This window comes from Arachis hypogaea, chromosome 1 (assembly GCF_003086295.3).
Source record: "Arachis hypogaea cultivar Tifrunner chromosome 1, arahy.Tifrunner.gnm2.J5K5, whole genome shotgun sequence".
Lineage (NCBI taxonomy): Eukaryota > Viridiplantae > Streptophyta > Magnoliopsida > Fabales > Fabaceae > Arachis > Arachis hypogaea.
This window is the reverse complement of record NC_092036.1, coordinates 61,283,356-61,355,444: the sequence shown is the minus strand read 5'-3', so window position 1 is coordinate 61,355,444 and position 72,089 is coordinate 61,283,356. Positions and strand designations below refer to the sequence as shown.

Sequence of the window (72,089 nt, the reverse complement as noted above, 5' to 3'; positions counted from 1 at the left end):
CTTTACTATGGCTGATTCTGTATTTGCAGAGATGTCAAAAAACAATGACTCCATGAAGGCCTTCAAAAAGGCAAAGAAGGCAACTGCTGCTCAAAACATCTCGGCCAAGGTGGCCGGAGAGGGATCTTCTCAGGTTCCAGTGAAACCTCCTGTGCCGAGTTCTCTCGGGCCAAGGAAAGCAATTCCTATTCCTCGGGTTCGTCTAGTCGATCCTCCACAGACTTCTACCATTGCTTTTGGTTCTCCTCCGAGTAAGAAGCAAAATACAATTTAACCTTTCAACCTTGATGCTCCTGACTTTGATGCGGTCGAGTTTGTAGATCAACAAATTGGTCCTTATGGTGTCCTCCCTATGGTTGACGTGTCACTTCTTCATGATTTTGATTATATAACTCAAAGTAGTATCAAGATGGCACACATGGGAGTGGCCCTATATCGAACTACTCAAAGTCTTCCTCTCCATGCCACCAAAGCTTTTATGGAGGAGGCAAAATGAGAGTTTGATCGGATAAAAGGCTTGAAGGAGGAGCTTGAAGTGAAGGTGGCCAAGTTGGAAAAAGATCTGGAGAATGAGAAGGCGAGTTCCCTCTCTTTGGCTGCCTCTGTGAGGCTGGCTGAAGACACAGCACTGAGGCATAAGGATAGCTATGTCACATCTTATCGAGAGGGAATGCGTCTGAAGGAGGAGTTGGAGAACGTCCGAGCTTATTACTCCGAGCTCCAGGGTCATCTTGTTGGCAGTGTAACTGCTGCCTATGAGAACCTGAAGGAGCAGGTTCGGGTTATTGCTCCTGAGGCCAATCTTACTCTCTTCAGCCTGGACAATGTTGTGAGGGATGGTAAGATTGTCTCTGATGACCAGGATGATGATGATGTTGAACCTCCCCCAGTGCCTTCTATCAAGGTGTCGACCTCCTCGGTTCCTCTAGTTATGTCTGATCCGGATTGTCAAATTCTGAACCGGGATTATGGAACTGTAGATGCTGTACCTATTCAGACTCGCCCTCCTTCTCCCCGTACTGATGCTACCGGGAAGGCTCCCAATCTTTGCTGATCTTCTTTTTAAGTATTTGTGTAAATAGCCCGATTTGTGGGCTTTTGAACTGTCTTATTGTTTTGTTTAACTGCTGACGCTTTTTAGTTGCCTGCCTGGCAACTTTTACTTTAAAAAACAAAAGTAGCTTTCTGAGGTAGATTTTGGTGGCCTCTTGAAGCTTTATTATACTATGCTTTTACTGCGCTTTAACATGGTATCTCTTCTGGTTTCTGAGAGTGTTGGAATCTTGCTGCTTGACCTCTTTGGATTGCTTTTGTACTTATTGTTTGTAACTTGGATCCTTTGAGGCCGTGACTGTATGGGTCCGACTTGTTTCTCGGTTTTCTCGCTTTTGCTTGTATTTTTAGCGCCCCATAACCGATTTCTTTGTGTTGGTCCCCTTCTAAGTTATTTTTGTAATCCTCTTTCTTGGACTTTTGTCAGGTCTCTTTTAGGGATTACTTTTATAACTTGTATTGTAGGAGACCAACTTCGTTAGGTCGATCTCTTCTAAGTTATTTTTGTAATCCTCTTTCTTGGACCTTTGTTAGGTCTCTTTCAGGGATTACTTTTATAACTTGTCTTGTAGGAGACCGACTTCGTTAGGTCGATCTCTTCCAAGTTATTTTTGTAATCCTCTTTCTTGGACTTTTGTTAGGTCTCTTTCAGGGATTACTTTTATAACTTGTCTTGTAGGAGACCGACTTCGTTAGCTTGATCTCTTCTAAGTTATTTTTGTAATCCTCTTTCTTGGACCTTTGTTAGGTCTCTTTCAGGGATTACTTTTATAACTTGTCTTGTAGGAGACCGACGTTGTTAGGTCGATCTCTTCTAAGTTATTTTTGTAATCCTCTTTCTTGGACCTTTGTCAAGTCTCTTTCAGGGATTACTTTTATAACTTGTCTTGTAGGAGACCGACTTCGTTAGGTCGATCTCTTCTAAGTTATAGCAATTCCTCTTTAATAGGGTTGGCCAGACCTCTTTCCAGGGATTTGCTGATAACTTGGGTTAACTTGGTCCGATTTTTTAGTGTCGGCCAGTCTTTTTAAGTTATTATATAGCAATCCATAAGACCTCGTCAGGTTCTTTTTGGGATCACTTTCGATAACTTCTTGCATTATTCTGTGTTCATCTTTGCCGATTTGTAGATGGTGGTTTATGTCCTGGTTTGATCGTCCTTTAGGTGAATCGCGTTTTCACCTTTGTCGGACGATCATTCCTATTGAGATCGTACAGTGAATCTGTTCTTCACTTTCTGTCGATCTGTTGCTTTATAATTGGATGATGAATGCTTCAGATTAATGCGTCTTGGGAATTTGTAGAATATCTGAAATGTATTTTATTCAAAGAAAGTGCAAATATATACATGCGGGAGTTTTTCGTACCCTTAAGTCGGATTAAATCTCAGCCTTGATGCCTCATTAAAAAACCTTTTCAGGAAAAAGAGTGCATCTTGTGATGAGATCTTTTACCTTTCCTAGCTATAGTACCTTCTTGGGTTACAGGCGTGCCATGATCTGGGGAGTTCTCGTCCCTCGAGTTCGGACAATCTGTAGTAGCCCTTCCCAAGTACTTCTTTGACTCGGTAGGGTCCTTTCTAGTTGGCTGCCAGCTTTCCTTCTCCGGGTCAAGTTGTTCCAATATCATTTCGGATTAAGATGAGATCGTTCTTAGTGAAACCTCTTGGCACTACCTTTTGATTATACCCAAAAGCCATTCGCCGCTTTAGTGCTTCTTCTCTGATCCGAGCTCTTTCTTGGATTTTCGGAAGTAGGTCGAGCTCTTCTCTTTGAAGTTGAGAGTTGGTTTGTTCATTGTAGTGGACTACTCAGGGAGACCCTTCCTCAACTTCTATTGGAATCATTGCCTCCACTCCGTATGCTAATCGAAATGGTGATTCATTCGTAGTAGAATGGGGGGTTGTTCGATACGCCCATAGGACATGTGGAAGTTCCTCGGCCCAAGCTCCCTTTGCTCCTTGCAGTCTCTGTTTCAGCCCGGCCAATATGACTTTGTTGGCCACTTTGGCTTGTCAATTGGCTTGGGGATGTTCGACGGAGGTGAACTGGTGTTTTATATTCAAGTCGGCCACTAGTTTTCTGAAGCCTGCATCTGTGAATTGGGTGCCATTATCTGTGGTGATGGAGTATGGGACCCCGAACCTTGTAATGATGTTCCTATATAGGAATTTCCGGCTTCTTTGAGCAGTGGCATTGGCTAGGGGTTCTGCCTCGATCCATTTTGTGAAATAGTTAACCCCTACTATGAGGAATTTTGACTTGTCCTGATCCCTGGGGAAAGGGTCCGAGAAGATCGAGTCCCCACTTTGCAAATGGCCAGGGTGAGGTCACGCTGATCAGCTTTTCTGGTGGGGCGATGTGAAAGTTGGCATGCTTCTGACATGGTGGGCAGGTCTTTACAAATTCTATAGCTTTCTTTCGTAGAGTTGGCCAATAGAATCCCGCCCGGAATACCTTTTGGTGAGAGCTTGCGCTCCGAGATGATTGCCACAAATGCCGCTGTGTACTTCCTCCAAGATTCCCTTTGTATTGGAGGTCGGTACGCATTTTAACAATGGTATTGAGATCCCTCTTTTGTATAGGGTGTTGTTTATGATAGTGTAGTACTGTGCCTCCCTTTTTAACCTCTTTACCTCCTTTTCATTTGTAGGGAGCACTTCTGTTTTGAGGTAGTTAATTATGGGAGTCATCCATCCTTGATCCCGACCTGTTATGGCTAGGACTTTTTCTTCTTCCGATATTGACGGGTTCTATAGTATTTCTTGGATGAGGCTTCTATTGTTGCACCCTGGTTTGGTGCTGGCTAGTTTTGAGAGTGCGTCAGCTTGGGCATTTTGCTCGCGGGGTATGTGGTAGATCTTATATTCCCCGAGTTGTCTGAGTTGTTCCCTGGTTTTATCCAAATATTTTTTCATGGTAGGGTCTTTGGCTTGGTAGCTCCCTGTTATTTATGAGTTAACAACTTGTGAATCGCTGTAGATGTTGAGTTTCTGAGCTCCAACCTCCCTAGCCAGCTTTAAACCAGCTAATCACGTTTCGTATTCCGCCTGGTTGTTTGAGGCCGAGAATCCGAATTTGAGGGAAAGCTCAAGTTGGGTTCCTTGGTTTCTTTCGATTATCACACCTGCACCGCTTCCGGTTTTATTCGCGGAACCGTCCACGTTTATATTCCACTCTATGGGGATCTCCGGGGTGTTTGTGAATTCTGCAATGAAGTCGGCTAGGTATTGTGACTTAATGGCTGTCCACGCCTCGTATTGGAGGTCGAACTCGGACAATTCGATTGCCCATTGTAGGATTCTTCCTGCTAGATCTGTTTTCTGCAATATCCCTTTTATAGGCTGGTTTGTCCAAACCTTAATGGTATGAGCTTGGAAGTACGGACGAAGTCGTCGGGATGTTAGTATGAGAGCATAGGCAAACTTCTCTATTTTCTGGTAGTTCAGCTCTGACCCCTGCAGTGCTTTACTAATGAAGTAGACAGGTTGTTGCCCACCCTCGTTTTCTTTAATTAGTGCTGAGGCTATTGCCCGACTTCCTACTACGAGTTATAATATGAGTGGTTCTCGTTCTCGTGGTCGAGATAGGATAGCTGGCCGTCCCAAGAATTCTTTGAAGTCTCGGAAGGCTTGCTCGTATTCCGTTGTCCACTCGAAGTTTTTTCCCTTCCTTAAAGTAGCGTAGAAAGGGAGGGATCTTATCGCTGACCCTGCTAGGAATCTGGACAAGGCTGCCAATCTCCCATTGAGTTGTTGTACCTCTTTGACGCAGGTTGGGCTCTTCATGTTGAGTATGGCTTGGCATTTATCTGGATTTGCCTCGATTCCTTTTTGTGTGAGCATAAAGCCCAAGAACTTACCTGCTTGCACTGCGAAGGTACATTTAGTCGGGTTAAGTCGCATGCCATGCTTCCGTATGGTGTCGAACACTTGAACCAAGTCGGTCAGTAATGTCTCTTCACTTTGTGTCTTTATCAACATGTCATCCATGTAGACCTCCATGATTTTTCCGATGTGGTCTGAGAAGACCTTATTCATTAGCCTTTGATAAGTAGCTCCCGCGTTCTTAAGGCCAAAAGGCATTACGATGTAGCAATAGTTTGCTTTGGGTGTTAGAAATGAGGTTTTTTCTTGATTCGGTGGATACATTGGGATCTGGTTGTACCCCGAGTATGCGTCCATAAACGAGAGATACTTATATCCCGATGAGGCGTCTACTAGAGCGTCGATGCTTGGGAGTGGATAAGGATCTTTTGGGTAGGTTTTGTTGAGGTCGGTGTAGTCGGTGCACATTCCCCACTTCCCATTTGACTTTTTCACCAAGACGACGTTTGCTAGCCATAGTGGGTACTTAACTTCTCTTATGAATCCTGCCTCTAGCAGTGCTTGCACCTGTTCTGCCACAGCCTGAGACCGTTCTGGTCTGAGTTTTCTTCGTCTTTGTTGTACCGGCCGAGATCCCAGATAGACTGCCAACTTGAGGCTCATCAATTCAGGAACTATGCCTGGCATGTCGGCGGCTTTCCATGCGAAGATATCAACATTATCTCGTAGGAACTGTATGAGTGATTCCTTTGCGTCTCCTTTCAGGATTGTGCCAATATTAGTTGTCTTATCCGAGGTGTCTCCGATCTGAACTTTCTCTACTTCACCTTCGGGCTAGGAACGGAGTTCTTCTTGCGTCTGAACTCCACCAAGTTTGATTGTGTGTAACGCTTCTCCTTCGCCTCTGAGGTTTAGACTTTCGTTATAACAGTGACGCACCATCCTTTGATCTGCTTTTATTGTAGCTATCCCTTCTGCAGTTGGGAATTTCATACATAGATGTGGAGTTGAAACTATTGCGCCGAGTTGGTTTAACGTTGTCCGACCTATTAAGGCATTGTAGGCTGAGCTTACGTTGACCACGATGTAGTCTATCTTGAGTGTTCTGGATTGGTTCCCCTTTCCGAAGGTTGTGTGTAGCGATACGTATCCCAGTGGTTGTACTGGGGTATCCCCAAGTCCGAACAGGCTGTTCGGGTATGCTCTTAGCTCTTTTTCTTCTAAGCCGAGCTTGTCGAAGGCAGTTTTGAATAAGATGTCAGCAGAGCTTCCTTGGTCAATTAATGTACGGTGGAGGTTGGCGTTTGCCAGTATGATAATGATTACCATGGGATCGTCGTGTCCTGAGATGATTCCGGATGCGTCTTCTTTGGTAAACGTAATTGCTGGGATGTCTGGCGCCTCCTTCTTTCCTTTGACATGGTATACTTCTTTGAGGTGTCGCTTGAGGGATGATTTGGAGATTCCTCCTCCCGCAAATCCGCCGTGTATCATGTGGACGTGTCTTTCCGGTGTGTGAGGTGATCGCTCAGACCGTCCGACATCTTCATCCCTTTTTTTTCTTGGCTCTTCATCCCGGTTGGCCAAAAACCGATCTAGTTTTCCTTTTCATACTAATTTTTCTATGACATTTTTCAAGTCGAAGCATTCGTTGGTGGAATGTCCTCAGACTCGATGATACTCACAGTATTCGTTTCGATTTTCTCCTCCTCTTTTGCCTTTGAGTGGCCTTGCTGGGGGTATTTTTTCTGTATGGCAGACTTCTTTGAAAACATCTACCAAGGATACCCTAAGAGGGGTGTAGTTATGATATTTTTTATTTTCTCCCCGGAGTGATCTTCTTTTTTCTTGGATTCTTTATCTTTGTCTCAGTAGGCGGAACCGAACCTCGAGGCTTCCCCAAGTCGTGAATTTTCCTCCACGTTGATGTACTTCTGCGCCCATTCTTGTACTTCATCCAGGGATGCAGGATATTTCTTAGATATAGATTGGCTAAAAGGTCCTTCTCGTAGGCCATTTATGAGGCCCGTAATGGCAGCTTCTGTTGGTAGACTTTGTATGTCCATGCATGTTTTGTTGAATCTTTCCATGTAGTTACGAAGACTTTCCCGATCTCCTTGCTTGATCCCTAGTAGGCTGGGGGCGTGTTTAGTCTGATCTTTTTGTATGGAAAATCTGGCCAGAAATTTTTTGACCAGGTCGTCGAAGCTCGAGATGGACTTTGGAGGTAGGCTGTCGAACCATCTAATGGCTGTCTTGGTAAGAGTTGTTGGAAAGGCTTTGCAGCAAACTGCATCCAAGGCGTCAGTGAGGTACATTCTACTTCTGAAATTGCTGAAGTGATGGTTGGGGTCTGAAGTGCCGTCGTACAGAGTCATATCCGGAAGTTTGAAGTCCTTTGGGATTTTGGTCTTCATGATTTACCTGGTGAATGGATCTTGATCCTTGCGAGAGCTATCCTCTGGAGTGGATCGAGTAGCTTTGCTTTTGAGATCGGCTTCGAGATTTAGAAGCTTATCTTCTAATTCCCAGCGTCGCCTTATCTCCCGATGTAGATCCTCTTCTTTTTCGCGTTGATGTTGGGCATCTTTCTCGAGTTGCTTTAATCGATCTTGAAGCTCCTCTATGGCTCCTGCGTTTGGAGAATCCTTTTCGTTGTTAAGTTGAGGAGTATCCTTTGGTGTAGTGTCCGCCTTTTTGTGCGGCGTTCTATCCTCTAGATCTGAGTCGTGGTCGTTGTCATGGTCGCCGCCATGGTGATGGGATGACTTCCAGGTTCCCCGGCAACGGCGCCAATGTTCCAAGGGTTACCTGAAACTGGAGGTCGATCTCGGACGAGATCTTCTGTGCTGGTTGGAGCGGTTGTGTCCGGCTTGTTGGACTTGGTGGTAGTGTTGATCCTTCATCCCCGGAGGGTGAGGGGTACCTGCAAGGGACTCTGATGCTTAAGTTAGCAAGGTATTAAGCAGATATTGAATAGAATCAGAGTATGAGTTATACTTGGGTGCTACAGTGTATTTATAATGGTAAAATGTGACCTTCTTTGGATAAGATAAGTTAGTTATCTTATCTTATCTTATCTTTTGTCGAGGTCAGCTTATTGATGGGGTAAAAATTGGTGAATTAAAAATTATTAAAATATATGCGTTGCAAGTATAGTTCTTAACTCACCAGAATTCCACTTATCAATTTAGAAAGATGTTACAGAAATTTAAAACTAAAATACTGGGAGTATGAATCCCAAGTCGTCTCCCAACGATTTGCAGAAAAGTGTGTTATTTTTATTAATCAGATGTTTTCAAAAAGGTTTGAGTTGAGTAAACAGGAAATAAAGTTGGAGAATTTGAATAATGTAAATAAAAGCCTTAACTGGGAGTTGATTAGTTGGAAGTCCCACTGTTGTTGGATTACTCTCTAGATTAATTGATAATTAAAGGTTATCCTGTTTAGTTATCTCTTACTAGGTAAGGGAAAGTCAAATAGCTTGGAATGCTATGTCTGTTCACAAGTTACAACCCACTTAATTAAAAGGGGTTGGTGTTAGTGACTAGAGGGCAATCCAACAATAAACCCAATTACAATCTTTCTTTTAAGCCTTCCAACTCAATTGGTTCCTTTCAATCAACTCCCCATCAAGTTAGGGAACTACTCGCTCATTGTGAATGTAAAATTCATAACATATGAAAAGGAATTAAAGAAAGACATTGTAAATAAAAATCAAAGTAATCAAATAAAAATAAAAGTAATCCTTGTATTAAATAAATCCTAATAATATTCCAATGGTAAAATTAACAAAGCAAAGGACATGGAAGAGTAAAGCCAAGTAAAAAGAAGGAACTAGAATGACGAAGTTTTGATGAGGTAATAACTCTTCTCAGTATCCCAATGCAAAAGTGGTAGAAAAATAAAATCCTAAGAACAATCAATGTGTAGAGAGAAAAACCTAGAAGAGGAGTAAAAACTAGATCTAAAACTAAAACTGTGTAGAATGAATGTTGTTTTTGGTTTCTGCATGTTCTCTGGCTCTGGTCTGCTGTTCTGGGCTGAGAACTGGGTCAAAACAGGGCCCAAAATCACCCTCAGCGGAATCTGCAGATTATGCAGATCGCGCACGTCACACGATCGCGTCATCCATGCGGACGCGTCATTCGAGTTTTTCCTGCCACCACGCCTCTGCGTCACTTGTGCTTTTCCATTTCGCGCGGTCACGTGAGCCATGCGGCCGCGTCACTGCGATTTTTCCTCTTTCACGCGAACGCGTGAGCCATGCGGCCGCGTCACTTCTCGCTGATTATCTCCTCAATTTGTTGTGTTCCCTCCATTTTTGCTAGCTTCCTTTTCAATCTCCAACTCATCCATGCCCTATAAAGCCTGAAACACTTAACACACAGATCACAGCATCGAATGGGATAAAGGAGAACTGAAATGCATAATTAAAAAGTATCTACGAAGCAGTTTTCAACCATGTAATAATTTCAGGAAGGAAATATAAATGCATGCTAAATTAATGAATAAGTGGGTAAAGATCATGATAAAACCACACAATTAAACACAATATAAACCATAAAATAGTGGTTTATCAACCTCCCCACACTTAAACATTATCATGTCCTCATGCTTAATTGAAGGAGATAAGATAAATAAGTATGAACATGTAGAAACTCATGCAATGCAATGCAACCTATATATATGAATGCAACTATATGATTCTTGCCCACTTGATCAAAAGTAAATAAGCTCTTTAAACAATTACAAATCAAATTCCACTAATTCTATCATTATACAGTAAGACAGATAAAAGTGCAAGAAGATAGCTCATGAAAGCAGGGAACATGGAAATTCAAGCATTGAACCCTCACTAATGATGTATGTATGCTCTAATCTCTCTAGTGTATAGGGTAATCACTCTATCCTTTTCTAATCATGCTTTCTAACTTTTGTTTTTCTCCTAACCAATCAACAACAGTTAATATGCCAATGCAAACATCATGAGGTCTTTTCAAGGTTGTAATGGGGCCAAGGTAAGGGTAGGGATACATATATGGTTAAGTGAGCTTATAAATTGAATCTTTAATTAACCCAAGCTTTAACCCAACCTATATATTTTATATAACTTTAGAATTCATACCTAGCTACCAAGAATTCCCTTTTACATTTCATACTCATGTATCAATTTTATCATATGTGCATTGATCTTTGAAAAAAAAAATTTTATAGACATAAAAATACACATAGCTTATCAATGCACATAGATTTTTAATTCTTATAGTTTCAAATGAGTAGGTATCCAAATTCCCATTGTATTATCATGACACATTCCCTTAATAACTTTTGTTCCCACACATTCCCATACTTAACTAGCATACACAATTCTATCTTAAGCTAACCAAAGATTCAATTTGGGATATACAATTGTTTTTCCGCTTAAGGCTAGTAATGTGGTAAAATATAGAACAAATAGGATTTAAAAGCTCAAGGTGGTTAACAAAAGTAATTAAAAAGGGTAGGCTTAATTTGGACAAGTGAGTTTAAACAAATAATGGCCTCAATCACATGCAAGCATATAAACATAATAAATATTGGACATATAGGATGAAACAAAATATAGATTACAATCATAGAGAAGTAAACACACAAGAATAAAATAATTTTGGTTAAATAATGTAACCATGCATAAAGGCTCAAATTTTCACAGGTTGTGTGTTCTTTAGCTCAAAAATCATGTTCCAAATACAACTTCAAGCAATTTCAACATAAGAGTTTTGATTAAAATTAGTGAAATTTTGTTCCAAAGATAGCTTTTCAGAAGAAACTTATTGTCTTTTCAATCAAGTAGAACATGCATGCAGCTAACCTATTACTGTGCAATTTATCCTATTCTATAAAAGAAAGAAAATCTAACTAAAATATCCTAATTTATTGGTGCTAGGGAAGAGAAATTACCTCCGGAAGTCAGGTACTGACCGACCTCCTCACACTTAAAGCTTTGCACCATCCTCGATGCCATCTGTCAGGAACAATGGTGGGCTGGTGGCAGTGTCTCCACAATCAGGGCCGTCATGGCTCCCTGTGCTGGTGAAGGAAGTGAGTCCGGGGTGTCTGAGTCTCTGCAATCTCCTCTAAGCAGCTCCCTGAGGTGTTTGAATCGGCGTTGGTTGCGGCGCTCTCGGAGCTTTGCTTTCTTTTCATGTTGGTCCAACCGCTTCAGTATTTGATGCAGCAGTTGACTAGTAGATGGTGGAGGAGCTGCAGTATCCTCTGTGGACTAACTGGTAGTGGCAAGTTGTGGCCTGAGATATCTCCCGTTAGGGACATACTGATCATCCCGTGGAAGAATTGCTTTGGTGTATCCAGCTCTGTAGGATACTCCGGCTGCTGAGATGAGATCAGAGACCAATGCGGGGAAAGGTAGGTTGCCCGCGATCTGCACATGTTCCATAGCATTCCGGATATGTCGCGGTAAATTGAGAGGCTGGTCTGTGAGGATGCACCATAGTAGAACGGCCATGTCTGCGGTGAAGGAGGACTCATGAGTACTTGGGAAGACGTAATGGGACATAATCTGTGCCCATACGTGAGCCTCTAAGGTAAGTGCGGAAGCTGAGATTCCCTTAGGACGGGAACGATGGTATCCGAAGATCCATTTGCTGCCAGGTCGAGCGATAACTCTGAGAATAGCGTCCCAGTCAAAGGTGTATGCCTGGCACTTGATTGCGGCTCTCTGAAAAGCGTCCAACCCTTTTGGAGCAGGTGGGAGATCTAAGGCCTGCTGTTTGGCCTCTTCTGTAATGGGGACTTACTTCTGGCGTAAATAGATGGACTACAGAGTCGGCAGGTGAAAGTTGGAGTAGAACTCAACAACCCAAGAAAGATTAACCTGTCGTGGCTGTCTCTGTAAAAATCCCCAATATCTTTGTGCAATTTGTGGCTCAACAAATTCAGCGATACGAGGCGGAAGGATAAGAAGGTGTTCATTGTTGTAATTTCGAGCTGCCAGAATAGGAAACATCTGCTCAAAGTAGCGATTTGGGAATCGTGCAGTGTCCTTGGCTAGGAAGGCTCTCTCTTTTTTATTAACCTTGATAATCCTTTTAATTCTTTTTGTTGAAGGCGTGACTGCAGTTGAAGAAGGTTCTGCCACTAATGCTCTCTTTGTTCTTTTCCTTGCTGTGGGTTTAGGGGTAGCTTTCTCTTTGCCTTTCTTGGTGGCCATTCTGAAAAAGGGAAGAGAAAGTAAGTTAGATCCAAAGAATTAAAGCAAGGAAGGAGATGGAGTGAGTAATAAACAGTGCACAGTAAAGATGAATGAAATAAACACATGGTCATGACAACATATGAAAAGATCAATAAAGAAAATAGGATAGGTGCATAAAAGGGTAAGTAGATGCAAGATGTTTATTGGCATGCAAGATGTTTATTGGCATTCCGGCAAGGGCATGAGTAGTATAGATCAAGCATCACTTCGTAACAAACTAACATGTTTGTATTGGCAATTAAATGTAATTAATAAAATAGTAAAGGAAATTTGTGAAAAACATGCTTTGAATAGTAGGAAGTATAATAGAGAAGTGCATAATGTCATATGGCTTTTTCACAAACACATAGCATGCATGGTAAATAAGGTATAGAAAGTATTAAAGTAAACATGCAAGCAACCCTTCAAAGAAAAGAATATATAATTTCCAAATAATTTGCAACAATCCACAAGCATATAATGAGGAATAATGACTCAAATAAATTTCTAGCACCATGTAAAAAGGAAAGAAGAAGAAGGAAAATATGGATAAAGAATAGAAAAAGAAAAGAAAAGAAAATAACATATAAAATAAGAAGAATAATAGAAAAAGGGAGGGGGGAAGAAGAAAGTAAAACCTTGTTAATGGAGGTGAGAGAGAGAGAGAGTGAAATGTGAGATAGAAGGAAGAAGGGAGAAGGAAGAAATAAGGAAGGAAAAGAGAAAGTAGGATTTGGAGGAGAGAAAGATAAGATATTTTGGCAGTTTTGGTTGAGCTGTGCAGTGCAAGCGACGCGGCCGTGTGGGGCATGCGTTTGCGTGATTGCGTTCTAATTCAGTTGACGCGGTCGCGTCGGTCACGCGGTCGCGTGACTCGTGTGATGCTTCTGGCGCGAGTACAACCTCGCGCCCGCACAACTCTCTGTTCAAATTGATATATTTGCCAACTTTGGGGTGACGCGATCGTGTGGGGCATGCGATCGCGTGAGTGGGCTTCAGAAGGGATGACGCAGACGTGTCAGCGACGCGATCGCGTGATATGGATGGTGCATCCAGCACCAATCCAGCACCACTCTCGCGCAATATTTCATTGTGCACCCCTTTTACGTCGAAAATCAAGGCACGCGGCCGCGTGGGGCACGCGGTCGCATGGGAGGCCATGAATCCCATGTGATGCAGACGCATCAATGACGCGGTCGCATGGGATGATTAGTGCCACTGGCACGCCGCCAGCCATGCTCCAGCGAAACTCTCTGTTCATTTTTTATTTTTCTCACCTCTCTTGTCGACGCGGACGCGTCGCTGATGCGGTCGCGTCGCGTGACCTCCATTTCTTTTATAAAAGTATGCAAGTGCAGATGCATGAAGGTACTGATAAAGAGAAGAGTTATTGACTAGGAAAAACTAAAGATAGAAAGAAAAGAACGATCATACCATGGTGGGTTGTCTCCCACCTAGCACTTTGCTTTAACGTCCGTAAGTTAGACACTCCACTAGCTCAATCTTCTGGCATGTGGGGGTCTTCCAAGAGGAAGATCTCAAGTTCCTTATTTTTCTGTATCTTCTCGCCATGGTACAGCTTCAGACGTTGTCCATTAACTTTGATAAGGTCAGAGCTTGAAGGTTTGCTGAGGTGATAAACTCCGTATGGTTCGGCCTTCTCTACTCTGTATGGACCTTCCCATCTTGATCTCAACTTGCCTGGCATGAGCCTCAGTCAAGATTTGTAAAGGAGGACTAAATCCCCAGGCTGGAACTCCTTTTTCTTGATGTGCTGATCATGTACAGCCTTCATCTTCTCCTTGTATATTCGTGAGTTCTCATAAGCTTCTAGGCGAAGGCTCTCCAGTTCTTGCAGTTGCAACTTTCTTTCAGCTCCGGCTTCCGCAAATCCCATGTTGCACTCCTTGACTGCCCAAAAGGCTCTATGCTCTACTTCAACTGGGAGATGACAAGCTTTTCCATAAACTAAGCGGAAAGGACTCATCCCAATGGGAGTTTTATATGTTGTCCTGTATGCCCATAGTGCATCTTGTAGCCTGGTGCTCCAGTCTTTTCTATGAGGTTTGACTATCTTCTGCAAGATACGCTTTATCTCTCTGTTTGACACCTCGGCTTGCCCATTGGTTTGAGGATGGTTTGCTGTTGCAACCTTATGAATTATCCCATGCTTATTCATTAATCCTATGAGTCTCCTGTTACAAGAATGGGTGCCTTGATCGCTCATGATTGCTCGTGGTGATCCAAAGCGGCAAATAATATGGTTTCTCACAAAGGAAACAACAGTGTTAGCATCATCAGTGCTGGTAGGAATTGGTTCCACCCATTTGGAAACATAATCCACAGCTAACAATATATAAAAATGACCATTAGAATTGGGAACGGACCCATGAAGTCAATGCCCCAAACATCAAAAATTTCACAAAAAATCATAATTTGTTGAGGCATCTCATCCCTCCTGGATATATTACCAAGTTTTTGGCATGGAAGACAAGATTTACAAAACTCAGCAGCGTCTCTAAAAAGAGTAGGCCACCAGAATCCACAGTCTAAGATCTTTCTAGCTGTTCTTTGAGGGCCAAAATGTCCTCCACTCTCAGATGAGTGACAAGCCTCTAAAATGGACTGGAATTCTGATTGAGGCACACAACATCTAATTACCTGATCAACGCCACATCTCCATAAATATGGGTCATCCCATATATAATATTTAGACTCACTTTTCAGCTTGTCTCTTTAATGCTTAGAAAAGTGTGGAGGAAATGTGCGGCTAACTAGATAATTAGCTACAGGTGCGTACCAAGGGGCTACTTCAGATACTGCTTGTAGGTTATCAAATGGAAAATTATCATCTATAGGAGTAGAATCATCTTTAATGTGCTCAAGGCGACTCAAGTGGTCCGCCATTAGATTCTGGTTACCACTCCTATCCTTTATTTCTAAATCAAATTCTTGTAATAGCAGTATCCAACGTATGAGCCTTGGTTTGGACTCCTTTTTAGCTAATAGATACTTTAATGCTGCATAGTCCGAATACACTACTACTCTAGTACCAAGTAAATAAGCTCGGAATTTATCCAGAGCAAAAACAATAGCAAGAAGCTCTTTCTCAGTAGTAGTATAATTGGAGTGGGCAGCGTCTAAAAAGCATCTAAAAAGCAATAATGTGATTTACCTGACAGGCGATCCAGCATTTGATCAATGAATGGAAGTGGGTAGTGATCCTTACGGGTGGCTTGGTTGAGATGCCTGTAATCAATGCAGACTCACCAAGCGTTCTGTACTCTGGTTGCTATGAGCTCTCCATGCTCATTCTTCACTGTGGTGACTCCAGACTTCTTGGGCACCACTTGTACTGGGCTAACCCATTCACTGCCCGAAATGGGATAAATGATACATGCTTCCAATAGTCTGGTCACTTCCTTTTTGACAACTTCCAAAATAGTGGGATTCAGTCTTCTCTAAGGTTGGCGGACAGGTCTTGCTCCTTCCTCTAAAAATATTCTGTGCTCACATACTTGAGGGTTGATGCCTTCTATGTCTGCCAAACTCCACCCAATTGCTTTCTTGTGCTTCCTCAGCACACTAAGTAACTGCTCTTCCTATTCAGGAGTGAGGTCCTGTGCAATAATAACTGGAAACTTCTGCCCATCTTCAAGATAAGCGTATTTGAGATGTGGAGGGAGAGGTTTCAACTCTATCTTCTGGTCATGGGCAGGCTCTGGATTGCCTGGAGCTTGTGAAAATGTCGAAGTATCCTTATTGTCAGTTAATAGAGTCCCCACACTTGGACTTTGTTCTGTGTTCCTTTCTTCCAACTCTTCCTGGTGAATTTCAGCTACAGTTTCATCTATGATATCACACTGGAAGAAAGAATGATCTTCTGGAGGGTTGTTTGTGACTCCATTCAAATTGAAGATTACTATTCGGCCATCTATTTCAAAAGAATATGTTCCTAAAAAAGCATCTAATTTGAATCTTGATGTCTTCAGGAATGGTCTGCCAAGTAGGATTGATGATGGCTTATCTGAGTCATTATTGGGCATCTCCAAGATATAGAAATCAGTGGAAAATGTGAGCCCTTTAATGTTCACCAAAACATCTTCAGCAACTCCAGCTACTGTAATAATGCTTTTATCTGCCAACACAAAACTAGCTGCCGACCTTTTTAAAGGAGGGAGCCTTAAAACATCATACACAGATAAAGGCATTATACTAACACATGCTCCCAAATCACACATGCAATCATAAATTACTACACCACCAATAGTACAACTAACAATACAAGGACCTGGGTCACTACATTTTTCAGGTAAATTTCCCATTAAAGCAGATATAGAACTTCCTAAAGGAATAGTTTCTAATTCATTAATTTTGTCTTTATGTATACATAAATCTTTTAGAAACTTTGCATATTTAGGTACCTGTTGAATGACATCAAAAAGGGAAACAGTTACCTCAACCTTTTTGAAGATTTCTACCATTTTGGGGTCAGGTTCCAACTGCTTCCTGGGCTTCCTTGCAAGTTGTGGAAATGGAATGGGAGTGGTGTTTTCTGCAGTGTCTGCCCCCTTTGGTGCTTCCTCCTGTGGTTGAGCTTCTTCTTTCTCAGCTATGTCCTGTATGTCCTCTTCCTCTTCAACATCTTCTAATTCTACTACCTCTTCAGCTGAGGAGTGTTTTGGTGGGCATGGCTCCTCCTGATTTCTCTCCTGCAGTGTGGTTCCAGACCTTAGGGTGATGGCATTAATACCACCCTTTGGGTTGGGTAATGGTTGAGAGGGGAGTCCACCAGAGCTTGAGGACTGGTTGTTGGAGTTGTTCATTGATCCAATCTGTGAGACAAGAGTTTGTAAAGTAGAAGTCAAAACATTCATAGTTGCATTAATATTATTCTCCATAGCCTGTTGTCTCTGATCAATGGCTTGTAGTAATTCATCATTAGGAGATGAAGAGGGGCAAGTGGTCTGAGAAGTCTGTTGAAAGGCTTGAGGTTGTCTTAAATGAGGTGCTCTGTAGGACTGAGTCTGATTCTGCTGTCTGAAATTGTTATTGTTATTCCACCTCTGATTTCTATTGTTATCTCTGCCTCCTCTGTTAGAATTGTCCCTCCAACCCTGGTTAGAATTGTCTCTCCAACCTTGGTTAGAGTTACCCTGCCATCCTTGGTTATAGTTGCCACCTTGATTGTACCCTTGATTGGGGAGGTCATGAAAGTTGTGAGTGGCTGCTACAGTGTTGTCTTCTGGTTGGAGCTGCAAACACTCATCGATATAGTGACTGTAATCTGCACAGATTCCGTACACTCTTTGTGGAACTAACTGCTGGCTGTGCTGTGGTGGAGAAGGATGAACTTGCTGAGGTTGTTGTTGATTCAGTTGCATCTGCTTCAGCAAGTTAGTCATTTCACATAGACTCTGGGCTATAGCAGTAGCCTCTGTATTAGTGGATACCTCCGCAACAGCTCTTGACCGACTTTGTCTCTGCCTATGATTCCTAGTAGAGTCAGGTAAGTCTCTGATCAATTGCCATGCTTCGTCCATAGTCTTGTACTTTTTCATAGAACCATTGCAAGCACCTTCCAGTGTGGTCCTATCTTGAGATTTCAAACCCTGTGTAAATTAACCGAGCAAAACTATCTTGTCAATCATATGATGGGGGCATGCGTCGTTCCAGGTATTCATAGAGGGTCTCAGATTCATCTTGAACGATCATAGACATGTCCTTCCTCAGCTTATCGGCAACTTCAGCTGGAAAGAATTTATCCAGAAACTCTCTCCTAAGTGCATCCCAGTTGGAAACAATTGCTTTGGGTTGAGTGTAGTACCACTCTCTTGCCTTTCCCTCCAGAGAAAACGGGAAGGCTTTCAATAGAATAGAGATTTCATCAGCGCCATCACGCTTAACAGTAGAACAAGCGGTCTGGAAATTCCTAAGATGCTTGATAGGCTCTTGAGCAGGTAAGCCATGAAATTTGGGCATCAAGTTGAGTAGTGCAGATTTTATTTCAAAATCTACAGCTACTGCTGGGTGGTGCGCCTGGAATGGTTGGAGCGTAAAATCAGGGGCTCCTTCCTCCTGGATAGTGACTCTTCTGGGCGCTGCCATGTCACCTGCACGTAAATAAACTGGATCAGTAGAAAGGGGGGTTGTTTCTTCCTTAGATGACAGTTCAGGTTCGTCCTCAAAGAGGAGTCGCCTACGCCGAGCTTGCCTTATATGTGAAAGAGTTCTTTCAATCTCAGGGTCAAAGGCTGGCAAGCTTGGATCAGGAAGTGAACGCGTCCTTTAACGAAAGAAACGTACAGTTCAAAGTGATAGAATGAAAAGAAAAAAAATACTAATCAAAATTAACACACTGTTGCAACTCCCTGGCAACGGCGCCAAAAATTGATGGGGCGGAAATTGGTGAATTAAAAATTATTAAAATATATGCGTTGCAAGTATAGTTCTTAACTCACCAGAATTCCACTTATCAATTTAGAAAGATGTTACAGAAATTTAAAACTAAAATACTGTGAGTATGAATCCCAGGTCGTCTCCCAACGAGTTGCAGAAAAGTGTGTTATTTTTATTAATCAGATGTTTTCAAAAAGGTTTGAGTTGAGTAAACAGGAAATAAAGTTGGAGAATTTGAATAATGTAAATAAAAGCCTTGACTGGGAGTTGATTAGTTGGAAGTCCCGCTGTTGTTGGATTACTCTCTAGATTAATTGATAATTAAAGGTTATCATGTTTAGTTATCTCTTACTAGGTAAGGGAAAGTCAAACAGGTTAGAATGCTATGTCTGTTCACAAGTTGCAACCCACTTAATTAAAAGGGGTTGGTGTTAGTGACTAGAGGGCAATCCAATAATAAACCCAATTACAATCTTTCTTTTAAGCCTTCTAACTCAATTGGTTCCTTTCAATCAACTCCCCATCAAGTTAGGGAACTACTCACTCATTGTGAATGTAAAATTCATAACATATGAAAAGGAATTAAAGAAAGACATTGTAAATAAAAATCAAAGTAATCAAATAAAAATAAAAGTAATCCTTGTATTAAATAAATCCTAATAATATTCCAATGGTAAAATTAACAAAGCAAAGGACATGGAAGAGTAAAGCCAAGTAAAGAGAAGGAACTAGAATGACAAAGTTTTGATGAGGTAATAACTCTTCTCAGTATTCTAATGCAAAAGTGGTAGAAAAATAAAATCCTAAGAACTATCAATGTGTAGAGAGAAAAACCTAGAAGAAGAGTAAAAACTAGATCTAAAACTAAAACTGTATAAAATGAATGTTGTTTTTGGTTTCTGCATGTTCTCTGGCTCTAGTCTACTGTTCTGGGCCGAGAATTGGGTCAAAACAGGGCCCAAAATCGCCCCCAGCGGAATCTACAGATTATGCAGATCGCGCATGTCACGCGATCGCGTCATCCATGCGGACGCGTCATTCGCGTTTTTCCTGCCACTCGTTCGCGTCGTCCACGCCTCCGCGTCACTTGTGCTTTTCCATTCCGCGCGGTCGCGTGAGCCATGCGGCCGCGTCACTTCTCGCTGATTATCTCCTCAATTTCTTGTGTTCCCTCCATTTTTGCTAGCTTCCTTTCCAATCTCCAACTCATCCATGCCCTATAAAGGCTGAAACACTTAACACACAGATCACGGCATCGAATGGGATAAAGGAGAACTGAAATGTATAATTAAAAAGTCTCTAGGAAGCAGTTTTCAACCATGTAATAATTTCAGGAAGGAAATATAAATGCATGCTAAATTAATGAATAAGTGGGTAAGGATCATGATAAAACCACACAATTAAACACAATATAAACCATAAAATAGTGGTTTATCAACCTCCCCATACTTAAACATTAGTGGTTTATCACTTATCTTCCATGGAACCGCCCTTATCTCTATAGGCTTGGGCTGCCTTTGGATCGGGGTCGTATTCCTTGAGTTGGGCCATCCTTTGGGCTTTCCTGTCGATTTGGCCGAGTTCTTTATGAAGAAGTCGGTCCGCTTGACCTAAAGAGGTCGGTCGCTTTGCTACTGAACATCCCGACTCGGATAGCTCGACCCAGGGTATGAACATAAACCAAACAAGGGTTTTAAAAAAATTTGACAAAATTTTTCTTAATTCAGATACCTCAACTAAAAAATTTTATCAAATTTTTACATAGGAAACAGTTGGAAGCATTAATTCAAACAAGCACGCATTCAAGCAAACATCAATTCCTAACCGTTTTAGTGCGTAATTTCTTATTACTCCACAATTTTTCAGCAAACAAGGATTTCGAGAAGGTGTCATTAGGCAACTTTCTCTCACTTCCATCCTAAAACTCTATGCTAGAAAAAATAAGTTTGACATAAAATTTAAACAATTCATTATATTCAAAGATAGAAAACCAACCTGAGCACTGCACAAATAATCCATGAAATATAACTGCATAAACTACAAAAAAAAAGAACTCCAATGGATCTTAAAGAAAATAACAGTCCTAATAAAAAAAGACAACTTATTAAATTCACTAGATGAAACTAATTCAAAAAGTCATTTAACTTAAGTAATCTAACGAGTCTAATTGATAAAAAAATATATTAATTTAAACTACAAAATTTAATTTACCTAAAATAATCTAATTGCTAAACAAAGTTAACCCTGACAACCTAAATTGATTGACTTAATCTTAATAAATCTAAATAAAAACACAAATTTTAAATACAAAATTTCAAAAAATTACAAATTTTTAAATTTTAATTTTAAAACTAAAATATCCTAACCAGTAAATTTAAAAAAATTAAACACAAAGTTTAAAATAAAAATTTTCAAAAAAAGATTACATTTTAAAACAAAAAATTAAATACAAATTAAGAATTATATATATATATAATTGAAGAAAATTAAAAGAAATCCTAAATTTAAAAATTGACAAATTGAATAATGAGGAGGATTCACACTCACCTGGAGGAGGAACTCGAGACCGCGACGGCAATGGCTAGAACCCAGCAGTGACAGGAAGACTAACGGAGACCCACAAAATCTATACAAAGATGGTAACCCATCTTCACGAATAAATAGGATGAGGCTAGGGGTGGAAATAGGCCAGGCGGCCTGTCAGGGGCCTGCAGCCTGGCCTGTGTTTGGCCTGGCCTGGCCTGGCCTGATATGAAATAGGCCCAGGCTCAGACTATTAAAAAAGCCTATATTCTTTAAAAGGCCAGGCCTAGGCTTTTGAAATAGCCTGTTGGGCCTGTCAGGCCGGCCTGAGCCTGTAAATATATATATAGAGTTTTATTATACTAATAAAAATGCTATTGGAAGGATTTGAACTTGGGTCTTCCATCTTATGAAAATAACTTTATCCACTCAGCCATTTATCTCTTTAATTATATATGTGCATTTTTATTTTCTTAATATCTTTAATCTTTGATATTGGAATATCAAAAGTCAATCAAATAAAATATTTCTAAAAACTTTCCCTCCACACTAATAAAGAAATATACATATACACGGTCTTTTTCTTTTCTCTTCTCCACTTTACACGCTCCTACCACTACCAGCTACCGATCTACCATCCTCTTCATCTTCTCTTCCTTTGACTGCAAGTACTTCTTCTTCTTTCTCATGTCATTATTTTTTATTTTGTTATTTTTTATATTTGTTGTTATAATATTAAATATTTTTCATTAATTAGGGTTTTATTCTGTCAAAGATCTTCTTTTAAATTCGATTTTTTTGTTTGTGTTGTGATATTATTTCTACTTTTTTGAATATAAAATTTTATCAATTTTTTTTATTAAAAGGTTCTTACTTTATGCCATTGATATGATGAAAGCCAAAAAAATCATGAGATAATGTTGTCTGTTAATTTTTGTTTAGGCATTATAATAAGCTTTAGAAATGGCTGAATCTGTAACTCCAAGTAATCCATTGGCCAATTCTATTTCTTTAAATGGAGAAGAAATTAATCAGTCAGTACCAACAATACCAACAACAGACACTGGCATTGTACCAACACACACAACAACTATTACAAATCAACCAGTCACGGATGAAAATGGTAGTAATGAAACTGTTGTTACAAAAAAAAGGAAGAAGACTTCACCAATTTGGGATGATTTTGATCAAGTTGAAAGTTCTGAAGGTACAAAAGCTATTTGCAAGTATTGCAAATCAATGTTTTCTTATGCTGGAAAAGGAGCTAGTACTTCACATTTATGGAGGCATTCTAGTAGTTGCTTACAAAGAAGATTGCATGTTGCTGCACAAAAGAAGCAACCATTGATTCCATTTCAACCTTCCAATTCAAGTGTTAATCCCTTTGTGACACCAGGTGCAAGATATTCTCAAGAGAAGATGAGACAAATAATCGCTACAGCAATTATGGTTCATGAGCATCCTTTCAGCATTGTTGAGGATGAAGTTTGGATGTGGGGCTTCCAATATGCCAATTCTGAATTTCATAAAATTTCTCGTAAAACTGCTCGAAGTGATTGCTTGGCAATATATGAGGCTGAAAAGAAACAATTGAAGGCTTTGTTACAAGGTGTTAGGAAGATAAGTTTGACAACTGACATGTGGAGATCAAGCCATCAAATTGTTGAATATATGGTTATCACAGGTCACTTTATTGATGCAGGATGGAATCTTCAAAAAAGGGTTTTGAGTTTTGTTCAGGTACCTGCTCCTAGACGTGGCATTGATGTTGTTGATGCTATTTTCAAGTGTTTGAAGACTTGGGGAATTGAAAATAAAGTCTTTTCAGTATCTGTTGACAATGCTTCCTATAATGATTCATGTCTAAGGGCTCTTAAGGATACTATTTCAGATAACAACTCATTACCTGTTGGTGGTAGTTTATTTCATGTTAGGTGCTGTGCACACATTCTGAATTTGTTGGTACAAGATGGGCTAGGTAAAATTAAAGATATTATTCATAAAGTTCGTGAGAGTGTCAAGTATGTCAATTTTAATGATTCAAGATTTAAAACATTTGTTGAGATTGCTGAAAACAAGCGTTTGAAGGAGAAAAAACTCATAATTGATTGTCCCACAAGATGGAATTCTACTTACAACATGTTATATGTGGCTTTGAAGTTTAAATCAGTGTTTCCTGTGTATAAGGAAAGAGAACCTCACTACAATTACGAACCATCATCAGAGGATTGGAGAAAAGTTGAGAAGATTTGCAAACTTTTAAAAGTTTTTAATCTTGCTACTCATGTCATTTCTGGTAGTGAGTATCCTACTGCAAACTTGTACCTTCCTGAAGTTTGGAGAGTGAAACAAGTAATTAATTATGCTATTGAAGATAGAGATTCCTTCATGAGAGAAATGGCAACCTCAATGAAAGAAAAGTTTGACAAATATTGGGGAGAATGCAATATGGTAATGTCTCTTGCTTGTGTTTTGGATTCTAGGTGCAAATTACATGTTATTAAATTCTGTTTTCCTTTAATTTACAAACCTGAGCATGTGGCTGCTGAAAATATTGAAAAAGTGAAGAATACATTACAAGAAATGTATGATGAATATGCTGAAAAATATCATGGTGAGACAATAATAAGTGGAGTTAACACTAATAGTCTAGTTGCTTCTTCTAATGTGGTTAGTTCTGAAATTAGTGGAATTGATGAAATGTTGAATATGGTTCGAGAAAAAGAAGCCATTCATCCAACAAAATCAGAATTAGAAGTTTATCTTGATGAGAGTGCTTACATTCCTGAAGGCAATTCTAAGTCTTTTAGTGCTTTGGAGTGGTGGAAAAACAATAGCTTGAAATTCAAGGTTTTATCTAAAATGGCAGCGGACATATTAGCAATTCCTGTCTCAACAGTGGCTTCAGAGTCTTCATTTAGTGCTGGAGGAAGAGTTATTGATGAATATCGTTCTCGACTAAATCAAGAGTCCATTGAAGCTCTCATTTGTGGAGGAGATTGGCTTCGGAACAAGTATGGTTTGAAGAAAAAACCAAAGGTAAAAATTAACTTTCTAATATTTCTCTTTTTGACTAAGTATCTATGTTATAGAAAATATTTTCTCTTTTTAAATGTGAAAACATTGATATTGGTATGATGTGAGTAGTTAGAATAATAAAGTTGAATTTTCATGATATATAAATGAAGTATCATATCACTTATACTAAGATTATGACCACAATTTTATTTTGAACATTCTCTTTTGTACTAATAAAAAAGTATTTGTTGCATTTATATTATTTAAAAATCTAATGATATGTGTATGTTTTCTTTTTTCTTTCAAGGTGTTGGAACAGGAAGATTAAATCACTTGCAAGCTTGGAAGATTAATATATTAATTGTCCAACATTTTCTTTACTGTATTTTGATTTAAGTAGTTATTAGTTTTTATTTGATGTTATGTTTAGTTGGTTTTGTTACAACTCTTGATATTGCTGAATTCTTTTTCTTTTGATATGTTACATATTTTGGAAGTAGTCAAGTGGGAATATATTTATATATATTATCTTTTTTTAATTAATAATAATTATTTATTGATATTTTGTCTTTATTTTGTATCAATATTATTCACAAATTTATTATTTTATATTTTATAATTTTAAAAATTAAATTATATCTTAAATTTAATTACTATTAAAAAAGGCCTATTAACAGGCTTCAGGCCAGGCCAGATTTAACAACAGGCCAGGCTCGATACTCATTAAAAAGCCTATACCAGGCTACAGGCCAGGCTAAGGCCAACATACTCTATTACAGGCCTGGCCTGTTAAGAGTAAAGCCTGGCCTGGCCTGGCCTGTTTCCACCCCTGGATGAGGCGGGGATTAAGGTACCTGTCCTAGGGACCACAATATCTCCACACAAAAGAATTACTTAAATTTATATATAAGTTATGTAAGTAATTCTAATTCATTTTATTTTAATTTATATATTGAAATTTTTATGTGTATGTTATTATGTTAAATTTGTGTTTGAATTGTGTTTGATTTGATATCTTTGGTTGAATTATATAAGATTTTATTATGGTTGTGTTATTTTTTTTTAAAAAAAGTTAAAACTTAATAATATACAATTATCTATGGATACCTACGGGGAGAAATAAATGGAGACCCGTGGTAGGGATGGGGCGAAAACAGGGACATTTTACTAAATTGAGACGGGGTCGAAGGAGGAGTCCTCGCCCCGTGGTGACCCATTGCCATCCCTAGCAGCAACGGTGACCCATGAAATAGCAACGATGATGACCCACGAGGAGACAGCAACGGTGATGGAACTCAAGGCAACGACGAAGACCTAGAACCCGGTAACAACAGAGACCCATGAGGCAGCAGCGATAGCAAAGTCTGGATCTTTGGTGAGAAAGGAAGAGGAAAGAAAAAACCAAGGTGAGAGAGAAGGAGAGAGGAGAGGACGAAGTTGTAAAAGTGAGGGGAAAGGATTTTCAAATTAGAATTTTATTCATTTTTTTCGTGAGATTTACTAGCAGATAAATCCGACGATAATGTGCTAGTAGTTGTTCAAAACTTCATATTTCATTAATTCACATTACCGTAAAGAATTTTCAACGGTATATTCTTCAATAAAATTGGCACTTATAAAATAAATTTTCTCACCCCTTTTAGGGATAAAATAAATTCCAACAATAAATTTTTTTTGGGATAAATTTACACTTGTGATCATCAAAAAATATGCCGTTAAATCCGCCAATAACGACCCTTGCTTAATCTACTAATAAATCTAACAATATTCAGTATTTTTTTTATAATGACATGATAGATAATTTGATGACTTTTTATTTTGTGTACATAATATTTTTTATTTTTTGAATATTATTATATTATTGTTCATTTTCTTTGAGATTAGATGAGTTGGGTGAATTACATGGATTGATGATTTTTAATTTCGAAATCAAATCAATCCATGATTTCAAACCAACCCATAATTTTCTAGTTGGATTGGCTTAAAATCCATGAAATTATCTCAAAATAATGACACTCATAGTTTATATAACCATTAAAAATAAGAGAATAATCTAAAAACAAAATTTGTTAATTATTCAGTGTGTTGAGAATGATACAATATATAAGGGTATATATAGGTGTTAGAAGAATCAAAACAATAAAAGTGTAATATTCTATAATAAATATACAAATATGATAAATAAATATAATTAATGTTAACTGATCTTAATTGATCCTAATTATACTCTAACAATAACAACTCCATAGTTACATTATTTAAAAAAGAGTGAACACCTAACCTGGTATTTAACTATTATCTCGAAATACAAAGCATTCCCTGACAACAAAAAAGAGTCCAATTCGGTCTTGGTCCCTTAACGCAATAGGATAACACAATTTTTCCGTCATTTATGCCGTTAACTCGTAACGGAAATTGTTTAAGTGGCACGTTTGAGTGATGATTTGGCACGTTAAGTGTAATGCTATCACTACCAAATTGGTTAAGGGCCTATTTATCCTTAAACCCAAATTGGTCAGACACCTATTTGTCCCTATTCACTCTAACAAAATGACGTTGTTTTAACGTCAAATTGGTTAAAAACTTATTTGTCAATGATCTATTTATCCTAAAAGGATTTTATATATAATTTTTTTCATATTAATTTTTTATTGTTATGATATTTATTATATTAATTTTTAATAAATTATTCAAATTTAAAAGATTATCTATTATGAAATCAAATAAATAATTCTCAATGTAATTTTTAAAAATATAAATAAAAATTTTACAATTAAGAGCAAAAAAATATTAATGAAAATTAAAGAACAATTTAAAAACTAGTAAAGACATTATTTGACATATATAATAAAAATTATAATATTCATACTAGACTTTGAACATTATATATAATCATTCAGATTAAAATATCTATAAATTTATATATATAAACATCATATTATTATTAAAAATATAACTTTTTTGAAGTATGTGCTAGTTAATTTTGTTGACTTAATGTCACTCTTCATGGTTTTTTATGGTGTAATTTTTTGAGTGTTTTTATATAATAATAATAATAATAATAATAATAATAATAATAATAATAAAGATTACTTTTGTTGTTGTCAATGATTGCATTATCATATTGTGTTAAAAGACAAGGATCAAATTGAGTTCTCTTTTTTTCGTCAATAAACACTTTGTCATTTAAAATAATCGTCAAAGATCGAATTGTGTGGTTAAAAAAAATCCCAACATAATTTTCTTTTTAAATTAAAAAAAAAAGTGAGTCTTTATTTTGTAAATGCTACATTATTGTTCATATAAACTTCGAAGTAATTAAGTTCTATGTTTCTAATAAACTTTGGATTTGACCGTTTTGGGTAGCTAACTAGTTTAATTTCCAATTTCCATCATAGCTAGCTATCCCCACTAATTTGTTGCATATTAGAATGATGAGACACGTCCATATTACATCTCCTATTTCCTATGTTACAGAAAGTAACAATATAGTGACGACAATAGCAAGAGGTCAATGCGGAACTTGATGATCAATGATTATGAAAATATTGGCATCTGATTCTAAATTATTGGTTTGGGTAATTATGTCACTGGCCAAGCACTATTATTTGCTATACTGCATCCTTAGCTTCAACAATAATAGATTAGGTTAAAAACAAATGAACGGTCAAAAGGCAACCGGGAAATTTTTGAGCAATCATAATGATGAGGAAAATTACTGAATATTGATAAATGATAACATGACTTAAATCCAGTCAAACTTTGAGTTCAATTATCATGCTATGTGATAGTATTGGTATGAATTTTTGTTTCAATTCAACATTATTGAATACTAACCTTATAAATCAACATAATAAAAAGTAAAAACTAATTTATTATGGTTAATGATTCACATGCAGTCACATAAACAAGATGTATTATTCCACATACCTAGATGTATCAAACTTTCCAAAACATTGGCCAGTGGTTGAGATGGCCGAGTTGGTCTAAGGCGCCAGATTAAGGTTCTGGTCCGAAAGGGCGTGGGTTCAAATCCCACTCTCAACATATTTTTCTTCATAAACAAAAGCGCAGCTTATTTGGTCAATAATGATGAACTTGCTTGGATGATAGCATGAACACAAGCAAAATATTAGAAGATTGATTATGAAAAATATTATTAGAAGTAAAAAGAAGGCCCCTATCCGGCGAGGGAAGATTGAAGGAGGAGTCATAAATAGGTGAGGGAAGCATAATCATGGGCAGCCCCCTCCCTAAAGGGCATTACATTAGCCACTACTATAATGTGAATCTTTATGAAAAGATTTTGTCTATACTTCAGGCCAAAAGAAATCAATACCAAATCCTGAACTTGTTCCAAGAATGTAACTTAGTAACATACATCAACTAGTTCATTTTAAAATCAGCCAACATTGGTAGTGCAATGTTCTCTTCTTCTTCAACGTTCACATCGCTTCCCTTCTCTTTGTCGGGCCGTGAACACATGTCACTTTCTTCTGCTCTTTTGCATGTTCTCAATTTCTTCTTTTCTTTCGTATGCAATTACACACTTGATGCACACATTGGAGTCTCATTCCTGTTTTCACTCTCATCTCACTTTGTCTCCCTCAAATTCCTAATACGTACTCATATATCTTTTTGAACGAGGAGAGTGAAAAAAACGTCTATTTTCATTTATGCACCTAATCCTCTTTCAATTTCAATGGCATCTTCAATAGATATTAATATTAATGCATGAGATTTCAATCAATGTCTCCAATGATCCATTCTTATTTTATTCTGTAATTTATATTCCCAAAAAAAATTCAAAATACGTCTAATATTAAAACATCTAAAACTTCACTACAAGGAACATTGCATCAAAAAAGTCATTTAAGCATTTCTTTTAATAATTAGAATAGAGCATGCATAATATTCGTCGTGAAGGAGTTATTTGAATAATAATTAATTATTTTAACAATCATGTTATATGTAGACAGAAAATTAACTACCAAATCAATCATTTATATAGGATATATATTAAAATATAAAATACATATCAAAAATAAATTATACAATATATATTTATGCACGAATATATGATAATTGATTTTTTGTACATATATAATAATATTTTTGTTATTTTGATTTAAAAATTACTTAATTTTCAATTGGTTTGAGCAATGAGGCCGTTGAAATAGTGATACTATATGAGGCATGTTTTCTTATTTTTTATTTTGTAATTTATATTCACATAAAAGAAATATTCAAATGTCAGTTTTAAAACATTTGAAATCCCACTAAAGATCATTTAGGGAAGACAATATAACTCATACCAACGAGTACTTGCCACGGCACTACTCGATTGAGGCAGATAATAGTTCGGCCTTTTTAGGGTTCATAAGGATGGGGCGGAGTCGAATTTTAGATGTATTCATTTTTACTCGTTCTGCTATATATAAATACATAACATATATATAATTAATAATATAATATTCATTTTATAAATTATATAATTTTTATTTTATTTTTTTACTTTAATTTATGTTTGTGTGATGTTTAAAAGTTTTATAAATTTTAAAATTTATTTTTTTCTAACAAATTTTAAATATTACAAATAAAATAGGACGAATTAAGAAATTTTATTATATTCGCAGATATTAAGGGAATGGATTCTATATATTTAGATAAAGTAAAGTGGGACAAAGTTAGTACATAATACACTCGCTTCATTATTATTATTTTTAAAAAGAGACCATTTAGATAAAGACATCTAAAATGTCTTTTTTTAAAGATGTTTTAATGTTGTGTTTTAATTGGTTTTTGTATAATTTATTCGGTGTTTCTCAAAAGATTTTCTTTCCAAAAATAATAAAAAACATTTAATCTGGACTAAAACAAAAAAGGTAATAGATTAACTATTAATTTTTTTTAAAAGATTATTTACATAAAAATTATATCACATTCATCAATAAATATATATATATATAAATATATATATATATATATAAAACAAGCTCTTAAAATTTTTATAAATAAAAAAATAATTAATTTTTATTCGTATAATATATAAAATAATTACTATATTATTATTATATTATAGATTAAAATTTATTAATTTAAATTTTGTTTTTATTTTTAATATAAGTATTAGAAATAAATAAATTTTTTATAACAAGATGTAATGTAACAAAATATATATATAATATTAATTAGTTTTTAAAAAATTCTGAAAAGATGGCTTTTTCTAATAAAGTGTTATTAAAAAATTAGCATTATAAAAATTAATTTCAACCAATATGATATAATAGGTTATCAAATATATTTAATACAAAACACATTGAATATAAACTTTTTATTGAGTTTAAATTTTAAATAATTTTTAATTGAATTTTGAATATTTTTATTTTAAAGAGTTAGAATATTTTAACATCATTTTTTTCGTATCTTTTTAATTGAGTCTTTAATTTTTAAATTATAAACCTTATTTATAATTAAGAGTAATGTTTTAACACCACCAATTAGTCACACATATAAAAATACAAGAATAATTCTATTGTCATGATTATAATTTAACTTTATAAGCAATACAATACAATGAAACTATATGTTCGGTTGTCGGTTGCCGGACAGGTCAGGTAGTTATTTGAGGGGGTGATAACGCTTCAATCGCGGTCGTGCTGGGTTTGGATCTACCGGGTAGCTGAGCTCTCGTTGTGGAAGGAAAGAGGGGGTGCCACCTGCAATGACACTCCGACGCTCTAGTCAGCTAGTGTGCAGGTGGGGAATATGATAGGTGGAATAAGTGACGTACCTTGTGGGAAGGGCAGGTCCTTCCCCATTTATACCGTGTCAAAGGTGGGCCCTGCAAGGACAGCCCACCTTCCTCGAAGCTTCCGCACAGCTGCAGCGGAGAGCTGTCAGGGACGCGTGTCCGTGTCGCGTAGTGAGCTGCATGTGCCTGACCGTTCAGGTCGGATCATCAGTGGGTCGGGTTGACCCGCAAGTGGCCTGGGCCAGGCCGTAACACTATATATAAGTAATATAACTAAATTTTATTTACATCTATAGCCACATTTCATAAATAATATAATTAAATTATATTTATGTTTATAATTAAAATAATATGAATAAAAATACAAAAAATTATCAGATGGTTAATTTTTTTGTTTATAATTTTTTTATTATTTTTGTTGTGAAAATTTAATTATTTTAATAATTAATTATTTTTTAAAAAAGATAATTGAATAACACAAAAAAAAGTCTTATTAAGAGTAATTTATTTATATATGATTAAAAAATAATCGAATAATTATATACGGTAAAAAATTAATATTATTAAAAAATAAAATTAACATTTATTTTAAAATTAAAAATAAAGTTTATTTAAAAATAAAATTAAAAATCATGGTTTTTTTTTCAAAATTTATCTACGAGTAATTCTATAAATATTTTATGATGAATAAAAATATCAAACTCGTACTAAAATTTATTCTAATAAAATTTATTTTTATTCTACTAAACGTTAAATAAACTATTGAAAAGAATTTTGTTTCCTCCATTAGAGAATAATGATAAACTTCCATACTTCTATTATGTTATGGCAATAATTTAGCCTGTTATTTTTTAATGTACATAATAATAATAATAATAATAATAATAATAATAATAATAATAATAATAATAAACATACTTATCACAGTAAAAAATGAAGCACGTCCCCAAATAATTTATCATCTGTATTATATATGAATCAAATTGATAATATGAGGGCTAACACTACAAAAATCGATAATAAGGTTAGGGACTTACAAAACCTTTCTTAAGATCATAGAAAAAAAATTTATATTTGTGTGATATATAAAACAATTATCATATTATTATTACATTACATTATATATATATGTGTGTGTGTGTTTTAAAGTAAAATTTTTTTTTTAATATTTGATTAAGTGTTCTTGTATTTAGTACTTTTTTTTTACACTTCCTCTTAGTTAAAAATATAATCATTATAATTTTTTAGTTATTATTGTTAGGAGTGTTTACAGATGGGATATGGCTGAAATTTCGATCCAATCCGCACTAAACTCATTAGATCAAATTTGATATTCGCACTTTTTATGTTTGGATCAGATATCAAATATATCCATAAAATAAAAAATATTAAAAATTTTATTTTTATAAAAAAATTCAATAATTTTTTTGTTTACGTTTTTAAACATATTTACTTCTATCTGATTAGAGTGTGGATCCAATTTGATCCAATCCGATCATCTTTCAGATAAGATAATATCCTCAAATTACAAATCAAATACGGATAAATACTGTAGATTTATATGGATATGATCTAATCTATGAATACCCCTAACTACTACTATAGGTTCATTGTTGCAAAAGAATGCTTCTTTTATTATAAATCATTATTAGATCTTAATTACCATTCAAACAACTTAATTGTCAACAAAGAGATAATACTTATTGGTCTCTGAAATTATGTTCGTATTTCAATCCATAGTTGTAAAAACCGAACTGAATCGGCTAGTTCGACTGAAAAACTAGTTAACCAGACTAGAATCGGACCTATTGTAGTATTAAAATTTTATGGTTTTTTTATATTAGTTATTTTTAGAAGTTGAGACTTGATTCTTCATAAAATGTTAGTGAAGATATGTATTTCAAATTTTAATTTTAAGTTTTTAACTATTTTATATTTTATATTTATGGGAGACCGGTTTTATCGGTTCAACTAGTGATTTATCGGTTGAACTAATAAACCAGTGAACAAGTAGCTTGATCGGCTCGATCACTGGTTCGGTTCTAACAACTATGTTTCAATCTAATTTCAAAAATTTTGATTTACTCAATTTAGTCTCCCAACTTAATAGTTATGACTCACATTGGTTCCTAATCTTAATTTTGTCACTGTCTCACAAAATCGTTAACGACATGCTGAGATGGACTAACGACTGCTACATTATACATTCTAGCAACTATTTGATGTGACAATTGAAATTTTTTTACCTTATTTTTTTTCAACTAAACACTTAAAACCCTAATATGAGTCACGCACACCTAAGTTAAAAAATCAAACTAAATAAATTGAAACTTTAAAAATCAGATTAAAACTCGAATATAACTTCAAATCAGAACTTTAACTTATATAGTGACTAATTTAAATGAGAATCAAATAAATCAAAATTCAACATAATTTTATCAATGTTTTCAAATTCAAAATTTCTATACTAAAATTAACTAGGATTTTTCTTTAAATTAAAAATTTAATGAAATAGTGACTAATTATCTTAACCAATGTCCTAATTAATTATTTTTATGTCTTAAAAATTGTATATAAGAAAAAAATAATTAATTTGTCTACTTTAATAAATAGTTATTTTACTAAAATGAAAAAAATTATTTTTTTAGGTTTTTTAAGAACTAATTAATATTATATATATTTTATTACACGTTATAAAAATTTTATTTATTTCTAATGCTTATATTAAAAATAAAAAAAATTAAATTAATGAATCTTAATCTATAATATAATAATAATATTGTAATTATTTTATATATTATACGAATATAAATTAATTATTTTTTTATTTATAAAAATTTTAAGAGACTTGAGCTTGTTTTATATATATATATATATATATATATATATATATATATATATATATATTTTGATAAATGTGATATATTTTTTTATGTAAATAATTTTTTAAAAAATCTAATAGTTAATCTATTACCTTTTTTGTTTTAATCAAAATTAAATGTTTTTTATTATTTTTGGAAAGAAAATCTTTTGAGAAATTTAATAATATGTGATGAGGAATACCGAATAAATTATACAAAAACCAATTAAAACACAACATAGAAACATCTTTAAAAAAGGACCTTTTAAGCGTCTTTATTTGAGTGACCTCCTTTCTAAAAATATTATAATATGAATATTTAAATACTTATTTGTTATTAGATTATAGATGCCAGATTATATATGGATATTCTTAAAAAAGAAATTCTAAAGAAAAAGGCATAGGTTTCGAAACTCTTGAGCAAACACACAATTAGAGTTAGTTGAAACTCAATGTAAAAATTGAATGACTTTGACGGATGAAATATTGTTTCTCCAGTGAAATTATAAAATTAAATACTAAATAATCAATAATAACGGGTTATTGATTTCAGTTTGGGAACCTTGATTCAGTAGTTGAATGATGATATATGTTTTTTCAAGCACCCTTTCTTTCTGAACATCCAATTAACAAACACTAGGCGAAAAAAAAAACCTAGGCACGCACTAATTCTCTCACAAAACTAACTCATTTTTGATCCCATCACTTTCCTCTTTTTCTTTTTCCCTTCCCGATCAATCTTTTAGAATGTTGAACGTCAACCCTTTTAAGAATTCAAATAACATTTTTCTCAATAAATATATAGCTGTAGATTCTTAATATTCATGGGGCATGGGGGAATGACCCTTATCATGCAACCTACACAAAAAAATGTATCTTATTTACGAGCTAGCACAGTTGTTAAAGTTAAGCTACGTAAGCTAGGTCAATGTAAAATGAATTGATATAAATAAATTTTTTCCTGTTCTAGAAAATAGACAATATTTACTAGTACAATTTTTAGGGCATTATTATGTTAGTATATGGTGTAGCAGTATTTTATTGATGAAATGTGAGGAGTCCAGCAGCGCGCACGTGCGATTGTAATAATTAGATACCCACACCCCCAAATACTCCCATGCTCATCTCATATCCCGGAAAAGAAAAAGTCAAAATTTTGATTTAAATATTCAAATAAACCATAAAGATACCAAAACCTTTTTCACTGCTAAAACCAATCCCATAACGCGATCCGTTATTTTTCCCTCCTTTTTCCCTATCCTTATAACGGAATTTCCCACCCTTTTTTGTCATTCATCCCCACTTTCCATCAAAATTACTGTCTCGTCCCCCCTTCAAACGCTTTTCTTATTCCCTTTATATGCAAATCTGATTCTCCTTATCTTACAACATTATGATAATAATAATATCACTTACAATTCCGACTCACTTGTATCAAACCATCTGCTGAGTTTTCACAAAATTGCAAACCAAAACTCTCAGTTCACCAATTGTTCTTTTTTTTTCTCAATAGAGTCATGTGAAACCAATTATTCAAGTATGTTTATTTGTTTCTCTTTTTCGTGAAGGAACAATAATGAAAATAAAATTATTAATTATATGGTAATTAAAAAAATACTAATAATGAAGTTAGATTTTTCATTTGATATACATCAATATACCTCTCAAACAAGAGAAATACTAAGTCTATAAGAATTTATTATTTTTTATCATCACTTAGCCATCAATTTAATTTTTTTAGGACGTGTGATTTAAGTATTATTTTGTTATTCAAATTTCATTCTCATGGAAATTAAATATACCCAGGAAAAAAGTGGAAATTGAAATGATGGTATTTTAATTCCTTAAAATCAAATTTACCTAAAAATAACTTTTCAAACTTTGAACCAAACATAGAAATATGATATTTCCATCTTAAAATTCCTAAAAATTATTTATAATTTCCCCAACCATACACCCCCTTAGTATAATTTCTTTAGTATAGTAATCCAACAACATATTTTATTATATACTTTTAAATATTAATAATTAATTCATAACAAAAAAATAATAAATTCTAATAATTTTCTAATATTTTTAACTTCTATTTATTAAACAAAAATCAGTCAATTCTCTACTTTTTCTTAATTGAAAGTGTTGACATCCTAGTATATATAAAAAAAGTCTCATATGAATGTGATATTTTGGTTGAGTTCATAGAAATGTAATATTTTTTTCTAAATTTTTTAATCCTTTTCTTGAAAAGAATAAATCTTTATATATAATAGTGTATAATAATTTGTCTCATCCAATAATTATATATATTAAAAAATAATACTATAGGTATATTAAAAATTAATTACTATATATTTATTTATAGAGAAAATTCAACTCTCCTTCCCTGTGAGATGCTAAAATGACACTCCCATCCCCTCTATTTTATAAATGTACATTTACCTCCCTTCTAACTTTTAAAAAACCTCATTTTTAATCCATTTTAAACTTTTTGTGTTAACTAATGTTAACTTAATCCATTTTTTAAGAAAAAAAATTATTTTTTAAAAAAAATATTCATTAGCAAAAATTTTATTTTTTATTATTAAATTTTGCTTAATAAAATATTCTTTAATAAATTATTTTTTTATTGATTAAATTGTATTTTTAAAAAATTTAATAATTATGTTATTTTTTAAATACCCTTTAATAATTTTACCAAAATTTTTGCTAAACAATTTGTTTATATTTTACTATTAATTTTTCGATATCTATATATTATTTTAACATTAAATAAAAAATTTTAGTAAGATTATTTTTCAATATCAATAAATATTAATTTTTATACATATTACCAGTAGTAAGATTTTTTATTTAATATTAAAATAATATATATTAATATAAAAAAATTAATAGTAAATATAAAAATAATTGTTAACAAAAATTTTAGTAAAATCACAATAATAATTAAAAAATTATTGAAAAATAGGTATCTTAGAAAAAAATAATTTAATTATTAATTTTTTTGAAAATATTTCGTTAAAAATACAATTTAATTAATAAAAGAATAATTTATTAAAGGATATTTTGGTAAGCAAAATTTAATGATAAAAAATAAAATTTTTGTTAATGAATATTTTTTCAAAAAATAATTTATTTTTTTTTCATAAAAAATAGATAAAGTTAACATTATTAACACAAAAAATTTAAAATGGATTAAAGAGGAGGTTTTTTAAAAGTTAGAAGGGAGGAAAATGTACATTTATAAAATAGAGGGGATGGGAGTGACATTTTAGCATCTCGCAGGGGAGGGGAGTGGCATTTTCTCTTATTTATATATATATATATATTATTTAATTTATTTTTATTGTGTATTTTATATATAAATAAATATTTTATTTAAATAGTTAATTTTATTATTAAATTTTGATATTAACATACAAATATGATTGATATATGTTTTAAAAGAAATTGATACTTTATGGAAATTGTGTGCAATCAAAGGTATTAATTAATCTTTGTCACTTAGAGTATTATTCTCATTGAATCTTAGTATGTAACCAGTTTAGAATATTATTGTCACCTATAATATTGTTATTAAAGGCGGAGAAACAAAAATACCAAGACAACGATGGTGGAAGAGTGGGGGCAAAACCGTACATTTGCACGTGGCATGTCTATATATACCTATCACTACGGGGGTTGAGAGTCCCAAACTCCCTCTTTCGCCATTACAACACCATTTTCCTCTTCTCTCCACCGTATCCAATTCCCTCTTCTTCTTCTTCCTCACACTTTCTCTCTTTCTCTCTCTCTTCCTTTTCTTTTTCTTTTGCTCTTTCTCTCAAATGGAAGAACAAGACAACAGAGAACTTGAGCTTCTACCGTCTTCGCGCGCCGATTCCTCTCTGCTCCGCTTCCGATCCACGGTTTCTTCGTCTTCGCTGGCGGAGGTAGCGCCTTCTGTGGACCTTCAGCTTTCGATAAGCGTGGGGCGTCCGACGGCTGCGGAGTGCGTGGTGCGGATGTGCGAGGGCGTGGAGGCGCTGAAGTGGGAGGCGGCGGAGCAAATCAGGCTGGCGGCGATGGAGAAGGCGTATGCGGAGCGGGTGAGGGAGCTCACGCGCCGGGAGATGGAGATGGCGCAGTCGGAGTTTGCGCGCGCCAGGCAAATGTGGGAGCGAGCAAGGGAGGAGGTGGAGAGTGCCGAGCGGATGAAGGAACGCGCCACCGCCCGCCTCGGCTCCTCTTCCTCCACCTCCTCCTCTTCTGCTATGGAGATCACGTGCCACTCGTGCCGGCAGAGGTTCAGGCCTGCCTGATCGCCCGGACACATGGATCCTCTTGTGTTAAAATTCTTTACACTTTTCGCACCCCAAAATACATTCTATTAATTCTCATCACTGATCACTTTCATTTCTCATCTATATTATTGCTGCTTTTGTTTTTCTTATCTGTCTTTTGTTGTGTTTCTAACCTACAATAAGGAAAATGATTTGAAATGACTTTGTTTCATAAGCAATAACTGAAAAAAATAATTAACCTCATTTTGTTATCTTTCTAATTTCATTTATTTTTGTTCATATGGTAGATGATGATGATGAGCTGGATCAGTAGTAAGTAACAGTAGTACTCGTATAATATTAAGTTTGATTATGACCAGCAATGATTTAGTTTTGATTATTGAGCTTTTTGTTATGGATGATACTGGAAGGAAAGACTTTACAAGCTTTTGATGAGACTCAAAAAAGCATATTATTATCTAAGAGAGTAAGAGATATGCTTTTGCGCTAGTTAGGACGTTTTTTTCCTTAGACATAAAAATAGCATAAAATTAAAGTTTTTATATAGATGAATTTCATACATAACTTTACTGGTTCTCATGAAATCACGCAAGTTATTATTTGTTGTACCTTATTACCAAAGTGAAAAAAAAAATGTTGGTTTTTTGTGATTTGATTTGACAAGAACATGCCGCAGAATTTAATTAGTACATGCGTACGAGAAAGAGGGAATGATGAAATTCCAAGTTTGGTTCCGAAAATGTTATAATAATTATTATTTGGGTTGAGCGAATGGGGGTAAATGGAATAAATGAATTGATGAACACAAGTGATGTGCTCGTGTTGAAGTAGTAGTACTATATAATACTCATATAGCACTAGTAGTACCCTCCTTGTTCTGTAGTTTTCAAAGATCTAGTTTATGCTCTCTCTCGAGGATTGCAACAAACATAGCGTCACTACTTTTTACGATCTTAAATCAAAATCATTATCGGATCAATGTTTTTCATCATTCTGCATATATCCCTAGCTAGTACCCCATTCTTGGCATCTAGTTCGAATTTGTATATAAAAATAATTATTCATGTATTTCTTTTCATCAATGGTTTAAACTTTTAGAAAAAAAAGTAATTTTATGATATAATATATTGATATAAGAATTTTAATAAAAAATATTTATATAAATATTTATACAAATTAAATTTCCAAAAGAAATTTAAAATTTTTTATAGAAACAAATTTATGATAATTAATAATAGTAATAATAGTAACTTTTAAATCATCAGAACATATATTTATTGCTTATATATATTATGATGGGTCTAATCATATTAACGCCATGATTACTAATAGTATTAGTATTATTGTTAGTTGGTAATATATACAATCCTTAAAAAAAAAAAAGAATAAAGGTAGTAGAAGGCTTTGGATGAGTTAGAAATGGTGAAACAAGGGCCCTAGTTAGAACAAATGAATCAGTACAAAAAGCATATATAGTGTAACGCCAATCGCAAGACATAGGAGATATAGATATATTAAAATAGCTGTATCCACTTGTATTCAACTTCTTAACTTTTGCTCATCACAAACCAAACACCCACTATATCACTGTCCATAATATTATTGGATATGGATTATTATTACCGACTAAAAAGCAAAGCATCAATCAGAGCATTGATGAGGAGTAATAGTACAGTAGTGTGTGCTCCTGTTCACAGATATATGTTGCTAGATTATTCGAATCCATAAATCATTTGTGTATTTTTTGTATTTCGGAAATTAAAACTTACACATACCTTTTCTTAATTGTAAGTAAAAGTATAGGGTATCAATATCCTATCTATTAATTTATTATTAATAATAATTAATTATTATATTTTAAATATATATATAAAGAAATATATTTAAAAATATATAAAGATATTTTTATTAGATATTATTATAAAAAGTTATTTTTATTAGATATATTTATAAAAATATTTTTATTAAACACAATTATAAATAAGAGTTGATAGAAATTTGTAAATATACTGTTAATAATGTAGCAGGATTATAATCGTAAACTAGTGTATTATCATTAATAGCTAGCCTCTAATGTCTGAGCAATGTTATAACATCAGTAGAATTTATTATTTTTTATTAATAATTAATTAATCAGTAAAAATATTAATTAAAAAATGATATTGAGTTATAAGATTAAAGATGTTAGATTATATATTAACTAAAAATATTAGTCAATAAGGGTTAGGTTAATAAAAATGGAAAGTATATCATTTTTTAAAAAGAAAATTTTGAATTTAAATCTTACAAATAAATACTAAATATAACTTTAAAAACTACGTATAAAGAAAAATAGTTTAGAAACAAAAATTTAGTTACCAAATTATATATATATAAAGCACTTTCCAATCTGAATTGTATATATTAGATGAGGTATTACAACTTTTAGCTTTTATGATGCACATTGTAACAATTGCAATATAACAGTGCATATACCTAATAGACTAATACCCCTTTTAACCCTAATACCATTGGAAAGTATTAAAGTATACCGATACATCAATATTTTAGTAATTTTTAATCGTTGATATTAATTATATATATTATATATATTTTTTATAATTAATAATTATATATATTATATATATTTTTTATAATTAAGATCAACTATTAAAAATTACTAAAATATCAGTATATTGTTACTTATGAAATATGAACATTTTATTGAATTATCATATTTGTATGTTAGACACATTTCGAACACGACATTTATCGATATTTATTCGACACGTGTGTTTATTATGTTCAACTGTGTCTTAATTAAATTTTTTTTAAATATGCCTAGACACACCTAAATACTATGTCAGCGTGTCCAATCTTATTCTTAACATATATTTTTAAAATAAATTTAGATATAGTATATATTATTATTTATTAAAACAAAAAATATTTTAAATATTTGTATAATTAAAATAAAATAATAAAAATAATTAAAAATTTTAATTTATATTTTAATAACAATAAAATATCAAAATATTATTAAAATTTATTTAAAATATACTTTATATTTTATATGTGTTCTTGTGTCATGTAAAATTTTAAAATTTATATATCAATAAACATATTTTATATCATATCGTGTCCCGTATCATATCAATATAAATGTACGTGCGCCATAACTCGGTACACTTAAAAATTTTCAAATACGATTATGTTGCAGTAATATTACGAACACGAAATAGCATACTACAATTTCAACTCAATACGGCTGCAGTAGTAATAATGACTGAAATTATCATAGAAGATTAATAAAATTTATTATTTTTATTTAATATTTAGCTAATATTAAATTTTAAATTGTAATGTTAAGAAAATAATTTTTTAACTAATATTAGTAATTTTATAAAATTATTTTATTTATTTTAAATTCTAACTCTAAATTATAAATTCTTAACTCTACTTTAAATTATAAATCTTAAATTTTTAAAATTAAAAAAATAAAAATATTAAGAATAAAAAAAAATTGATTATATATTGGTTAATAATTTATAATTGGCCAAGTGATCAACTAACTTGTTTGTTTAAATAAATGTTCGAAACTCGTATCACGTTTTATATATGCAAGAATTTATTGGTTAACAATCAATTCTTAAATATAGTTTCGATCTATATTAAATTAATCTTTAACCAATTAAATTAAAAGATACTGTAAAAAATAAAAAAAAGTTAATTCTCTGTATTTTTCAGTTTTAAATACTAAATTTAATTTTAAATTTTAAATCTTAATAATATAAAAATAAAATATTAATCTAAATGATTGACTAATAATATTAATAAAAAGTGTTATCCCTGCCATCTATATTTATAATTGCAAATCACAGTTTAAAACACCATTATGATTCTTACATCTATCTCATTGGATAACAATAAGATTGTGTGTTATAATTTGCTATACTATACAACACAAAGATAATATCAATAACAGTACTTACAAAATTAGCTTGATATGTCAGCAACCATTGCAAGTAACATAACACTCGGATACAGTTAAAAGTGTCATGGATGGGTTGGCACAATAATACAGTAGTCAATTTGATTCTATATTATCAGCTGAAACGAAATTATTACCTTTTTTATTTTTTAAAAAACAAAAAAAGCATCCAGTGGGGCTTGATCATAGACTTTGGGGAAAAAAGTATGTTTAAAAGAGAAGGCATGAAGTCACAATCTTGATTATTTAAGAACATTTGAACCCAGCTTCTAATTTAGTTCAATATCTATATTAATGTATCTCAATCTTATATAGCAATTTTAACGAGAATATTATTTCCTGATCGTGAATTGGCTTACTAACCACTAGGGGTCACTTCTACCAACTATTCATTCATCGACTTGCTTCAAAAGAAAGTTTCTGTAATTTTTCAAAAATATTTTAGTAAATGTCAAATTAATGAATCAAAATTAACTATCCAATATATATATATATATATATATATATATATATATATATATATATATATATATATATATATATATATATATATATATATGTGCGAGTTTATTGAAGACAGAAATAAAATAGAACTCTTTCAAAATAAAAATTATTTTTTGAAGAGTCAAACTTGAGTAAACTTGATTGAATAGAAAAGGTTTTGCATGTTGCTGCAGCTTTAATTGAACAACGCCTAGTTACAACTTTTATTTATTTATTTATTTTTGCTTCTCAAAGGACGTAGGATTTTGAAAAAATGATCCCCCTTTCCAGTTGTAGGGTACAAGAAATCGATATTTTCTTCCTTTTTTTTTTCCCTTTCTTTCCAAATTAATTTCCGAACGCCACCTATACGGAACCCCACTGTTCTTATATCGTAGGAGTTGTATCACTCACTAGTTATCTTCATCGAAATAAATTCTTTTGTGGTGAGCTGGCACTAACAACTTAATGATCATATAATTGAGTAATAATAATGATAATACATATGACTATATAATATATATATATATATATATATATATATATATATATATATATATATATATATATATTATTTATGAATTAAAATTATTTATCAATATATTTATGTATAAATATATATTATTTAATTTATTTTTAATATATATTTATATTTCAATATATAATTTATATTAGTTATTAATTTTAATGGCTAATATATATATATATATATATATATATATATATATATATATATATATATATATTAAAAGTATTTTGTAACAAAAAAATTTAACTGAAATCACTACTAGAAAACTAGTTATTACAAATGGATATTTTTGACGAATTTTATTCCACTGAAATACAGACGGAATTTTAGAGGAATTTTTTTGTCGGAAAACAAAAAAAATAGATTAGCATAAATTACAGACGAAAAAGAGAATCCGTCTATAATTTCGTCAGAAAAATTAATTTTTTTTCCGTAGAATGGTTACAAACGGATTTTTCCGTCTGTAATTAAGTAGACAAAACGCGCGTTTTATTAAGTTATTACAGACGGATTTTCCGTCTGTAATTTAAATAAAATCCGTCGGAAATATTGAAAACCCTAGTTGACTTCGCCATTCACTCCATTCACTCGCCATTCACTTCGCCCTGCACCCCGCCGCCCACAGCCACCGCAGTCTCTGTCGCCACTGCAGCCACGCAGCCCCCGCATCAGCCCTCGCAGCTCCCTGCATTAGCCTTCGCAGCTCCCCGCAACCCCCACAGCCTCGCAGCCCCTCAGCGGCGCAGCCACCGCAGCCCCTCACGGACACAGCCTCCACCGCCACCGTAGAAGATCCATCACCGTCGGATTCCGAGCTTCTTTTCGTTCCAGATCAGCGCTTTCTTTGTCAGATTCCCTTCGCGCAGCTGGTAGATCGCAAATCCTAACTTTTCTACTCGTTCGTATTTTGTATTTTTCTTCAGCTGACGCTTCTTTTGCTTGTTACTTTCTCACGAAATCGGTTGTTTCGTTTTTCTCGTTAATCATTTTCTTATTCATAATTGTTCATAAGCAATGATAATATTGAATGCTGTGTACTTTGTGAATTTTGTTCATAAAATGTCTATTAAGCAGTTCATAATTTTGTTCATAATTTTGTTCCTCTGTTTCTCTAAAAATTCTGTGTGATTTGTTTATCTATAGTGGTTGGATTAGGTCTTTTCTTGGGTCTTCTTATTGTGATTTTGCCATAGTTAATGTATGAAGAATTCATTGAAATAAAGTACACACTTTATGCATGGAACTGTCTAGAACTCTTCAATACCTCTCCATGAATCTTGTGTACTCTTTGAAGTGATTTCAGTATTTGCAGTTTCCTTTGCAGGCCTAATTTTGAAGTCAGGGTCCCTACACACACTACAAATAGTTGATTCTGATGTTGCAGGTCTATGTTCTGGGTTTTTTTTAGGAACACTTCTAAGAACAATCTGATATCATGAAACCTACTCTTTGTTTTGTTTTCCAGAATTTTGTTCCAGGTTTGATTTTTCATCTCAATTTCAGCTTCTTCTGCTGGCATTCTCGTTATCTCTGTGCTATTATGGTTGTTTCCTGCAGAAAGTTAGAGTTTTCAGTTAGATTTGTGTGTCAAAGTATTAATTAAGTTGTTTCTTAGTGTGTTTTTCACAAAATACTGGATTTCTATTTGTGGGGTTTTATTTTTAATTTTTTTAAGTCTTGGAATAACTAAGAAAACAGGGTTAATGTATTTGATGGTAGGTTGGTGGATTAACCACTGATGTTTACTCAATTTAATTTAATTTTAATTTAATTTATTGTTTGATTTGATTAAAATGAGCTCTGTTGTTTGATGTGATGGTTAGGTTTTTGATGTATGGCAGGAAGTTGCAGCACTTTCCGTGGAGCCTTGTGAAAGCGAAACAATTATTGTCACTGTTACTGCAGGGCTTGCCAACTGCTGTGTTCCTGCTGGTGAAACTTACACAAAGGCACTTGAGGTTGCCAGGAATATCAATGAGAAGGTAACATCACTGAAAAATATCTTTCATGTTTGTTGAGAATCATGCACTGAACTGAAAAATATTCTTTGGATTTTAGAGACTCTTTTTTCTTCAGTTGATTTATATTTCTTTCCTTTACTGATTCTTTTTGTTTCTCAATTGGATTGAGGAGTTACGTAATAGAAAAATAATCTAAGGTGGTTGTTGATGATGTTGAAATTTAGTAGTCTTATATATATTTTTTAGCTTTTTGATTTTTGTAATTTGCAATGCAGGGGACCAATGTAGTTCTGATTTGATGTAAATGTGAGTCTATGTTTTTGTTCTTTTATTTCTCAAATCACAGTCAATGATTTTGATAAATTAATTCTGTGCAATCTCTGGTATGTAAGTAGAAAACTGATACCTAAATATACTTTTCATTTTTCATTAATACAAGTTTAAATTATATATAGCATTATATAGTTTGTGAAAATATACTTGTTCAAAATAAAAGGACATAGTTCCACACATATATGCCATGCTTAGGAAGATTGCACATATACTTGTTCAAAATATACTTGTTCATTTTTTTTCTCTGCAGAGGCACCCGCACCACAGCTCGACGGCAAGTCTCGCAACGATACTTTCGATCTTGACTTTGAAGAATGATTTCAAGCAGTTAGAAGGTACAACTTTAGTTCTTCTCTTTCTGTTCCTTACTCATTTGGATTATAAACAAAAATAGGCATCAATATGTGGTGCAGATTTCAGATTAATTTACTTATTCATCAAAACCCAATGTGTATGTGGTGCATAGAATAACAACGTAACTAACCCCAGTCCCTTCTTATTATTATTTAATTGCTAAGGAGGACATGTTTATAAATAATGTGATCCAAAAACAATGTGTTATGTTATTAAGCTAAGCAGTGAAAGAGAAGCACCCCAACACTCACTACCAATCCAATGCATTTACGGATGTGGTGTTGTAATGACATAGGCTTATGAGCAGTCCTGGGTCTTGAAACAAAGTTTTAAGAGAGTCAAATATATAATTAGTTAAGTATATAAAAGTATTTATATTCAAATTAAATCTATTAATTTTTTAATTTTTGATAATAATGTATTTGTATAAATTTAAAAACTTAAGTTTCGTGTGTTGGGATTTTTAGGAAGTTTTGTTGCTCTATTTGATTCTTAGGAAGTTTTTTTTATTAGCTTAATTCAATTTTATAATTTCTGTTTTATTTTTAGCTATCAAGTTTGGATTTTTTTTGTTGCTTGCTCTATTTGTTTCCAGGGAGATTTTGGTGACTTGAATTGAGTTCAAGCTTCATTAATTAGTTCGGTTTTCTAATTTTTGAAAAACACACTTTAGTGGACTAGGTAAAAGGATAGTCAAATTGAGTTAACCTGCACTAATTTCAGGATTCCTAGGATGAAAGTGAAAATTCATAAATGAGTGATTCCCTTTTTAATAGTAGTTAAACAATTAGGTTTCTGGAAAATTGTTGCGGATGTTAGCTTAGTTGCTGAAGATTGATCTGGATAGGTGTAGGAATGGAGTTTACAGATTAACTGAATCATATTAACTTGATTGTTGTAGAGTGACATATGTAAGCATGAGTGGTTAAACCTCCATTTTGTAGGATCTTTCTTTCCCTGATTTTCAGAACCTCGATGTATGGTTTTGAGTAACTTTGCAACAATTTGATGAAGCTTTTAGTTCATACCATGCAATGCTCATTTATTAAAATAGTTGCTAGCTATATTTGAAACTCCCATAATCTAAAAGTTCTATATCAGTACTGCATATTGCAAAATGTGAATCGACGAGTAGAAAATGTATAACTTGATGTCTATAACTACATTTTGTAATTAACTGTTCTTTTATGTGTTCTTGTTGTGACACTTTTACTGAATTCAAGGATTATTACAAAGTGTTGGAGGTTGATTATGATGTAACTGATAAAAACATCAAATTAAATTACCGAAGACTTGCATTGGTTAGTGTATTCTAGCTCTTTTGATACTTGATCTTTCGAAATTTTTTTTCCTACAAGTTTGACTTACTTTGTAGGATGGATTCTACTCCATTTTACAGAAATGGCATCCTGACAAGCATAAAGATGACAGTACAGTTACTGCAAAATTTCAAGAGATAATTAATAATTTTAAAATTTTTAAATTTTTAAATCTATTTGTATAAAATTAATAATTAAAAACTCATTTACAGATTGATAATAATGTAGCTGAAATTTAAGGAGGATGAGGAAGAGAATGATGTAGCTTATCAAGCGGATGAGAGCAATTCTTCTAGGATTTCTGACACCGAGCCTCCTATCAGTCTTAAGCCTCCATTTGGAGAGGACCGCATTATCGAATTGTCCATCGGCTCTAATTCTGGGGCTAGTAAAAATGAAGATGATGATGTTGCAGACTTTGATGATGATATTGATTTTTAATAGGGTAATCATTTTTAGCTTGTATTGTTTTAGCTTATATATATTGTTCTTTACATATATTGTTCTTAATTTGTATGTCTTAGTTGTCATGTAACTTAATCTAGTTGTCTTAAAAATTCAATATATTTAAAGCATAACCCTTTTCTGAAATTTAGGAAGCTTCATATTCTTTCTTATTGTTTTTAATCTCTTTCTTACATTTTGGTTTGAAGATTGAATTTCTCTCTTTGTTGCAGTGGCAGTAGTGAAGAAAATTCATTGGGAAGGTAAAAGGGTAGCAGTGCACAAATGAGGTGAGCCCCTTCTCCCACTCTCTCACTCTCTCACTCTCTGTGTGCCCCGCGTGCTCTCTAAAAAAATAATTTCTTCTGCATCCTTTACTCACTACCCCAGTTATTAATCCTCTTCCTAATCTTAATTACTCTAATCCCAATTTTGGATTTTTCGATGGCTAATTTAAAATCCATTAATGGAACAGAATATTCTTATTTCTGACTTATGATATCTTATCAAAATGATTATGTTTACATCTTTAATGGGAAAATAGAATATTTTACACACTATAGGCCTGTAAAAAAAAATATGTCTAACTTGATAAGCAGCAGATTGGTAGATTGCTGATCAATTATGAATTGGGTTTACTTGATTCTCTTTTTTGTTTGCTTGATTTCTGTACCCATCCATCTGCTCTGCACCCTCTCTAAACAAGTGTATCTATGCTCTGCGCCCTCTTTATGCTTAATATTTTTACTTATATTCTGCAGATAGTTTTGTGCATAATAGTAATTTAATGTATATGTAGGTCATGGCTCCTCGGGTCAAGGGTAACGGTGTCAAGGGTCATAGAAGTTCTCGCACTACTGCCGCAGCCGCTATTTCAACCACCTCCACCTCTTCTCGGACTTCGGTTGTGCCAGATTTTCAGTCAGGATCACTTAGCCAGCAACCGTATTTGATGGTACCTAATCCAGGCTACACGGTTCTTCCTCCACCAAGTTGGCCTACTCCAGGATGTATGGGTCCCCCTCCTCCACCCCCTCCTCCAATTTCGATTCCTCCTCCGCTTCGCAATTCCAATCTATTAGTTGATTCAGAGACACCTGGAAGCTCTAGTACATCTCCTCCATCAGAGACTGCATTGGTTCCTAATAGTGTCACAAAAGAAAGATTGGTTCCCGATGGAAAAACAAGGTAAAATTTCTCTTATTACTCTTCTACACAATTTTTACATACTGCATTACCTATTCCTCTTATTACTCTTTCAGCAAGCAATACTAATCACTCTTCTTCTTTTACTACTCCTAATACCAATAGTACTTCTAGTGGATTTCCCAAACCTTCAGATCCTAACCTTCAGATCCCAAACGAAAGGAATCACTCTTATTACTCTTCTTCTTTTACTACTCCTAATACTCATTCAGATCCTAACTTTCTTCAAACTGTACCCTCTTTTGCTAAGCAAGCCATTGAACTTCCTCACTGGAAAGCTGCAATGCAAGCTGAAATTGATGCCTTGGATAAGAATCACACATGGCAATTGGTTCCTACACCATCTAACTCTCTTGTAATTGGCTCAAAATGGGTGTTTGCTATTAAGCAAAGTCTAAATGGTTCTGTCCTCTGATATAAGGCCAGGTTAGTAGCTTTAGGAAACCATCAAATTGAGGGAATAGATTTTACCGAGGTCTTTAGTCCTGTAATTAAACCACCTATAATTCATCTTATTCTAACCATAGTCTTATCATCTAAATGGCCAATAGTACAATATGACTGCATCTAAATGTGTTTATTACTATATTTTAATTTCAAATTAAAGTGCTAATGACTTAAAACTATTTTTTTAGTTTCCTAACTTGTCAATTCTTTATGAAATTATCAGTTGGTTACCTTTCCCTCCTGGTTCTCAGAAGATTACAGAGATCATCAAGAAACGATATGATAAACCGTACAAAAAGTTTGGAGATGTCCCTCTTCCGGCAAAGAAGCTTTGGTTTAAGGAATGGAAGGTAAAAGTGTTGGATTGAATAAAATTATTTTGGATTGAATATTGTTCATGTGATTTGAATCTTATAAGTAGCAACTTGATGAGTATGTGCAGAGCCACTTTCTTATTGATGATGATGATGATGAGTTTTTCTGGAGGGCTTTCAAGTATAGGACAAGTAAGCGATTTAGCCAAATGATGTCAGATATCCGTGAGGGTGTGGATACAACCCACGAATGGCTAATTCCTGCTTACAAAAAGGTGTTAGAAAGGTATTGGAAAACAGATGAGAAATGAAAAAATATAAGGAAAAAAGCAAGAGAGAATCGAGTGTCACTCTTAGGTGGTTCTGTCCATTGCGGTGGTTCTATTCCATTGAGCTCAACTATAGAGAGGATGGTAACATAACTTAAGTGACTTTAGATCTTATTTAATAGACATCTATTTATGTAAAATTTTTCTTATTTTGTATTTTATGTGGAACAGAAGAAGTAGTTGGGTTGTACACCAACCCACGAGGAGGTCTTCAAAGAAACCCACACACTTAAAAGTGACAAGTCTAAATGGGTGGACAAGCGCTCTCAAGACACTCATGTGAGATATAGCATAAATGTTAAATTAATGACTTGCTGCCACTTGAATATTTATATGCCCTTTTGTTTTTCTGGTCATGTTTTCCACGGTTTATACTTCCCTCTCACAATTGCTTAATTTAATTAGGTCACAAAGGAGAAGCTAATTACCTGATTTATACTTACCTGGTCATGTTTTCCTTTCTTTTTATAGTGCCTTTATCTTCTTTCCTTTCTTGTTCCATTTTGCTCTTTCTGTTTATTTAATAATAAGTATGAATTATTAGTCATGTGTATATGGTAAGTACTAACAGTGTACTAGTTAATTAATTTGTAGTATATTGGGTAATAATAATTGCTGCTATGCGGTTTTTGGTTTTTGTTGTCATCATTCAATGTGAGCAAGTAATGTATGCATGATTCATCCATCAGCTTTTGGGGGAATAATCAAGAATATGACAGGGGTAGTGCATGGTTCATTGAAACTGATAGGAAACTCACCAATCTGTTATGTTGGTTAGGCTTGATTTGTTGAATAATCAAAATTGTATTAAAGAAAAGGGTTAGTGCAGTTAAGACCTAATCTGTTATGTTGGTTAGGCTTGATTTGTTGACTAACTCACCAACTCTATTTTGGTATCTCTTATATATATATTTGCTGCACTGTGATATGCATGGCTATTTGTCTTAATAATAATAATATAATTGATATAACCATTGTGCAACAGGAGAAGTTTATAAAAAAGTTAGCAGAAGTTCAGGCCCAACATGCCGAGGCTCAAGCACAAGGAATGGAGCTACAACCAATTGATGAAGATTTGATTTGGGAGGAAGTGTGTGGTGGGCAAAAGAAGAATCGAGTTTACGAAAAAGGGTCATTCTTTTCTAACTCTATCAAGTTTGGAACCACTTCTGCCAATTCTGTATCTGGAAGAGCACCAAGAAATCAAAATTCTGTTCTTGATTTGCAAGAACGGATTCATAATCTCAATGAAGAGCTTTTTCAGCGTGTTACTCAACAAACAGATGAGCGTATTAGTAAGTTGTTAGATACATGCTTGGCTCCTTTGGAAAAGACTCAAAAGAAGTTAGAAAAGTTGGAACGGGCAATTGGAAAGGCCAAGAAGGAAAAGCTGAAACAAAAGAAATGGAATGAGGCTTATGTTAGCTATTATGAGAAGGTTAGAGCGTCAAATAGTTCTAGTGCAGTTCCACTACCACTGCCACCACCGCCACCCTCAATGTCTTCAGATGAGGACTATGATGATGATGAGGATGAAGATGACACTGAAGACTATAGTTGATAGTTTTAGCATGGTTGAACAATATACTAGGAATTATAGTTGATGATCAATACATTTTGTTTATATTTTGAATTATATTGACTTGCTTGTTTATAAGACTTTTCTTTTAGTTTGATAATACGATGAATTTGTTTATTTTTTGAAATATTATAAATATTCGAATATAAATTAGATAAAAAATTGTATTAAATTTATATTTATTTTGTATGAAAACAAGTTTATTTTGTAATTAGAAAAAGTAAAAAAATTCTATTTTACCTTACAGACGGATTTTCTGTCTGTAATCATGATTTTCCAAAGTTTAAATTACAGATGAAAAATCTGTCGGAAAATCCGTCTGTAAATATTCGTCTGAAAATCCGTCTGTAATTATAGACGGAAAATCTGTCAAAAAATTCGTCTGTAATTACAGACGGATTTTCCGTCTGTAAGTTCGTCGCCTTCAGGAAATGGAGGGAGAATTTACAGAGAGAAAATCCGTCGGTAAATAATTTCCGACGGGGCTTTTACAGAGGGACAAAATCCGTCGATAATTTCATCGGTAACTAAAAATCCGTCTGTAATAAAGACTTAATCTATCTGTAAATCTGTCTGTATTAATCTATTTTCTAGTTGTGAATTAATCTAAATTTATTTTATTTAGTATTTACTATTTACGATAAAAATTAATGAATGTTAAATAATATATATATATATATATATATATATATATATATATATATATATATATATATATATATATATATATATATATCGGGAGAGAGAGATATGTGTGCAAAATGTGTATTAGAATCCACTTATACAAAAACAATGTTTTGTCATATTTACATTATTAGAAAAAATTTTATGATTTATGAACCTTTTTTATAATCTAACCATCAAATGGAGACAATTCATCATTGTATAAAATTTTACAAAATTTAAAAGCAAATTTATATATAATAATTCATAATATATACCTCTTTTATCCTGATATATAAAATATAATCATTAAAAAAATGCCAATTATTTTAGACCATATATTAGAGCCATTATGATTGATCTAGCAGTCTAGCTATAATGATAAGGAGTTTTGGTAGCATGCATGAAGTCTTAGGTCGTTCCTCGCATGTCTATATATATATATATATATATATATAAGTAATTTAGTGTCCAATTTTTTTTTTCTAAAATATCCTTCAGTATATATAATCTATAAAAAAAATTATTATTTTCATACCCTATAAAAAATTTGCCGAGAACCGTTGGATTTACGGACAAAATTACTTAAAGAATTTGTCAATAAATTTATTACCAACAGATTTAGTGTCAAACAAAATCAGACAATAAAGTCTTAGCCGATAATTTATTACTATCAGATTATAAAATTCGACCGAAAAGAAATTAGTGGCAAGTTTGAATAATTAATTGGCGAAATTATGAAGGTCGTTATCATTGAAATTTTTTTGACAATAACTTTAACACCACCATGTATTATGGGTTCGTGTCCCATTATCATTGGATTTATCCATTAATAAATTTGTCAGTAAAATATTATTTTATATTAATTAAATTAAAATTTATCGGTAAATTCACCGATAGTAAATCCAACGATAATCATAAATTTTATTATTTTTTTGAACTTGTTAAAACTTAATTTTCCATCATCAATATATTAATAATTAATAGTCAAATTTCAATTAATAAAAATTAAATATTATTTTAAATAAAAATTAAAATTGTAAAAATCGAACCAATCAAATGACAGACTCAATAGTTCAATAGTTCAACTGAAATTGCACCGTAGTTAAACCAATTTCATTTAATGATAAACACATACATAATGTCCACCACCAAAAAAAACCAGGATAACGAACAAGTTTTCAAATTTAACTAATCTGAAACTAGTCTAATTTGGTTTGTATAGTTCATAAAAGATTTCAAGACACTTGTTTTTCTAGAACACAAGATTTGAACTAATTCAACCAACTGAAACATTAACACACCTTTAATTTGTATTGTATCAAAATTCAGATAATTATTTACTAGAATTACCACAACTATTCAAATAATCAAAGAGATAAAATATATATATACCAAGTTGAGAATGAGGGAGTTAAAGACACGAAAGAATAAGTCACACATAAGAATCATAAGCATAAGTAAACAAGAACAATTGGCCTAACAATTCGTTTGCACTTGTCCCAACTAGTATCAAATTAAATCTCTTAGCAAAATTCAACACTTTCGTATTGTTAAACATCTTAAATAATCTTATTTCACTTCTAACGGTTGTAGAAGACTTAGAAAAAGGGGTTGAATTTATGACCTTCTTTTACTTTACTGAAATAACCCTTTTAAAACAAATTTTCAATCTTAATCTGTTTAAACTTAGCAGCAAAAAATTTATGAGACAATTTATTTTTGTCTCATAAATATCAGAAAATAGAACAGAGCAGAGAAGAGAGAAGCTGATGCCATCATATATCCTGGTTCAATTGTCTTGTGCAATGCAATCTACATCCAGTCTCCACTACAACAGTGGTGGAATTTCCACTATAGTTAAAGTATTACATACACCAATTCTAAAGAATTGACACAATTCTCTCACACTCAAGTTCTAACCTAACTTGACTTGGTTATACTAATACCTAACTCTTCACTCTTAATGCTAACCCAACTAAGAAAATGATACCTCACTGGTACAAGATACAAGACACAGAATCAACCTAAAGAAATCTGAAATCACTCTAGGCTTTTCACTCATGTGTATCTCTCTACCTCTTTTCACTCTTAGGCTTTTTCAATGACTTTCTCATTCAGCCTTTTATCTCAAGAAATTACAGAAAGATAAACATTGAAAAGAAACTTACAATATGCAAAAACATGAAGGAGATTGATGCTTCAACAGCCTCTTTGCTATGTGATGAACCAGATTTGCGTGCCTCGAATTTAGTTCCTCAGTCTGGCGGAATGCCCCTTTGACTAGGAAGCACTGTCCAAGTTGATGAACTTCTTCAGAGAACTCTTCTCAAAACATGAATCTCAAAACACTGGTTATCTCTCCTTGGCTTCTGAAGGATGAAAAATCTTCTTTTGTATCTCCTTGCATGTTGCTGAGTAACTCTCTCCTAGGTCAACCCTTGAGCTGTGTGCTTCACCAACACCCTTTTTCACTTTCTTCCATTTTTCCTTAAATTAGGAACTTTGGTTCTGACATTCTTTGTTGACCAAAAGCCACATGACAGTAAAAACAAATATTTTCAATGGTAACCCAGATCTTACCCATTGAAATACTACTTAGTCTCCAAGACACACTTTTGACCATAGATTCACAGCAGTGTTGAATAGAGATCATCTTTTCCATGTATCCCAATTTGGACTGGCAGAGAATTGGGGAAGAGGAAAAGAAAGCATGATGCATGCAAGAGGAAATAAGTTACCTTTAACTTCTACCTTAGCTTGATTTGGTTGGATGTGGGTGATTAGACCTCTGCCTTTCAAGATTAATCTTTCTCTTTCTTTCTTCTTTGGTGAATAGTTTAAGAACTAAGCTTTCTCTCACTTCTCTGAACTCTGACCGAAGAAGAAGAAGTTAACGTTGCTTTACTGTAAGCAAAATGGAGGGATCAACCTTGAGTGATATCACATTGGGCTTGGGTTGGCTTAGATTCAATTTTCCCTTTTTGATTTCTTTGCTTTGTTTTCTTTGGGCTTCCATTGGATTGTCAGCCCACCAGCAAGTTCATTTTGTTCCATAATGGACTGCAGCTATATATTGAATTTTGGCCTGCATCATTCAACCAAAATAAACAAAACTAATTGGATAATTAGCCCAATAATCTAATGTTTATCATCATCAATTATGTTAGTTAATTTCTTAGCTCAACAACTTTAAACTCCATTATTACTATTACTAATTTACTATTATTATTAGCAACCAATAATAAACATCACAAATCTGATTATTAATTTAATTTTATCAACAATAAAATAAACAGTATCACAAAATCAGATTACAAATTTATTTGAGTTTAGTTTAACCTATAATTTTCAAAATAAAATAAATGAAATCATAAAAAAGAAAAAGAACAAAAATTGTGGTAAAGATTATAGTGAAGCAAGTAGAACCATAGTAGAGAGGCAAGCAGAACGGTAGCGTCCCTTGAAGAAGCAAGCAGTGACGTCACACTCACGGTGGAGAACGGTGAGGCGAGCAAAGATGACGACGGAGTACACCTTCGCGGCGGGAGATGCCAATAGCTCCAAGCAAGCCTTCATGCGACGTCAAGGATAAGAGGATCGTGGAGAAGCGAGCAACCTTCCACAGTGCGACCCCTACCGACGGCGACAACTCCCAGAGGAGAAGAGTTTGGCGATGGGATAGAGGCTGGGTTCATTAGGGATTAGGGTTGGGTTTCCGCACGTGCGCGCACGCGTAATTGTGAATTTATATATATATCACTGAACCGGAAAAAATCCGACCTGTTCTGACAGTTCACCAGTTAACTGTTGGTTCTTCCGATTCTTGAGCCAGTTTTTTATAGAGCAGTTCTTCACATTAATCAAACCAGACAGATGACAAGTTTCCAATTAACTCGATCGAACCGGCCTGTCCGGTTCAATTTTCAAAACATTAATAAAAATAGTCAACTATAATGTTAAATAACAAGGGTCAAAAAGTTAAACAGATAAAATACTGTCAAACAAAGCAAAACAATCCTAATCACAATAGGTCCTAATAATCATCGTCATCGTCATTCCCCTGGTCCTGCTGGGATGACGGTCTAAGTGATGGCATCGGTGCCTGTCCTGGTGCCTGTGCAAAGGACGATCGCGAGCATCCCTTTCTCCTATGAGTGCGAGGAGCATGTTATACCTTTCCTTACCCAGATGCAGTTGGTAACCCTTGTCCTATAGGCTCTAAATGAGGCTGCAATCCTGCTCCTGCAAATCAACATCATTGGGATCTACAGGACTGGTGGCTAAGGCAGATGAAGCCCTTAAAGTGGAGGTGTGCAGGTTGCTGAAGGTTACGCATTCTCTTATTACTCCACAATTTTTCAGCAAACAAGAGTTTCAAAAAGGCGTTATTAGGCAACAATCTCTCACTTCTATCCTAAAACATTATCCTAGAAAAAGTAAGTCCGACATAAAACTTAAATAATTTAACATGTTTAAAGACAGAAAACTAATCTCGATATTACACAAACAATCTTCGTATGTATTAGCACGAACAATCCACATTTAGTTTAAACAAAATTCAAACAAAAAAAATCCTAAAAAAAAATAAATTAAAACTAGTAAAATATAAAAATTACTAAATAAAAAATAATAACAAAAAAAATTATGCATACTTTCTCAAATGCAATTAAACTAATATTAAATATTAACATTTTAATTTAACAAACAATATCAAAGGTATGTCAGACTTTAATCTCAATGTTTCAATAATGTTTCCTCAATTAAATTAAAATTTTTAACAATGATACAAAGGTTCAATTTGGATAAACAGATTAATTAAGTTCCTTCTAAAAAAAATAGTTTACACAATAAATGGCTATATTAAAAGTAACTTATAAATAAGATATTTTGTGTTTGGGTTTTTAGTTTTAAAAGTACTTATTTTAAAAGAAATATGATAAAAAATAGTAGTATTATGAGAGAAATATTTTTTTTAATTTTTCTATAAACTCTTAAATAGCTTCTTAAAAAGGTGCAATTTAATTTTAAAAATTACATCAAATATTAATACTACTATTTTTTATAAGTCAAAAATTCAAAAAAAATTATTTTTAAAACTTTTCAAACGAATTCAAAATTTAATTTGGACTTGGTACAAATGAAACTTTTTCAACAACGGTGCATTTTGTGTATGTAATTTAATTTAAAAAAATATTAACAAAACTTAATTTAATTACCTCACTTCTTATTAGTTAAGTTATGTATTGAAATAAATTAAAGCTTCTGTTATTATCCCAAAATGACTGCATTTAGAAAAATCTGTTACTATACATGTTTTTGTGCCATCAATCATCAAACGCAAGGAATAATTAAATGTTTCCTTAAATGAACTAATGCAATTATAAGAGAATAGTTAATTTAATGTTAAATACTGATTCAGGCAAACACTCACAATAATGCAAGGATAATAAAAAAAAATTCATTCATGTATATGATTCAACCTCAACGATCATAATTATTTCTACTAAAATATAACATTTATATTACCAAATTTCTAATAAATCAAATTACTCAATAAAATTAAACTAAAATAAACAAAATATTTACTTTGCACATAAAATAAAATCTAAATAGATAACATCCATAGACGACCATTAAATTTGATCAAAACAACTATATTATCATTCAGTTGTTAAAATCAGCACATTAACACTTCACTTCAAAATCTTTAATTTAAAAAATCCAAATAAAAAAGTATATCGACAGACATTAATTTAACATTAACAAGTATCTACAATTTAAATAGACATATATATACAATAAATCCAAAGTTCAAAGTATGTATATTTTTTTGGCGTGACAGCAATAACGACGGCGTAGTGGTGGCGACGATAGTGCAGTAACCGAAGGGGCTGGTGGTTCAGAAAGGGGGTTAGTTTTTATTTGAAAAAAATAAAATGATATAGAGAGACGGATAATGACAACCTATTTGGAGGAGGAAGAAGGGATGGAGCTCTATTTCACACGACAAAATGAGATCTAGCTGAATTTACACAGTCATTAGAGCAGAATGGAGGTGATCGACCGGCGTTAGCGGAGGTTGGCCCGGAGAGGAGAGAGGAGAATAGTGGAGAGAGAAGGGGCTTTAAAAGTGACAGGAGAGAACTGCACAGTTTGAATTTAGGACAACATTATTGTCCGATTTAGTCACCCATCCGACGATAATAAATTCATAATTATTAAAAATCAGCATTTCATTAATAATCTGCCTGATGAATTTATTACTTTAACCGCTAGTAAATCTAATAATAAAATCGTCACAAAAATATGACCCTAAATTTGAGGGTATTTAATATATTTTTTTGTGATATCTTAGACCCAAACCTCTTATCTAAGTTATAATTTATAAACAACTTGTCATCATCTTAATTAATTTTATTTTCATGAGTTTTTAGCACATACTTAATATATAAAAAGTGGATATATAATTGGCCTATACTCATAAACAATTGGACCTAAACAAATTAAGTCAACCCGTTTGACAAATCTAACAATGCGTATTCATAGAAAGATTAATTCTTATTATCAACTCCTTAACTAAAAAAGTATGATCTGAATTGAGAAATTAGTTTGTAAATTCTTCTTCCGAAATACTGACCTAATTAAATATTATACTCTCTCTCACACAGACACAAATATATGAGAATGAACAGAATTGTATGTCCTTTCCTTTATATATATAATTTCAAATCATATATTCTCTCATTTTAAATTGAAATCATGCAATAAATTGAAATGGTTCAATTGTGATTTTATCAAAACTTAAAATCAAGTTTAAAACTCATCCTAAAAAATTAGCAATTTTAATTGTCATATTATTATCAAATTCTTAGTATTAACAAAGAATATTATGCTCTTTGTTAAAACATTTTACTTAAAAATATATAATAATTATAACTATCAGATATTCTCATCATAATCCTGCTTAAAAATTATATCTCTATATCTATATAGATAATTTAATAAATAAATTTATTAATCTGATTAGGTAAAAATCATATATATATATATATTAATAAATAAATTTATTAATATTCTATTATATATTACTAATTTTACAATCAAAATATGCACATATCACTTCTTTATTACAATTAAAATTAAATCTTTCGTTTTAAAATTAAAGAGTTCTCCCCTCCTCTCTCTCCCTTTTTCTATCTCTCTTATTTCTTCATTCACTCTATCTCTTTTATATCAATGACTAATTACAAATTTGACAATCAAAATATACAACATGATATTTTTAATTATATTAAAATTAAATTAAAATTAAAATATAACTATATTATATATTACATTTATATATTATTAACTAATTTAATAACTAAAGTGTGTCACGTAACACTCTCTTATTAAAATTTAGAGAAAATATTTCCCTCCAAAATTAGTAAACCTCCTTATATTTTCTTATCTACCTCTTTTTTTTCTATTTCTCTCTATCCCTCCCACTCTATATATAATTTATATTTTATATTAATAATTTGACAAATTAAAATGTGTCACCAGATATTTTTAATATAATTAAAATAATTTTTTTTTAGTTTCTGAAATTAATGTTGTAATTAAAATTTAGAATCAAGATTCAATTGTTTAAAAAAAATAAATTTGAGTTAATGTTATAACTATAAATATAAAATTTTTTATACTAATATCTAATTATATTTTTATATATATAGAAAAAAATATATTTTTAAATAACAAGTATAAAAATTAATTATTTCTATTTGTGTAACAGACTTAATACTTAATCAAATATAAAAGTATATACATTGAATTCTTTCAAATTCTAGATAATGGATGTTAAAATCAATTATTAGTGAAAAATTAAACTCTTTCATATAAAAATAATAACTAAAAAATTTATTATTTAATTTTCTTTATCTACAGAGACCTTAATCTTCTTAGTAGACGGAGACTTTTGTTTCTTATGATCTTTTTGTAAAAGTAATTTAATGTTATAAATATTTTGTACCATAATTTATAATGTCAAGACCAATATAATTTTAAAAGATTTATATTCCCGTAATATTATTATGAGTAAAATACTAATTTTTTATTAATTCTATTACTAAGAATAATTTAAATTAATTCATATAAAATTCATCTCCAATAATATGATGTATATCATAATAATAAATTTGAAATTTATTTTATCATATTGGTACTTTATATATATATATATATATATATATATAAAACAAGAAATTATTCAAACACAAAAAAAAAATTAGTGAATTGTGGATTGTGGCCATACTTACTAGTTACGATTATTGGCAACAAAATTTTACAGCGAATATGAAAATTAAACTCATATTCAAGATATATTTGGATTGATGAACAAAATGAGAAAACCAACAAGACTAGTGCCTTAGCTTAATTGTGACACTGAACTTAGTTAAAAGATCTGATAGAATATATGAGCTATGGTCATAAGGCATGATCATCAAAAATAAAGGCGTACCCTCCGACACATGACCAGCTGAATCGCAGTTACATTGTCTTTATATATTTTAAATGGTTACAATCATGGAAATGCTAGAACAATCAATCACTTTCGTTCAGAAAGTCGAAGGCCATTGATAAAGATTATTGTAGGACATGTTCACCCGATCCATCAAACGAGTCATCATGACAAAACCTTAACATTTGTCTTTTCAGGTTGTCCTCATATAATTGTCTAGTGATACTGTTTCGCTTGCTGGGATTGTGGAGAATCATTATATATCAACCAAGATGTGTACATATCTACATTGATATGTATGCTTAAATGCATTATCCATCTTATTATTATGTCTGATTTGTCTGACCTATCTCTCTTTCAAGATTTCGTGGTGTAAACATTTTGGCGGTCATTATTAATGCTTGCCTACCATTAACAAACCTTATGTTTATTGTGAGGTTCTAGGGAACTAGATTTATACATTTGTAATATCTATAATTTTTTGTTTAGTGATAGAAAGTTTCATCATTCAATAAGCAATATCAAAGTAAAGGCTTGCTTTAGAGAAAAGACCAAATTCGAATAGTTTGTTTCTGAAATAAATGGAGGTAGACATATAATTAGAGAAATGTTAGGAAGTCATTATAATTTATTATTTTTGTCTATTACTTAGTTATCAATTCAATTGTTTTAGTCTAATTTTGTTAGTTTAGTAATTCAACAATATACTTTATCCTATACTTTTAAATATTGATGACTAATTGATAACAAAAAACAATAAATTTTGATGGTTTTTATCATTTCTCTTATAATTATTCATGTACTTTCTTTTTTTAGTTTAAACTTTAAAAAAAATGATATCATAACATAATATCATCATTTATATAATTAAAAAGTCTAAAATTTGATTATTGTTATTCCCAAAAAAAAAAAACTAGCATAAGTCAAATAAAAAATATAAAAAAGTCCATGCTAAAATTTAAGCAAATGCAAAAGAAATTTTTATTAGAATTAAACAGTAGTGTATTAGATATATAATTATTTAGGTGGCTTTATTAAAATTTCGGAATACATAGTTTCATTAAATCTATATGGGTTTATATTCTAATTTTAATAATTTGATTGATATCAAATCTATAAAATAAAAGATAAATAATATTTTTAAATATTCCCAATTAAAATGAAATAAACTTACAAGTTATATATGCGAAGCTATAACTTTTGACCGAGCATAATAATAAACTTGATGCAATAATGTACATTGTTTCATTTAATTTCTTTGAATTGAATTATTTCAAAGTTAGTGATTGGGACAAGCAAATCTTCAACGGCATTGCAGGGATATGCATTGCACAGTGCACAACATATATACACACTGGTACTATTATGATTAGTAAATTTCTGTGTAAGAACCAATGCATCATGTTATGCCACGTAGGTTAATATTTTGAGCTCAATGGAGTAGTTACTATAGCACAATGATTTTTCCTTTATTGGAACTACTTTACGGTTACCATAAAGATGAAAATCTAGCTAGCTAGGTCAATTTGAAGAATGTAATAATGGGAGATGCGTGAATTCAACTTTGTCAATTACTTTGGAAAAGGTGTATGTATATATAAGAGTAACATTTAATTAAACTATATATAATGTTTTATTATTTATGCTATAGTATGTCATGTGAATGGATTCAGATTTCAGGGGGGCTCTTTGCAAAGATGATAGCTGACACAAAAGGATGAAAACGTTTCCAAAAATGAAGAGACGATTTTGCATTTCTTTATGTGGGGGGAGAGGAAAAGAGAGAAAATATGGAATAGAATAATGATATCTAAGTAAGAAAAATAGATATATTGTTCAATCACATCACTTAAAACCAATCAAGCAAAAAAGGTTGCTAGCTTTTGAGAGCATATGAAAGTTCACCAGATCCTGCTACACTAGAATTCTTGAAGAGTCACACCATGTGAGATGATTGTGGGAGTTCACTTTCCATTATTGGACTTTACAAGTTGAGTATTTGTTATTATTATTGATTATAATAAATTCTCTATGATCCTTATATTTAAAATGTGAAACTTCTAATAATATATGAAACTTATTTAAATTAGATTTTTTATTTGACTTTTTTATATTTTTCATAAATATTTTTTGCGAGTAATTTCTAGTTTTATTTTAGTATCTTCTTAAAGGGAAAATACTCAAAATAGGATCATAGTTGGAGATAGAGACACCGTACTTAGTTACATATATACATATATAAATAATAAATATAAGTTAAATAATAATAATAATAATAATAATAATAATCCTAGATACTTCTCGTAATCATAACAATGTCCATTATAAGAAAACGGATAAAATTGAAAAGATAAGAAACTAAATTTCACCGTCACTTTGTTCTATTGAATTCCGATCCAATGCAAATTCATACGTACTGTATATATCACGAAATAGTAAATGAGTAGATATGTTATATATTGTCAGAGTTCGGCTGTTGGTGTCATCTGAATTCAAATGTTTGGTAAAAGTAAAACTACTGAGATAGATACTTCAAGGAGTAAATAGCCAATTCGCATTTCGGAAGTTTATGATTTTGATAAAATATATCTTAAAAAGATGTATGACAAAATAACTTTTTAAAGATATGTTATTTATTTATTTATTTATATTTTTTAAAATTTATTTTGTCAACATAATTATTTACTCTACTCTAAATTTAGTGCAGGAGAAGAGTAAAAATGAAATGCAAGAAAAAATATTCACTTTTTACTTTTTTTTAATATCAGTTTATAAAAGTAAAATGGGAGTCTCACTTATAGTTATATTTATGTAAAATTAATAGTTAAAAATAGTTTGATAATTTGATATGTTTGACTAAATTAGGATCTAATAGCTTTAGTTAGGGATGTCAATGGGGCAGGGCGGGGGCGGGGAAAGCCTCCCTGCTCCCATCCCCGCCCTCAGATTTGCTCCCCATCCCCGTCCCCATTCCCCACCGTGGGGGAATATTGCTCCCCATTCCCATTCTCCACGGGCTCCGTTCCCCGCGGGGACCCCATTCCCCATCTACATAATAGTTCTAACTAATTATCAATTTCCATATGAATAGAGCTGCAAGTATCTATCCTATACAAAAACTGCAAGATTTTATACAAAAAGTCTAAATAACACGATGGTGACTTCTTTCGAAATGATGCAAGAGGGGAGGACACAACGACGAGCCAAGGGAGAAAGCAGTGGACGAGGTGGGAGACGTGGCAACAGAGAGGAGAGTGAACACGACGGTAGAATTACAAAAAGGAACACCGCAAATAGAAATTACGACGCGGTAAGGGTGATGACACAGTGAGGTGTGACGATGCGGTGAGAAGGGTGGCTGCAGAGAGGTTGGATGGAGTATGGACATCGTTAGGGATCTTTGAATTGAAGAAGGGTTATGCAAATAAAGATTAGGAGTTCTGAGTTTCTATATATATGTGTGTGTGAGAAATGACTAAAAAACATATGCGAGAAATAAACTATTAAAGATAATTTAGAAAATTCATAAATTTCGGGGAATAGCGGGGACAGGGCGGGGATCCCCGCTCGGGTCCCCGCGCCTGCTTCGGGGGAATTTTGTCCCCCATCCCCATCCCTGCGGAAAAAATTCCCCACAATCGGATCCCCATTCGAGGCAGTCCCCGCAGGGATCCCCGCGTCTCGGGGAGTTTTGACATCCCTAGTTTTAGTTATCAACTTCATATGAAGATAACTGAATGTGAGTTTTCATCAATTACAAAATACAAAATGAAAGGCAAATAATAACAGTAAAGAGTCACACGTAATTGTCTTTAGTAAAGTTAATGATTAAAATGTTGGGTTTTTTCTCTCCTTTGTGAGGCTCAAGCCCAACATTTTGAGGGTGTCTCTTTTCACCCATTGTGCTACAACCCTAATCAAATTTTTGGGGTCAATTTGAGAGAAAGAGAGTGTAGCCACCAAAGTAAGAGAGAAGAGGGAAAACAAAATTTTCGTTTTTATACAAAGTAATAAATTTCAATTGGCAGTTTCTCATTCGTTCACTGTTGGATCGACTTGAAATTTGAACTGTGTGTTCCTCTCATCTTGTTCTTCATTCTAGTTGGTCGAGATATTGATTGGAGGTTTGCACGCAGTGGGAGAAATTAGCTTTGCAAGAGAGAAATTAGATTTTCCATTTTTACACAGAGCAGCAATTTTTGAACGGCAGTTTCTCATTTTTTCAACATTGGAGCGATGTGAAATTTGGACTGTAGATTCTTCACATCTTGTTCTTCATTCTGAACGGTGGAGATTTTAATTAGAGGTCTGTAGAGGGAGAAATTGGCTTCGACAGTAGCTCTATTTTTTTGGGCATATTTCATCTTCTTGCTTCTCATTTGTAAGCTTTGGTGATTTGATATTTTGGCCGGTTATACGAACGTTTTTGTGCTTTGTTTGATTCTCTCTTGTATCTCATTTGATTATAGTGGATCTATATCATTGGTCTGGATGACCCATGGTTTTTACCTCTCACATTGAGGGGGTTTTCCACGTTAAAATATCAGTGTATTCTTGTTATTGCTTTACTTGCTATATTTGCTTGTTATAGTTGCTGCTATATTGTATTGTGAGTGCTTTCATATTATTCTTGTGTTGGATATTTGTGTTGTTTCCGCTGTTAGGCTCTTTCATACTAGTATCAGAGCTTAATGGTATTTTTCTGGGCTTATGATTCTGTGAACAATGGAAGCTAATACTAATACTAGTAGAATGATCACTCTTAATGGTCCTAATTATGATTTGTGAAAGTCAAAGATAGAAGATTTGCTTCATGTTAAAAATTTTCATCAACCAGTTTTTGGTACAGAGAAGCCTAATGATAAATCTGATGATGATTGGACTTTGTTTCATAGAGAAGTCTGTGGATATATTAGGCAGTGGGTTGACGATAATGTGTTGAACCATATTATTGGAGAGACACGTGTTCGGACGCTTTGGATTAAACTTGAACAGTTGTATGCTCGGAAAATTGGGAATAACAAGATGTTTTTGATCAAGCAGTTGTTGGCTTTGAAGTATACAGATGGGACATCAATGACAGATCACTTGAATAATTTCCAAGGAATTATGAATCAGTTATCTTCCATGGGTATCAAGTTTGATGAAGAGGTTCAAGGATTGTTACTTCTTGGTTCCTTACCAGACTCGTAGAAAATTCGCAGAATGCCAGTGTCCAATTCTGCTCCTGATGGTGTAATCTCTATGGATCTTGCCAAGAGCAGTGTTTTGAATAAAGAAATGAGAAGAAAGTCACAAGATACATCGACTACACATTCAGATGTTCTTGTTTCTGAGTCTAGGGGGAGAAACAAAAGTCGAGGTCCTAAAAGTAGAAATCAAAGCAGAAGCAAGTCTCGAGGAAAGTATAAAAATATTGAGTGTCATCATTGTGGTCAAAAGGGACATGTGAAGAAATTTTGTTGGCAGCTAAAGAAGGAGAAAGCCAAGGCAAGTAAAGACAAAAGCACAAATAAAGATGATGGTAGCAAGGAAGATAAGGTTAATGTAACTCATGATGATTTTCTTATTGTTGAGGAGTTTGAATCTATTAACCTTGTTGATAATAGCATTAGTTGGGTGATTGATAGTGGTGCTTCTATTCATGTTACATCTAGGAGGGATCTGTTTACGTCTTATACTCCTGGTGATTTTAGTGATGTGAAAATGGCTCATCAAGGTGTTTCAAAATGTGCCGGTGTTGGACAAGTTTTCTTAGAAACCTCCAACGGTACTAAGTTGACTTTGAAGCGTGTGAAGCATGTTCCAGATATTCGGTTGAACTTACTTTCTGTTGGTAAGTTATGTGATGAAGACTTGGATAGCTCATTCTCTTGTGATAGTTGGAAGCTCACCAAGGGTTCCATGGTTGTTGCTAGAGGTACATGACACTCTACTCTTTATTTAACTCAAGCAAAAATTGTGAAAAATGTTGTTAATGCTGCTGAGTTTGTTGATGAAACTGATTTATGGCATAAGAGATTATGTCATATGAGTGAGAAAGACATGAATATGTTATCTAAGAGGAATCTTTTATCTGGTTGTAAGGTTGCTTTGCAAAAGTGCAACCATTGCTTTGCTGGAAAATAAAACAGGGTTTCTTTCAAGAGTCATCCGCCTTCAAGAAAGCCAGAGATACTTGACTTGGTGCATTCTGATGTATGTGGGCCGATGAAGACAAGAACACTTAGAGGGTCTATCTATTTTGTAACCTTTATTGATGATCATTCTAGGAAATTATGGGTTTATACTTTGAAGACTAAAGACCAAGTTTTGAATGGGTTCAAACAATTTCAAGCTTCTGTTGAAAGAGAATCTGAGAAGAAGTTGAAATGCATTTGTACTGACAATGGTGGTGAGTACTCAGGTCCATTTGATGCTTATTATAAAGAGCATGGTATAAGACATCAGAAGACTCCTCCAAAGACTCCTCAGTTGAATGGCTTGGCTGCAAGGATGAACAGAACATTGGTTAAAAGAGTTAGGTGCTTGTTGTCACAATTTAGATTGGCAAAATCCTTTTGGGTGAAGCTTTGAGCACTATTGTTCATGTCTTGAACCGGACACCATGTGTTCCCTTGCAATTTGAAGTGTCAAAGAAGGTATGGTCTGGTAAAAATGTTTCTTATAATCATTTAAGAATCTTTGGATGTAAAGCTTTTGTTCATATTCCTAAAGATAAAAGATCTAAACTTGATGTAAAGACTAGGCAGTGTATTTTTATTGGCTATGACATGGATGAGTTTGGTTACAGGTTTTATGATCCTATTAGCAAGAAGGTGATTCGGAGTAGAGATGTTGTCTTTGTTAAAGACCAAACATTGAAGGATGTTGATAATGCGGAGAAGCCAATGGTTCAGCATAGTGATGATTTTTCTGACCTGGATATTACTCCCTCTATGCCTATGGTAGAAGATGGTAGGGTTGAAGCTCAAAATAATGAGCATGATACAAGTGCATGTGAAGATGGAATAGTTGATCCGATACTTGATGAAGTTGGTGATGATGATCAAGATGAAGAACCAGCTTTGGAAATTCCTACAAATGCACTCAGAAGGTCTACAAGAGAGAGGAAGCCTTCGTCAAGGTATTCTCCACATGAGTTTGTTTTGTTGACTGATGGGGGAGAACCTGAATGTTTTGAAGAGGCTGTTGAAGATGAAAGCAAAGCTCAATGGCTTGAAGCTATGCAAGAAGAAATGAAGTCCTTGCTTGAGAATGATACCTATGAGTTGGTGAAGCTACCGAAGGGTATGCGAGTTTTGAAGAACAAATGGGTATTCAGAATCAAGAATGAATAACACAATTCTAAGTCTCGGTATAAGGCTAGATTGGTTGTCAGAGGTTTTAACCAGAGAAAAGGTTTTGATTATGAGGAGATCTTTTATCCTGTTGTAAGGATGTCATCAATTCGTGTTGTGCTTGGATTAGCAGCGTCTCTTGATTTGGAGATTGAGGAAATGGATGTGAAGATAGCTTTTCTTCATGGTGATTTAGATAAGGAGATCTACATAGAGCAACCGGAGGGCTTTGTTGTTAAAGGAAAGGAATATTTTGTGTGCAAACTTAAGAAGAGTCTTTATGGGTTGAAGCAAGCTCCAAGAAAGTGATACAAGAAGTTTGAATCTGTTATGGGAGAGCATGGTTACTGTAAGACAACTTCAGATCATTGTGTATCTGTACAAAAATTTTCTGATGATGATTTTATCATTCTTTTGCTTTATGTGGATGATATTTTGATTGTGGGCAAGAATGCTTTGAGGATTAATGAGTTGAAAAAATAGTTAAGCAAGTTCTTTGCTATGAAGGACTTGGGTCCTGCCAAATAGATTTTGGGCATGACTATTACTCGTTATAGAGATTCCAAGAAGCTTTATTTGTCATAGGAGAAGTACATAAAGAAGGTGCTTCAAAGGTTTGGTATGAATGATGCCAAATGTGTTGCTAGTTCTTTTGCTCCTCATTTTAAGTTGAGCACCAAACAGTGTCCAACCACTGATGAGGAGAAACAAGCAATGGATAAAATTTCTTATGCCTCATTTGTTGGAAGCTTGATGTATGCTATGGTGTGTACTAGACTAGACATTGCTCATGCGGTTGGTACTGAGAGTCATTTTCTCTCTAATCCAGGTAAAGAACATTGGAATGCTGTTAAATGGATTATGAGATATCTCAAAGGTACAACTAACTTGAGTTTGAGTTTTGGTGGTGAGAAATCTTTGCTAGTTGGCTTTACTGATGCAGACATGGCAGGAGATATTGATTCTCGAAAGTCTACTTTAGGTTATTTGGTCAAGTTTGCAGGGGGAGCTATTTCATGGTAGCCAAGGTTACAGAAGTGTGTTGCACTTTTTACCACAGAGGCAGAGTTTATTACAGCAATTGAAGCATGTAAAAAGTTGTTGTAGATGAAGAAGTTTCTTGTAGCACTTGGTTTCAAGCAAGACCGTTACGTGTTGTTGTGTGATAGTCAAAGTGCTATTCATCTTGCCAAGAATTCTACTTTTCATGCAAGATCTAAACATATTGATGTTAGGTATCACTGGATAAGGGATGTGTTAGATTCCAAGTTGTTGGAACTTGAAAAAGTTCACACTGATGACAATGGTGCTGATATGATGACAAAAGCATTGTCAAGGAAAAAGTTTGAAACATGTTATTTGATCGCCGGAATGGCGAGGGCCTCCACCTAGTCGAGAAGGGGGAGATTTGTTGGATATTTTCTCTCCTTTGTGAGGCCCAAACCCAACATTTTAAGGGTGTCTCTTTGTACCCATTGTGCTACAACCCTAGTCATATTTTTGGGATCAATTTGAGAGAGAGAGTGTAGCCACCAAAGTAAGAGAGAAGAGGGAAAACAGAATTTTTGTTTTTATACAAAGCAGTAAATTTCAACTGGCAGTTTCTCATTTGTTCACTGTTAGATCGGCTTGAACTTTGAACTGTGTGTTCTTCTCATCTTGTTCTTCATTCTGGTCAGTGAAGATGCTGATTGGAGGTTTGCAATGGGAGAAATTGGCTTCGACAACAACTTTGTTTTTTGGGTACATTTCATCTTCTTACTTCTCATTTGTAAGCTTTGGTGATTTGATATTTTGGCTGGTTATATGCACGTTTTTGTGCTTTGTTTGAGACTCTCTTGTATCGCATTTGATTATAGTGGAGCTATTTCATTGGTCTGGACGACCCATGGTTTTTACCTCTCACATTTAGGGAGTTTTCCACGTTAAAATCTCGATGTGTTCTTGTTATTGCTTTACTCGTTATATTTGCTTGTTATAGTTGCTGCTATATTGTGTTGAGTGTTTCCATAATGTTCTTGTGTTTGATATTTGTGTTGTTTTCGCTGCTAGACTCTTTTATAAAAGTCGTTAAATAACAATTTAATCAAACATGTTAAATTATTTAATCATTCTTAAATAACAACTTCCCATAAAAATAACTTTATAAGAATTTTTACTAATAATCAAAATGTGAATACCTGTCTAATGTAAATACTTTATATTTATCATCAAATTATTTGTCTCAAAAACTTAACCTATTTTACGCTAAAATTCTTTGTTCCTTTGGAAGAATGAAAGTAACAAATATTGAATTTTAATTTTTTTTTTTATCATAAAATTTTTAATATCATATTAAAAAATTATCTATTCAAAAAGGTCAATTCTATGATGCCTATCAATTGTTGTCTAATTTTTGCCTAACTTACTTTTTGTAGTATGTTTTGAATTTTTAAAAATATTTTATTTTTATGTCTTTTAAATTAAATATTAATCTTTAACCCTTTATAGTAAATAGGCACCACTTTTTAGACACCATAGCATTCACTATTCAAAAATATATAAACAACTATATATCTAATAATATTTTTATTAAATAATTTATGCACAAAATTTGTGTCAGTATAAATACCAAATCCCATCCATTTATTTTGTGCAAAAATTTTAAAGATGAATGGATAGAATTTTGATGGCTATATTATTATATCAAACATAGCTATGCTATATTATTATAACAAATATTTTAAAAATTAGATCTAATCCATCGATCAAATTAGTCGGACCGAGAACCATTTGTCTATACGGTTCGATTTTATAAGATAAAATGGTAAAAAATTACTTGTGAATTATTAAATCGGTTAAAAAATAGTCGATCAAATCGAACCAAAATTCGTTTGGTTTTTTCTCTATTACTCGAAACGGCGTTGCCTCAGGGTTCTTTAAGAAAAAGTAGAAATTAAAAAAGAAAAACAACCCAAAATCTGATAGAATTAGTCCAGTTTGGTAATCAACTTAATTAAGCTCCTTTTGATAAAATAATTTAAACAATAAATGACTCTGTTAAAAGTAACTTATAAATAAGTTATTTTGTGTTTGGATTTTTAACTCTAAAAATATTTATTTTATAGAAATGTGATGAAAAGTAGAAGTATTATGAGAGAAGTCATTTATTTTAACTTTTCTATAAGCTCCTAAATAGTTTCTTAGAAAGTTGCAATTTAGTTTTAAAAATTGCACCAGACATTAAAATTACTACTTTTCATAAGTCAAAAGTTAAAAAATGTTACTTCTAAAGTTTTCCAAACGGGCCCTTAGTACTGTACTAGTCCAATTAGAGAATTATACTATAAATAGGAGCATGATGTAATAATATAAGATATCCATGATGTAATGAGAAATTCTATTTTCCCCATTTAGTTCTATTTGTAGAAATTTTTTTCTATTCTCCCTGATTTTCTATCTAATTCTCTATTTTTTAATACAAATTCGTATCAAATGGTGCTTTCATTGAATACCATATCATATTTCCATGGTAATTCACCGGATTCGATTTGGGATCCAATTCAACATAGCTTACAATGCTTGAATTCAACTTATTAAAATCAACACATGATACTTGAAGAAATTAAAAAAACTTGCGCTAGAATTTGTACAACATTTCAGGTAAAATTAGAATCACATTTGCACCTACTCCACAAGAATTTAACAAATTCAGAAACAGCAAATTCATCAATTCCAGTTCTAAAATTTTAGAATTTAGATTCGATCTATGAGGATGCAGAATTAGAGAATGTAGCAACAAAATCATCAATAGATACACTGAATCTAACAATTCTAGACAAACGAAAAGCAACCAATTCAACCAAAATCCAAAAGCAAATATTTCAGAGGCAAAAAATTCAATAAATCTCAGATGGACAAGTCAAGAATGCAGCACGAAAAATTGTGGACTTAGCAATGACTTCTGCACTCATAGAACAGGAAGCAACAACTTTCATTGCAATTTCGACCTCAACAACAACAACAAGAATCAACAGAAAGTGTGGATCAAGAAGAAATTCAAATCTCAAACCCAGAAATTCAGATCCATCATTCAGCTCCACTTTTAATAGCAAATACATAACAAGCCAAAATTCCAATCAATCTAGTAATTCAATCAACATTATAAGGCTTTGCAATTCGGGACAAGACAACACAAACAATTCACCAAATAGAAGATTCAGAGTCATATTTGGATTTATCTAGCGTGATTGCAATTGACGGTGTTGAGGTTGATGTACGAATAGTGGATGGCACCAATCTGGACAACAGTGACGGGACTAGAAGCAGCGTCATCGCGATAAAGATTGTGAAGTTCATGGATTCAGAGCTGATAGAGGTGAGGTGCTGCG

General features: G+C 33.2%; 3 protein-coding genes and 1 non-coding gene across 27 annotated transcripts; all 4 read left to right on the top strand.

The window, feature by feature from the left end:
* The first annotated feature begins 21,999 nt into the window (after nucleotides 1–21,999).
* LOC112731225 (zinc finger BED domain-containing protein RICESLEEPER 2-like) lies at nucleotides 22,000–24,891 on the top strand. Its single transcript, XM_025780847.1, has 2 exons — nucleotides 22,000–24,050; nucleotides 24,732–24,891. Exons 1-2 carry the CDS (start codon nucleotides 22,000–22,002, stop codon nucleotides 24,889–24,891), a joined length of 2,211 nt encoding a protein of 736 aa, XP_025636632.1.
* Nucleotides 24,892–28,020: 3,129 nt separating this feature from the next.
* TRNAL-AAG (transfer RNA leucine (anticodon AAG)) lies at nucleotides 28,021–28,101 on the top strand. Its single transcript has one exon. It is a non-coding gene; the product is annotated as a tRNA-Leu (tRNA).
* A 9,240-nt stretch (nucleotides 28,102–37,341) lies between these two features.
* Nucleotides 37,342–38,094, top strand: LOC112805297 (uncharacterized). The gene has a single exon (XM_025847698.3). It carries the CDS (start codon nucleotides 37,490–37,492, stop codon nucleotides 37,961–37,963), a length of 474 nt encoding a protein of 157 aa, XP_025703483.1. The 5' UTR covers nucleotides 37,342–37,489; the 3' UTR covers nucleotides 37,964–38,094.
* Nucleotides 38,095–43,455: 5,361 nt separating this feature from the next.
* On the top strand, nucleotides 43,456–51,385 carry LOC112731069 (uncharacterized). 24 transcript variants are annotated; one of them, XR_011863435.1, is made up of 14 exons: nucleotides 43,488–43,796; nucleotides 44,240–44,405; nucleotides 44,769–44,909; nucleotides 45,472–45,556; nucleotides 46,799–46,876; nucleotides 46,975–47,010; nucleotides 47,107–47,339; nucleotides 47,572–47,628; nucleotides 48,138–48,526; nucleotides 48,799–48,970; nucleotides 49,215–49,341; nucleotides 49,434–49,718; nucleotides 49,806–49,913; nucleotides 50,620–51,385. XR_011863435.1 is itself a non-coding variant. In XM_072198596.1 (14 exons), exons 10-12 carry the CDS (start codon nucleotides 48,141–48,143, stop codon nucleotides 49,614–49,616), a joined length of 696 nt encoding a protein of 231 aa, XP_072054697.1. In that variant the 5' UTR covers nucleotides 43,488–43,796; nucleotides 44,252–44,405; nucleotides 44,769–44,909; nucleotides 45,164–45,194; nucleotides 45,472–45,556; nucleotides 46,799–46,876; nucleotides 46,975–47,010; nucleotides 47,107–47,339; nucleotides 47,572–47,628; nucleotides 48,138–48,140; the 3' UTR covers nucleotides 49,617–49,718; nucleotides 49,806–49,913; nucleotides 50,620–51,385. The 24 variants fall into 24 exon arrangements, 18 of the variants coding, with proteins under 18 accessions (XP_072054688.1, XP_072054689.1, XP_072054695.1 ...); XM_072198596.1 differs by lacking the exon at nucleotides 48,799–48,970 and adding an exon at nucleotides 45,164–45,194 and having other exon boundaries at nucleotides 44,252–44,405; XM_072198593.1 differs by lacking the exon at nucleotides 48,799–48,970 and adding an exon at nucleotides 45,164–45,194.
* Nucleotides 51,386–72,089: the final 20,704 nt, after the last annotated feature.

What these genes read in the sequence shown, in the direction of transcription:
- LOC112805297 (XM_025847698.3), top strand. Translation starts at nt 37,490, where the DNA reads ATGGAAGAACAAGACAACAGAGAACTTGAGCTTCTACCGTCTTCGCGC.
- LOC112731069 (XM_072198587.1), top strand. Translation starts at nt 48,141, where the DNA reads ATGGCTCCTCGGGTCAAGGGTAACGGTGTCAAGGGTCATAGAAGTTCT. An exon ending in GTTCCCGATGGAAAAACAAG is followed by an intron (nt 48,527 to 49,214) that starts GTAAAATTTCTC and finishes TGAAATTATCAG; the next exon opens with TTGGTTACCTTTCCCTCCTG. An exon ending in TTTGGTTTAAGGAATGGAAG is followed by an intron (nt 49,342 to 49,433) that starts GTAAAAGTGTTG and finishes GAGTATGTGCAG; the next exon opens with AGCCACTTTCTTATTGATGA.
- LOC112731225 (XM_025780847.1), top strand. Translation starts at nt 22,000, where the DNA reads ATGGCTGAATCTGTAACTCCAAGTAATCCATTGGCCAATTCTATTTCT. An exon ending in GGAGATTGGCTTCGGAACAA is followed by an intron (nt 24,051 to 24,731) that starts GTATGGTTTGAA and finishes GCCTATTAACAG; the next exon opens with GCTTCAGGCCAGGCCAGATT.